The following is a 72,089-nucleotide window of genomic DNA, read 5'->3' on the forward strand; positions in this document are numbered from 1 at the left end:
TAATGCTCTGCATTTACAGGACAATAATAGTGAGACTTGTTTGAGTTTGAATCCATCACATCATACAGCAGTGCAGCTGAGAGCAGATTTACCTGACGTTAGGATTTTAACTTTACTACTATACTTTTCAGTTCTACTTACTGGTTCCTTTCAATCACTGTGAAAGAAAAGGAAACATTTGAAAACAGAATTTCAACACTGAAACCTTGTTTTCAGCTCTGCCAAACCCTGTTTATATTTTTATCTTTCAATCTTAAAAAATCAGCTTTTTACTCATTCAGAACCAGTCTCCATTCAGAACCAGGTTTCAGGGGTCATCCTTACTTGAAGCAATGTATGTATCAGTACCTGGTACAGAATGACAGGCCATTTTCCAACACGCTGTAGTTCTGAAGCATATCAGTCAGTACCATAAAGTTATAGTATCTGGACACCCAGCCCTGATTACCATGCAATTCTAATATATCAAACACAAGTTGCTGTTCATACCTTACAGTATGAATCGTAGAAGGCAAGAGTAACATAATCAGAAATCTGAAGTGCTGTTATGTGTATTTGAACATTGGCCAGCAGATATGTGAATGGGCTGAAACATGTGAAACACTGGTGTGGTTCTTTTAAAGCTGCATTCATCCAGTTTTGGTCCACCAGGGGGCAAAAGAGCCCTGAATAAGGTTGATAGAGACAGCTCTGGTCAATCAGTGACATATAAATCTGCTGCAGCTTACATGGTAGCTGTAACAGTTGCCTATTTACACATCCACTAGACACAGAGCAACATTAGCATTTATTTGGAGTCTGCCTGTGTCCAACTGATGATTAGCCAACTCCTGAGGGAAATATCTGTCTCTTTAGCTGTTAAAAGAACTGTGTTCAGCAGCTAGTCTCTGACTGTGTGTGTCTGCTGTTTGCAGGTAGTGTACAGTAGGTCTGTCACAGATTTTTCACTGAAAACATCTGCTCGCTGTAACACCAACAGAGTCAGTGATAATTCTCTGATAAGCCTCTGCCTCCACATTATATGTAAACATTTGATTATTGAATGCAGCTTTAAGTGAACTAAGCAAGCATTCAGTGTGTAGCAGTAACAGCTGTTAAAACATTCTTATCCAGTTCAGACATGTGATTGGCTGCTGACAGCTGATGCTGGTAACAAGGAAAGAAGGACTGGAGATGACATGTTGCTTGCAGTGTGAATGCATGTGGCATGTGCATGCACACACTATCACACACTTTGAGGCATTTGTACAAGTTCATGAACTGACACTTCAAACAGTATATTTCCTTACTGGAACAATAATGATATGCAGCAGTGGCTGCAAACAGGACATTATGCTGCGTTCACGACCTATGCAAAATCTGATAGATCCACATTTTCAACAATCAAATACTCAATAAAAATAGTTTAAGCTGTTAAATACTAAAATATGTTGCTTAATTACAGTCAGCATTAGGATTGAACCTAATGCTGACTTGTGGACAACTGTAGAAAATAATGTTTTCATTCTAAATAAAGCTAACCCAGTACATAACTTTCATCACATCTTATCATTTCTGATCGTTGTACTTGAAATGCTTGACTTTTGTTTCATCATTGAAATGATAGTGTGTGATTTGCTGTGGAATATTTAACATAGTCATTGTGTGTTAAATGTGAAATCTACATTGATTGAATCTTGAATTTAAATATGTGAATAACTGTCAGGTTGTATTGATTATTATTCTCATAGGACGTGAATGCAGCATTAACATGAAGACAGACACACTTCATACGTCTACATCACAGCTAAAGGGAGTCACTTCTCACTCGCAATCGATGGCCGGAGTACAAGATGAAAGCTTAAACTGCCGGCTGGCCGGCTAGCATTAATAAAAGTAGCCGAAACAGTTTCAACAACCCTCCAAAACTCTGTACCTTCTCAACAAACCCAACCCGTGCCTTGGACAACTCTGTGTCTCCTGTGGTGGCAGTCGCATCTTTGGATCTTCAGATGGATAGAAGCAGTTGTCTTGAACTTGTGTCCAACAGGATGAGCACTCTGACTGAAAACAACAGTTCTAAAATGATCTCAACTCTTCAGAGTGCTGCTCTCTCCTTGTTTCTAACAAAAAGCCACGCTGTGTTTGTGACATACTGATTTGTATGAATAGAACAGGTTTCAATCTCATGCTGTGTGAGCAGCCGACCTGTGACGATCTCCTCCCTCACACCAAAGCTGTCTTTTGTGCTAAACTGACGCATGTGTCTGAGAGAAAGCTGTTTTTAAAAGTCTCTCTGTGTTCAGCTCTGAATACTTGTGTTGCTTCCAACTGAATATCTCTGGTTGAGACTTTAGTTTCTCTCCTACAGAACGTTCCTCTTCATACTTTCAGCCTTATTTCACTGTTTACTGATGGCTCTCCTGCAGCTGTATCAGAGCTGTGTTTGAGCTGTGTTTTGTTAAGAGCTGAAACAATTAATTGATTGACAAAACAAGCAAAAATGCCTAAAATTCACTGGTTCCAGCCAGTCAAATGTGAATATTTTCTGTTTTCTCGGTCTTCTTTGGATTCTGGAGTGCTTTCAGACAACACAAGCAGTTTGATGATGATGATGTTACCTTGAGCTCAAGGAAATAGCAATTTTTCATTTCATTTTTCACTATTTTCTGACATGTCATAGATTAATTTAATTGATAACTAAAATAATCATTAGTTGCAGCCTCAGTCAGGTTACAGCTAATGCAAACAGAGCATGTCCTGTTGCTTCACATTAAAAGCTCTCCAACCACTGGGAGGCTTTTATTGTGAAGCAGCAACATGAAATGCAGATTATTTATCACCAGAGCTTTGTTAGTGCTTTCGGTCAGTAGACCATTTTTTAAATGTTGCAGGGAGGAAACGTAGAAGAAGAAACAGCCACGGTGAGCTGTTAGATGAAGAGCTGCAGACAACAGCACACTTCCAACACTTCATCAACAACGTCTGTTACCTGGCAGCGCTGTAGTGTGGAACGTGTGTGACTATTCTCAAACCAAGAACCGAATTCTTGGTGTCATAAAGCCGCACAAACATCATTTCTTTGGCCTCAACCAAAGTGGACGAGTTGACTTTGTCGCTGACGCAGCGAAGTCATGTGAAAGTCTTACGGACTCCCTCATCCTGAAGCTTTTATTTTTTTGTTCCGTCTTTGTGAACATGAGCAGTGTTTGATTCTGCTGCTCTCAGAGTTCAGATGGTTTTAGAACTGCAGACAGTGGAAGTATCTGACGTTCTCTCTCCTCACACCCAGTCCACCTCTCTCTCTCTCTCTCTCTCTCTCTTCCTCCTCAGACTCGTCCGCTGACTGTCGCCATGTGTGTGTTGTTATGATATGTGATACTATGTGATTTGGAGTAATCATTTGGAAGACTGATGTGTTTTAAGTTCTACCACCTGGAAGACAGTAATGTTTGAGAGACTTGACATGTTATTGAACATGTGTGTTGTATGTGAGTGTCAGTGTTGGCTTGGGTTTGACCGATATGAGGTTTTGAAAGGCCACATCAGATACCTTTACCTACCCGCTGTAACCAACACTTACCTACATTTGTCTTACAGTTAACATCTTATGCCAGTATTTATCTATATCTTTAAAATGTCAACATTTCGTGGTTCAGAAATTCAAAGTATGCTGTTTTTTTTTTCCTCTACACATGTAATCTCATCAGTAGAGCTGGGTATTATTTTAAAGTTTTTGATACTAATACACATATAATACTGATTCTCAACACCAAAACTATACTTTCTTGAAATTCAAGAAATATAAACTTGTTTTTGGAGCACACCACTAATTTGACACATTAAGATCAGTTGATTTGTCATGAAGAGTACTACACAGCTGTGTAACGTGGTCTGTGGCTCCACAGGGAACTTTCTAAAGTTTGATGACATCATCAGGGTGAATTGAAAAGATTTGGCCTTTTATCAGGCAAAGAGTCTAATGAAAGTCTATCAGGTTGCACTGTGGGAACTGTAGGATACAGGGTTTTAAGTGGTGTGACTAATATTAGCAGTACAATATTGCTGCTTTGATTTTGATCTTTTAATCTGTCTCTCACTAGCCCTCCAGTCAGTTTCCAAATGTTAAATGCTGACTTTGCTTAAAGAAAATACACAAAAAATTTGATTGGAATAAAGAACTAAATGCTGCAAAGAATATGAATCTAAACTAAAGCAGTATTCAGGTTTCAGACTCCCTGCTCGTCAGAGAATAGACACTAAAACTGACAGTGAAACATATCCATGCAGACTTGTCTCTAATGAATCTGATCCAAACTTCCTTCAGAGTCAGTTCCAGGTGTTTCCCCACAGATCAGTCTCTCAGTCAGACAAACTAGATCATATCTGTCATATCAGCAGACTAACTGAACCACACACAATTCATAACGACATGATAACGTTGGCCTCATATCTGTCTAATCGCTGTACACTCGTGTGCTGTCAGTCCAGGTGTGATGTAAGACGTATCTTCCCTCTCTGTTTTTGCTTCCATCTTCCCGCCAGCCTGTGGAGGGAGCAGAATTTTTTTTTTCTTATTTTGTTAATTTGAATGAAAATACACATTAAATGTATTTGCTTGATTTACAGTGTAATGCAGTGTATTGTTTGTAGTTAGTCTTTAGTTCAGATAACTCACCTGTACAGCACATGCACTCTCTCAGTTTCTCATTGGTTGCCAGGTGACACCGCTGGAGAGAATGATCCTACACACCATCTGTGGTCAATGGGAATTCACTTTTTTCACATTTGAATACAGATTACAGTATCATCTATCATAATCCTTTGATTCTGTCATCCACTTTTCTGCTGCTTCTCTGGCTCTTTCCAACACAAGCAGTTCAAGCTTTTTCCTGATGTCCAGGCTCCCTCCCTCTGTGCCTAAAGATGAACCCAGACACTCATTTCATCTGCTTGTATCAGTGATCTCATTCTTTCAGTCACTACCAAAAGCTCATGTCCAAAGGTGAGAGCTGGTTGTTCCATCTGCACAGCGTTCACAACAGCACCAAATGTTCTCATGCTCCACTTTACCCTCACTCCTGAACAAGATCCTGTGATACTTGACCTCCTTCACTTGGAGCAGCAACTCACTCCCAGCCTGAAGGGAGTAATCCTCTGATTTATATGAGTGCCATTCCCTCAGACTTGTAGGCATTAAATAATATGTTCACAATGTTTCAAGTGTGTCTTAAAACAACAGTCAGGTGTCCATATGAAAGAGGTTTTCCTCACTGTAATCATTCCTCCTGTTCATACTGGATATTAAAAAAATCCCCTTCAAATGTGCTTCTAATGTAAGTGATGAAGGGCCAAAATCCACAGTGTGTCCACACAGTTAGTCATATCAAGTGGATATCTGACACATTTACAGTCTTTTTAGCATCAAGTTCCCTCTTTGTGTTTCCTCAGACAGTGTTTCTCTGTTAAGCTGTGGAGGAAGTATAGTAACAAAAAGAGGAACTTTGGCACTAAAAAGACTGTAACGTTGAAAGATATCTACTTGATTTGACTCATTTGGATGCTGAAGCTTCATATTAGCTTCAGATAAACTTTTAAATACATTTTGCACAGAAGGAGGACTGTGGATTTTGTCCTCCATCACTTATATTGTAAGTGCATCATGAAGAGATCTTCTAATGGTCAGTATGAACAGGAGGAATGATTACAACAAGAAAAACATGTTTCACTGTTCATCTGGGCTCCTGACTGTTTTAAGACAGACTTGAAAAATTGTGAACCTGTCCTTTAAATGTCATCCTCACAGCAGTTTTGGTCTCCATAAAGGCAAAATCCACCTCACACAAGGCATCTCAAAGCATGTGTCATGTGGGGGCATCTGCTTCACTTCATGATTTCTTACATTTACCAGAATACCTTTCAGTAATCACTAGGAATGCTCCAATTGTTCCATCCAGCTGTTCTCAAAAATGTGAAAAATATTTCTTCAGTCAGAGAGGCTCCTAGAATTGTAGGTGAAAAAATCTGAAACCTGTTTTCACACGACGTTAATCATTTTACCAGTATGTAAACTCTGAGAAGAAAGAGTGATCATGCTAGTAAGCAGGTAAAATAAATCATATCAAACTGCCTGGATGGATTTGGATCTGTATGTGATGTTCTGTAACATTGTCCACATCTGATCAGCTGATTACAGGAATGATACAAACACCTGCACAGTATCAGAGCTGCATGGCACATTAGTAGTAGCTGTTTAGTGGATTGTGTTCACACCTGGAATCCAGGCTGACATCCAGAAACGGGTTTGGAGAATCACAACAGCAGACTGTGAAACAGACAGAATCTGCTCTCTCTCACACTGTTTGGTTGTCTGCCAACCAGCAACTGTGGGACCATTAGCATACATGTTCTTTTATTTGAAGCTGTTACTGTACATGCAGGATATTGTCCTCAGAGCCTGCTTCTGTCCTAAATCTAGCTACATTTGACAATGTCTTATTGAGATTCTTATTTTCTTATCTCTTCCCTTATGACTTTCTGCAGTGTCTTGTTTCTTTTCAGAGTTTAAGATTTCAGACTCAAAAGGAAAGACAGTATACCTGTAGAGTATTGTATCTGTGATGGCACATACTGAATTTGAATTTGGCAGTTTGATTCAATATGTATATCAAGTTGTATCAAGTGTATCAAGCACACTTATTGGAAGTTTTCTGGAGCTTTTAGTCACATCTGGTAGGTTGAGCTGGTTCAAGTTTTGGGTGTTTTTTTTTCAAACAACTATTTTTGACCTGAATGTTCAAGCTCAATTTCAGATTCAGTTTTTCATTTTGGAATTACTGAATACAAATTTACTGAATCATTAAGTAGTTGCCTGCATAAATGTACAGTAATCACAAAAACAACACACACACTGGGCCCTATTTTAATGATCTAAAGCACACGGTCTGAAGCGTATGGCGCAAGTGCATTTAGGATGTGTCCAAATCCACTTCTGCTATTTCAACGGCGGAAAAATGGTTGCAGCACCAGACGCATAGTTCAAAGGGGTTGTTCATAGTCTCTTAATTAATCATGGGTGTGTTTTTGGCGTAACATGCAATAAACCAATCAGAGTGTCATCTCCCATTCCCTTTAAGAGTCAGGTGCGCTTGCACCTTGGTGGATTGCTATGATGATGGCACATTTGCCAAGTGGTAAGAAGGAATACTTCTCTGCAGAGGAAACAGATCTGCTCATGCATGAAGTGAAAGCACACGATCCATAATGAACACTCTGGCCCCTGCTGTTCCTGGACCCTCCTGTAGCCCCAGACCACCAATTTAAGATCCTGTTCATTAAATTGTTGTGAATGTATTTTCGTTTGGTTTTTGAAAAGGTTTATTTTTTTAATTTGGTTTCTTTAAAATCGTTTTGTTCAGTCATGGAGTAACAGGTCAAATCAGCGGGGTTTTAATTACTGAAAGTATGGAAACCTGATCACTGTACTCTCAAAAATGTTAAAGAATACTTATTAAATATTGTTCAAAAATTAAATCATTCATTTTAATCATGTAAAGAATCATTAACACAGTAATCAGGTCTTGATCAGCTCTCTAAGGTTCTGATCCTGCTGCTGGCAGCAGATAGAAGCTGTCCAGAGTTCTTTCCTTCTTTAGTTTAATCATTGTTTTCACCTCATTTATTTCCTCATGTGTTCCTCATGTCTTCATGTATTGATGTAGCAGGAAAGTTGATCTGTGTTTGATATGTTGTTGTCCGTCTGTTTAAATACCTACATGTATTGCCACGATTTGGTCAATTTGTGCCTGACCACACCTCATTTTAAGACCAACAAGCCCATGGACGCTCAGATGGATGCAAGTCCATTTGCTATTTAAACAACATGGGCGCTGGACAGGAAAATGACAACTGCGTCGGTCTTAAACTAACAAAGAAACTTGCGTCATGCTTGGTCCCGCTTTGCGCTGGGTGTAAGATAGGACCCTCCGACTTTTCAAGCCCTGCTGAAAAGCTCCGCCTTCTCAGTGATGTCACACAGGTGTGAGATGCTCCTGTTCTCAGAGTGATGGATCAGCTGTCAGCTGCTCTCTGGACACTGATGACACCTTGTGCCTGAATGAAACATCGTGCTAGTGTCAGGCTCAGCTGTGTGTCTTATAATGAAACCAGATATGCCATGTCTTTGCTGTTTGTAATAATATCTTTATTTAATGTTCAAATGTTAATTACAAGAAAAGCATGGTATGATTCACCATGTTGTGTGTTATGTGAGAGTGATGTTAAACTCAAAGTGTTCTGCTGAACAAAGATGATGACTCTGTGTCTCTGCTGGTGATGCTCAATTTCTGATTCAGTTTTCATTTTGGAATTAAAATACAAAATGCAAATTAACTGAATCGTTGAGTAGCTGCCAGCATAAATGTATAGTAATTACAAAAACAACACACACACAGACTTTTTCAAGCTCTGCTGCCTTATCAGTGATGTTACAGGTGTGAGATGTTCAGAACTAATAAAAAGATCTAAGCTGCACTTGTGTGTGTGTGTGTGTGTGTGTAAGTTTTCTCTGCATGATTGTAATTCATGAAACAAACTCCAATAATATGAAGAGCCAAAGTGTTGAATATTAAATAATGGAGACATTATGAAATAATCATATGAATAAACAAAATCATGTATATATATACATAATAACTATGGAACTGTGACAGCATCCAGAACATGTTTAAAGGCATGACAGTGTCAGTCCATCCAAACTACTGGATGGATTTCCATGAAATTCTGTACAGATATTCATGATCCCCAGAGGATGAATCTAATTGTCTTTGGTGATCCTCTGACTTCTCCTCTAGCGCCACCATGAGGTTGTGAAATATCTCAACAACAAACAAATATTTAATAGATTGCCATGAGATTAGTGTTGCACAATCTTGTTTCTCACAGGATGAATAACTTTGATGATGTCTTGATGTTTCATCTAGCCAGGCCACTAAATACCTGTAAAACTAATGACAGCCCAATCAGCCTCAGCTCTACTTGTGTGTTTGGTGACTGTAGACATGGTAAACAGTAAACTACATACTATATACTGTACTATTAATGTTGACTGTTTCTCAACCCAACTGGCACCTTCTGCTTGAGTTTTCTTCCCATCAAAGGGGAGTTTTTCCTCACCACTGTCGCCAAGTGCCTCTCATGGGGGAATGTTGGGTCTCTGTAAATTAAAGAGTACGTTCTAGATCTGCTCTATGTGAAAAGTGCCTTGAGATAACTCTGTTATGATTTGGCGCTATAATAAAATTGAATTGAATTGACTTGATGATGATGATGATGATGATGTCAGCGTTTAGCTCTTTTCTGTAGCTAAGTAGCTACAGCCTCAGAGAGCTGCTGGATTTATACAGGACGCCAAATCTCCCAATTTAAAACTCAAGAGAATAGTTATAAAAGGAGAAATATGAATCCTGTCATCATCATGGATTTACCTCAACATACCAACAGTCTTAGTAAGGTTAATCCTGTGAAGCAGAGAGGCAGGCTGGGAGTAAACATGTCTGTGTAGCTCATGTCAATACACAGTGTGTGAAATGTTTATATGTGTAAATTATAGTCGTGTGCTTTGTAATGGCAGTTTTTCAGGATTATACACATATTCAAAAACAGTACATGGTTACTTTGACAGAAACAGCAGCTTATTTCTGACTTGAATACATTCATCAGTGCAAAAGTCTCAGCTGTAAAAGTGATGATTCCATGAGAGGTAGCACCTGGGACTGAGTCACAGTGAGGATCTACTGCTGAGACACTCACACACACTTACTGGAGACACAGAGAATGGTGATTCAACACGCCACAAACATTTGTTGTCCTGACTGTAATCAGGCAGCTTTATTTTATTGCATTTACAATCCAGTAATCAACACACCAGACATTTCCCCTACACAGATCAAAAAGCCCAGTCACACAGCTCTGGGTAAGTACATGAAGCTTTGGTATCATTAGTCAGTTATAAGCATTCAATGGACACCAAGTCATGAGGAGGTTTGGCTTGTTATTGCACCTCAACACCTATTTGGAACTCTGGGAAACCAATGATGTCAGCCACAAGCACATTAAGACTGGTACTGTGTATAATACTGTATCTGTGAGGGATGGAAGGGTTGCTCAGAGGGGGAGGAGGAGGTGCAGAGGAGTGATGGTGTCTGAGAGCTGTAGTGCCAGATATACTCCAAAAGCAGCGGGGTGGACTTGATCGCCGCTCTGTTAGGCTGATGTGTTCACATGTGCAGTTAGTGCGTGCAAACCATGCGAGACGAACATCTGTGCAGATCCTCGCTGACAGGAAGATGTCACAAATTCACAAACCCTGACACGGGAAATGTGATTTCTGCTTAAAAAGTGCTCCAATTCGGGTTGAGATCTGGTGAAGACCATAGCATGATTCACATCATTCTCATAGTCCTTAAACCTTTCTGTGACCTTTGTATGGAGGCAGCATCATTGTGGAAGAGAGATTCCTTCAGGTTTGACCTTCAATCTGTCACCTGTCTATATCTTCTATTAATCTAGTTTTTTAGAACTTGAATAGGTCAGTACTTTTGCTCACTGACAGACTAGAATAACAAGGTTTCTACCAGAGAAACCACATAAACTGACTCTTCACAATCTCTATCTTTAACACAGAAAGTGTAGAGCTTTCTACAGCTTGTGAGCAGTGTACTCACTGCAGTGCCAGAGGACAAAAACAAGCCAAAGTTTCACATATCATGACACCGTTAGATTTACTAGAGCATCCATCATCAAGGATGCATAATCCACTCATGTGTGCTGCATCCTCCCACAGCAAAGTACATTAGAAAATGAGATGAAAAGCAACAACAGCATTGATAAAAAGGTTTCGTTGGAGGTGTATGTGCAAAAAAAAAAAAAGGTGGTTACAATAAAAAAAAGACTCCTTTTGATCCAACACACTGACACATAACATTCAAAAAGCCAATCATCACTGATATTGAGAAATGCAGATAGAAATTTACAACCAGGAGTGATCAGGACACACAGTCATATAAAAATACATGATTAAAAAGCAGGAAAAGAAGAGGGTTTTGGGCCTTCAGAAAGGCTGAAATCCCCACACACACACTTGGAAGGATCATTTTGTTTCATTTATTTGGTTTCTCTTCCCGTTCTTTCTCTTCTCCGGTGTTCACAGTCTCCCCCTCTGACAGGAATCAGGGATAGTGTTCATCTGCTGGTGTTCTTTAGATTGATTCAAATGTGTTTCACTCAGACAGGCTCAGCTCCACATCTGATTCATTCAACTCCACTCTCTCCTAAAGTTCAAAATGTTCATGTTAGTACTGCTGGTGAACTCTTGGCTCTTGTAAAGACACCCTGTTTCTTTGAAGGTCACCGGAATGTTGCAAGTGTCTGAGCCTTGAGGTGTCCCTCAGAGTAAGAAGAGTGTCCATTAGTATAGTGAGCCATATGGAAGTTAATGAACCCCCAACACACTAGTGTCAGAGGCTGAAATAGGAACAAGTTCCTCTTTCATAAAACACCTGAAAGGCAGCAGGAGCAAAACTGGTACAAATGACCATGAGGTACCCCATATGAAGGGTTTATAAGCTGACAGCCTGACCCTAATGGTAATTCATCATTTACTGATGCATCATAAGTCAGTTATAAGCCATTAATAAAAACAACTTGGGTTGCCAAGTTATGTCACCACATACAAATGTTAATGTTTAAAGCTGTATTCATTGATTTGTTTGGGGGTTTTTTGCCACTTGGGGGCAGCACAACACTGACATGTCATCACCTTCTAAAGTTGTTATGGTGAATATGTTAGCAAACAGTTGCCTATTTACATTTCATTTGGAGTCATGGCTAATATTCTGCTTTCCTCACCAGCTAGTTGCTAACTTTGTCTATATGCTGTTTGGTGCTGGGCAGGTGGTGTACACTGGCTTTATCACTGAAAGCAAAACAGCTAAAAGACAGCAAAAACCTCAGTGGAGCTGAGGGCAACTGTGGCCACAAGAGGCATTTACATTGATCTTAACTGTGATGTAAGCACTGAAATGCGTATGTGTAACATGCTAAAATGTAGAGTAATAGTTGTATAAGTAGAGTCAGTGAACTGAACTTTAATGTCAGTTACACAGCACTATCTATCTAAAGTTTGCTAACATTAGCCATTGTAAGCTAACGGCAGAACATGTGAGTCTATTGCATCGAAGGGTGTGTTTTATTGCTTAAGAGTTCAAAAGAATGTGTTGTTTCTTCTTTCAAAATGTATATTTAATGCAAACTAATGGGAGAGTGAATGTTGGAATACCAGACACATAACTCCCATAACAACTATATAATGATACAACATGTCAGATGATGTGTTTTCTGATTTTCTAATCTAATTATGGATATTATTTTCTCAATTAATTGTTGAATAGTTTAGTTTGGTTGAAAATGGTTTTAACTTTCCTGAAACTCAAATTGATATATGATATATGGCTTATTTTGTTCCACCAACAGTCGGAAACCTCCAGATTATCAATTTATCATCACATAAGAGAAAGAAAAACAACTGGAACTTGGGAATATTTGGTATTGACAAATTAAAATCTAATCAACTAACACATTGATTAGGAAGATAACCACCAGCTAAAGGGATTTCTGACAACCTGGAAGCTTGTATTAGTTCTAATGACTGAGCTATAAATGATGGTGATTTATTAGTTGCAGCTTATAAAGCCTTCATGGAGGATGCCTTATGAGAAAGTCATACCACCAAACTTGTATGAAATAACTAAAAGATGGATCTAAAATCTAAAAGACTACACATATATAACATCACACCTAAAACCTACAATTCTAATGAAAAACAAATAAAACACACAGGTCCATGCAACAAACATAATGTACGGCAACAACTCGCAGACAACCATCAAAGTTCTCTGAGAGGGGAAAAAAAAAAGAGGATGTATCAGGTCATAAATATGTCAGCAGAAAGCTCGTTATAAAAGAGATAAAAAGAGATAAAAGAGTTCAGCGGAGTGAGAAGTCAGACTGACAAGAGCTGGAATACAGGCTGACTATATCATCCACCAATCAGCAGAAGCTCAGCGGTGTGTGTGTGTGTGTGTGTGTGTGTGTGTGTGTGAGCAGAGTCTTTTCACAATCCATAGTTAACAGAGCTCAGTGCTGGTCTCTTCTTGCCTTTAATCTTCAAGGATCCATAGCGAACCTGGTGACAAAATAATAAAAATAATGGACTTAAAATGTAGCAGGAATGTGTTTATACACCCTGAGTCTGTGCAGGCTGTTGTGTAGATTTCTTTTTATTATGATATTATGACATTCTTATGATTCTTTCCTTTTTATAGACAGATATAATTACAAACACTTGTTGTCCTGTGAGTAGATCATTTTCAACAGAAGGGTGAAGGACACCTACTTCTTTGCGGACTCTGGATCGTGCCATCTTGACGCTCTGCGAACGTCTCAGTCCTTTCTGACTAACAGCCTCGTCTTCAGAGAAGGTTGGCTCAGCCTCTTCATCTGACCTTTCCTCCTGGTCATAAAAGTACTCTGAAAAACACACACACACATCAACTCAGACTTATATTTTGGCAATATAAAGTTTATATCTTACAAATGAGGTGTGTTTGACAGCTGAGTGTTTGAAGTGGCAGAGTGTGAGAGGAAGCTGACCAGCAGAGGTCAGCAGACACCAGCTGTTACTGCTGCCTCACTGCCTTTGTCTCTTCTCATAGAAACACAGCAGTTAGTGTGTTTCTAGAAGACACTCATCTCAGACACATTTATCAGCATCACATTCTCTTTATGTTAATGATCACCAACATGGCACTTTTTTTAGAGATAACATGATTAAATTTATATTGTTATATATACACACAGTATGAAAATGTCTGTATTAGTGTCCAGTTAGTGTTTCAGTCCTGTTCGTATCCAAACAGCGACGTGTTTTCTGTCTGCTCTAGCTCTAGTTCTTTCTGCTGTTGTTTCGGTCACATCTGGAGTCTATAAGAGAAAACCTCCCACTCTCCAGAGCTGGAAGCAACTCACCACCTTTCCACTCCCAGAGGAAACAGGGTGGGATGAGACAGAGGCCAGTTTCACACGAGGTTTCAAATTCCAACACAAGATGGTTGGATGGTAATCAGCTGTTATTGCAAAAAGACAATAAAAGATTCCAGAACTAGCAGCGATGAAAGACTGAAACAGTGTTCAGCACTGCAATTAAAAGTACTGCAGTCTGCTTTGGTAGTTGTCTAGAACCCTGTTGAGTGTCTCCAGCCTGCTGCAGACTCATGACTGTAGAGTGCAGAGTGCTGTCTGAGCAGCACACTCATCTCCTGCTCCTCACTCTCAAATGAAAAAGTTATTTGCAAAGGAAGAACGTGTTGCCTTTCTGTTCCAGGTTTTTTTTTTTTATAAACATTTTCTGTCTGGGCTGTGGAGAACAAATCAAGTCATTCCAGTCATTCCAGCCATTACCAGTCTATTCTGTGGTAAAACGCTCCAATTTCCTGTCATGTAGAGAGCTGTGGGCTTTATCAGTCAACGCTGCGTCTAGCTCAGCCAAAAGCATCTCCAAACCCACTGAGATCCCTCTGAATCTGCTCTCCTCTTATGTTGCCTCAAACCATGGAATACAGCTCAGTTGCAGAAGATAAAAACATTTTGATAAAATAGTGAAAAAAAAAAAAAAATTTGGATTTATGTTGGTCAGACAAAATGACTTTGAGCTCTGGGAATAGAGTTGTTAATGCTCAGTCTGTGATCCATTAGACGCTGTTAATAACATGATCTGGTTGAAAATATATTAAATGACAAAGTTAGTGAAACATTATTTGTGTATCCCCAGGACATTGATTCTATCTGTGCGGGCTGAGTTTCAGTGGCTGGAAACAGGATCAGTGCAGCATGTGCAACAGCCTGTCTACAGTCATTCATCTCATGCGTGTCTGATGAAACAGATACACTACTATATTTCTTAATACAGGCTCGCGCTTTACTCACACTTTATTTGCGTAACCACGACCAAGACTTTCTTCTTCAAATCCATTTTCTTCCGTTTTATACGCGTAACTACTGTGATTGTGTTGCTGCCAAAAAGCAGATGACCACACGCCAGTGCTGTGCATGAACACATCCTGTGTGAAACCGATTGAACTGTTGCAGATCTGCTAACTCGCTGCTTTCACTACGCAGCCTGTGTAGACAGACTGTGAGCGGAGTTTATGACACAGCACAAAAACTAATCATCAGTTGAAGGTCTCATTAGCGCAGCTCCAGCTTTCAAATATTCAACTAGCTAATAAGTCCAAACACACACAAAGCACTGTCATGTATTAACTATAGAATGACGGTATGTGTTTGACTCTGTTGAAGAGTAAGGCTGGCATTATTCTATTTATTTAAACTGTCAACAAACCCCATACAAAAACCAAAACCACCAATCTCTCAATACTGTCTGACTTCACTACCCTGCCTGTGGCTCTCAGGTTTAAGCCCATTGGTTCCATCTGAAGACTTAAATCTTTAAAAACAGCTCACAAATATATGGTTTCATTTTTAAAAGGAGTCATTTCCCAAAACAGCTGGGCACTGTCGTTTTTGGCGATAGGAAATAATGCTTTTATTGGGGACTATTTTCAGCAGTGGATGAATCCACATTTGGTGTTCTACTGAGCATTTCTGGCAGCAGGACGGTGTGTGTGTGTGTGTGTGTGTGTGTGTGTGTGTGTGTGTGTGTGTATGTGTGTTGATGGTTATGAAGGAACATGTCACCCAGTGCAACAGTGTGACTCACTGATGTGTTCCAATGTGTTTTTGGACAACAATGAAGCTATGGCACAGAGGAATAAGATGTGTCAGTTTGTTTGGACACACACACACACACAATACTTGACAGTAGATCAATTCATTGTTGGTTTGGCTCTGCACAATCATGTGTTTAACACAACAATCAAGAAAAAAAAAGGACATCCAACATGGCCACCAGAGGCTGTGTGATGTCACCTGAAAAGCCTCCATAGCAGGGAGAACCATAAAGGGTGAAAACATCTCTCCTCCTGTGCTCTCTGTGTCTCTCTGCAGTCTGGCTGAGCTGAATACATAATACAGTCTTTCCTCTCTCAGTATGCTAATGTTGTCTACCAGCCTTCCTTCCCTCCATCCACCTCTTCATCCAATTCACTCCTTCTCCATCCATCCCATACATCTTCACTTTCTTTCCTCCTATACATTCATCTCTGTCCTCTCCTCCCTCCCTCCCTCCTCATGGCTCACTAACCGGCTGTGTGTAAGAGACGTATAGACAGACGGAACGGAGAGAGAGAGAGAGTGTGTGTTTGACATTCCACCAGCATCCCACTCAACCTCATCCCCTCTGTCTGCTGGGAAGTCATCTCACACACAGCTGCAAAGTGCTTTCATTGAAATGCCAGCCAACCTGCAGATCTCAGCGAGCGAGTAGAAAGACATGTACAACAACAAAGAAACATAAAGACCAAAATGATAAGTTGATATGGCAGTGTTTTCTCTGTGATATTGTCATATCTATCATATCGCTGACCTATCTGTGGGTCTCCTCCCTGGTGAGATAAGTGATTCCACAGTTTCAGTCCTGAGTATGGGGTAGCTTTGCCTAAAAATGTGGAAATTTGCAGTCGTTTTTCCACCTGAGATCAGTTCCAATCAGGCTGTGGTACAGTCCGTACTCTCCCAAGAAGAACATTCATGTCTGCATATTGTGACCTCATCATCGACGGTGATGAGCTTCACCAGAAGGACGGAACACGCAGCAGACTGACCCGCCAGGCAGCTCCAGCGATTAGTACATCTCTAGTGCAGTGACAAGGACGAGAACCCCGGCCAGCTTTCCTCCTGCTAAAAGGCTGATTATAGTCTAGTAGCCGGCGGTATTGCTTCTGGGAACTGAACCCTGTGTCTCTGCTATGTGAGGGAAAACTGTGCTATTTCTACAGTTAGAAATTCTATACTTCTTTAAATCTGTGGCTGAATCTTTTTTTTCTATCTACTGTATGTAATTTGAATTTGTTTACATTGAGTGGAGGCAGTGGGGTTTAAGCAGAACATCTGTGGCTGAATGTGAAAGCAGAATCATGCAAGACTTTCTGAATGTTAAACGTATGTAAATGTATGTCTTATAAGTTTGAATCACGGATGGGACCTCCAATAATGAGCCTGCCAATTAAAATTCTTCAAAAATGCTGCCGCCAGACTTCTCACCGCTACGTTTTCCCTTTTGGCTCACTGTGAAATTTCGGATTAAATGTAAAATTTTATTGATAACCTTCAAGGCATGCTTGGGGTTTGCACCTGGTTATATTTCTTAGCTTTAACCCTCACATCCACACATACAGACTTCCTCCTTGATAAAGATTAAGACCTGCCCAAAGAGATCAGACCCTCATTCAGATCTTTTGTCATTTTTTTGTTTTATTTGTGTGCATGTGTGTGCGTGTGCGTGTGTGTGTACCTGCTCCGTCAGCAGCGTCAGTGCTCTGGGATCTCCTGATGGCTGGGTTGGCTGAATGGGAGCTGTACTGGTAGAGCTGGTTTCCTCTTTCGTCCTGCTGGCTTATCTGTGTGAGGTCATGCATACTCAGGCTACGAAGCTTCTCTGTGATGGCACCCTGACCCTGTGACACACACACACACACACACACACACACACACACACAAGTCAATATTGCATCAGCAGCAAACAGCACTTCAGATCTCTCAGGGATCAACAGGACACAATCCAACACACTGATGAAGTGAGTGAGAGTCAACAGGCTGTTCAAACTACTTTCCAACCAGTGGAGAGCCTGCTGTTCCCTCTGAATATCTGGAGGCTTTCAGCTGATTTATCAAAAAAAAAACATCTAAATATATGTGTTTATTGTTTCTATAAAAGGCAAATAATCATGAGAATATGCTTATCTACTATTTTGGACAACAACTTACTATCACTCATCTGTTAAATGTCACACAGACGTATTTTGCTTGACTTGAGGACCCATCCTGATAGACATTCTATGCACGTCTCACACATCATTGATTGGTTGCAGCACTGGAAGTAGCTTTAGAGCTGAATGTGAAAACTGAGCAGTGAGAGAACTGATATCTGAATCTGTCTGACTAACTTAACCTTTTACTGTTGTTGTTTTTGCATTACTCTGATGGAATTCAATTCAGACATTTCTCTAACACTAAGTGTGTTTCCATCAACCTGTGTACTCATAAAACCCACAATCTGGGTGTCAAACTGCTGTAAAGACATGCTATACTGATCAGTATCTGTCCACTTCCACTACCAATCACTTGAGACTCAGTTAGACATCCTTAACACTATATGTTGACTCAAATATGTGCACAGTATAAATAAAAGGGTGAACATACTGTATACTTATGAACACAACATGCTATGATCTTTAGGAATATCATATGTGAAACCTGAATTCTACAGTGATGGAGACAACAGCACTAAAAGAGTAAAGAAAATGACCAACAGCAACAGAAACTTAAGAAAAAACTGACTGGAGACATTTCTGATGGAGTCAAGTGTTATTATGAAATGAAAGCTTTAAACACAGGTACAAAAAAATCTCCAAAACATTAAGGATATAAATGAAGGAAAATGAGGTTATAAATACTTCAATGAGTTCAATGTATTTGATACTTTATTACTACAGTAAGCTACCTGGTCTGGTAAAAGAACAGAAAGGATGGGGAGCATGGAGACATGGGAGAATAATGCTGGTATGAAATGACAGGGAAACATTCTGTCCATGCTGCTTACACTGACTGGTTTTTACCTCCCAGAGCAGCCTGCTGAAGCACAGAAACCCTACAGAAAGAGGGATGTCAGTACAGAGAGACAAAGAGAAACAAAGTCACAAGAGGGTTAAGCTAGGAAGCAAGTCAGGGCAGATCCACACAACATAACCTTGACCCAATGTAAAAAAATGGAATTAGAAACCAAACGATGTGGTTTTATAAAATCAGCGTGCACAGCAGTTAGACACTTAAAGCAGAGCAAGTGCAGCAGTAGTGACGTATGTTCCCACAAGTGTTCAATATACAGTCAACAGGTCATATCATATTAGAAGAAGATATCTTACATCTTCCAAGCTGTGTAGAAACAGAAGCATGCATTTAGATAACCTACAGTCAATTTCATACAAAGACAGTCTGAACTAACTGTAGACACACTTTGCTAGGGCTGCAACATTATCAGTTAGTCTGATGATTATTTTTTCAATTAATTGATTAGCTGCTTAGTCAGTAAAATGGCAAAAAGTTGTGAAAAATGTGTTTTGTCCCGACCAACAGTCCAAAAACCAAAGATACTGAGTTTACTGTCATAGAAGACTAGAGAAAGCAGAATATATTCACATTTTTCTTAAAAAAAAAAAAAAGAAGACTCAAAGCAATTAATCAATTATCAAAATAGTTGGCAATTAATTGAATAGTTAGCAACTAATCGATTAATCTACTAATTGTTGCAGCTCTACAATCAATCAAGTGTTTGCAGGAGCATGTTATTCTATGTGTGCAAGTATTTTCCAAAAGGCCTTGCTGTACAGTGTTCAGTGTATTACAAGCCCCAAGGAGAGAAACAACCAGCACACAACACCGGGGGATTGACAACATTAACTTGAATTTAGAAAAGTCCATTACACTGGCCGTCCAGGGACCTGAGGCTAATGATTAGGAAAAGCCAATATGTGGTCAGTGAGTGTGTAGCTGCAGGAGAATGACCTGCTGCAGTGAGGACATGCACTGAGGTGGGAGGAGCACTAAGGTGCATGAAGGCTGCACCTGTTCTGAGTTCAACACTACAATCACACTGTTCATGTGTGTAATTCAGAACTCATCACTCATCACTATGAATAAACTAATTAACAGAATATTTCTGACTATATAATTACACTTTTACATGCAGTACTGGGCTAGAAAAGATGTTATTATCAATTATGTTATTATCAATGTACCGATGACACTGTAAGAGGAAAACATAGCAAAAGCCAAAAGAGTAAGCAGTAGGATGTTTTCATGCCACAGTAAACAGTTTAGCATGGGAGTAAGTCAACTACAAGTCCCAAATATTTTCCATTACTTCTGTTGATTTGTCAAAGCTCACCATGGCTGCTTGTGTAAGAGTGTTGATCTGACTTCATACACTGATAAGCCAGTATAGTGTTGTCTCTGTCTTTTATGCAGGCACAAGGGAAATATACCATCGACACACAGACGCCCATGAACTGTAAAGTCTTGAGGGTGTGGTCTTCCTGGTGTGGGTGTGAATGTTTTGTTCACTCTTGTGTTTTGCACATAGCAACTGTCTCTTCTAACACTGAGGTGGTAAATAACACGTTTGGTGAAAAGTGTCTATGAGCAAACATGGATGTATTAAAATGATTAGGTGAATTTGTTTTTGTTTTTTAAACAGCTGATTTTCAAATAGTGGATGTCCGTGTTATCTTGAATGCACCATCAGGACTCTGGGAATAATTCCTTGCTTGTATTATCATGCTATGTATGTATCTTGGAAACCAGTGGAATTAAAAACCAAGAGATGGATGGATGGTTGAGACATGGAGAGACTAGATTAAAAAGGAAACATCTCATTCATTCATCTAAAAGTAGCCAGTGTTACTTTAAAAAGGTGCACTACGTAAGATTTGACCACCTGCACAAAACAATTATGGGGCAGCACATCAACAGAAAGCACAGGCAGCACATTTAGATATCTTGACAACACAGATTCACTGTAAACAGTGAGCTTTATGCTATATAAATCTTACATAGTGCACCTTTAAAGTTTTATTGTAAAATGCAGAAGTCACTGTAAACCCATGCTACTTTTTGTCACAGAGAAGTCCAACTGACTCAGTAGATTAACATGCACACAAGACCTGAGGTTACTCAGAGACATCAGTAACGCAGGTAACCAGAGGACATGTTTTCATGCCCTGTAGTAACCTGGTTACAGTCAAATCTGTGTAGAAATTCAGCAGGTCACTTATCAGATTGCCTCCCTACCCCTGACCTTATCATGGATCCATGGCTGATTTAACCCTTTCATGCATGAATTATGATAACTTCAGTCAGGATTTTTTTCCTAAGTGTTTTTATTCCTCTTTAGGCATGAAAAAAAAATATTTGAACTTTTTTTTTTTAAACACGCATTTTTCAAGGAGTTTGTCCAACTTAGTGGACAGATGATTAATCGTCATTTCCTCCCAACATAAAATCAATACTTGGAAATTTTAACAATTGTGTTACTCCTTAGTTGTGACTCGATGTTACAAAATGTTATTTACCTGCAAGGGTCTATTACTATAGAAGGATTGGCAAGATATTCCTGAGCTGATGAGCATTTCCGGCCGGCAGGCGGCCATCTTGGTTTTGAGCTTTTACAGTCTACGGTTATGAGAAATTTGTATTGCACTTACAAAGGCTGGCCAATGGATGGCAGTGTATGGGATGACACACTAGAGTCCACTGTGTTGGCTGACGTGCAACTATACTATTAAAACTCATGAATATATAAGAAAGCGGCTTTTAAATAACTGTCCACTGTAGTGACCACTATGCATGAAAGGGTTAAACTGACTTATTTAGATGCACATGCCAATTGGAGATAATGGCCAAGAAATCAGCATTCTCCAGGAGGAATCTAGCGGGGGAAATCAAGTTTCTCTATGCTCCAACTCCCATTACACAAACCAGCTTTCTTGTTTACATGACAGTTAAGACATCAGATTATCAGAAAGCCAGAAAACCAAAACTACAAATAGTACTAGCATACACATCAGTACAAGGAGAGCAACATGTTCCTGTGTTAGAACATCTGCAGGTCAGATCAAACAGAAAGGAACATTGCACACTGGGCACTGTTGAGGTGTGTCATGTGGGCATGAGCAGAGTTGAGTTATAGCTCACAGACCAGGGAGCAGAACAACAACTGAAGAAAGCTGTAAAACAGAATGAGCAGCACGGCCAAGTTTTCAAAGAGCAGTCTGCTTCTTTAAATCTGTAGATGCTTTACAGATTCAGCTGCAGGCTACATTCACATTAATATGCATGTTTATTGATGTGCATGGGTCTAAATACCGAGAAGCATTTGTAAACCAAACCATGGCCGCAGTTTCTGCAGAAATCTTTCTCAGAAGTGCTCTCTGAGCTGCTTTGGTCCAGTCAGACTGGCAGGTTCAGACAGGTGGATTTTATGTACAACGCAGCTGGTTTTATATACTAGCCAGGGTTAATCATTCCAACTAGAAACATGAAAAGCTTTGAAAGCATTTGAAATAGCACTGTGATGATAAACCATGGAGGGAGAGGAGAGGATAGAGAAAGAGTAAAGACAAGGAGAGGCAATGGAAATATAAGGAATATGAGAAATAAGAGACGAGAGAGAAGAAAGGGAGTTTTCCGGCCAAGAGAGGACAAATAAAAAGAGAGAGTGAGAAAGACAGTGAAGAAGAAAGAGAGAAAGCACAAGACTGGAATGTGTGAGAGTGAGAGAGGCGTAGCTTTGAAGCAGTGATTAATAGCATGTTTCATGTAAGCAGAGACAGGAGGGTTTTACAAGTCCCAGACTAGTGTCACTACAAGGACACACACACACACACTATCGAGAAGTTAGAATTTCTATGTTCACAGTCACACTCTTAGTATTGATTGGTCTATCTGCATCTCCTTTGTCTTGACATTTACCCTGTTAACCCTTACTGTTCATATTCTGACCCTTCACAGTATGGAGCGGGTCATTTTTGACCCTTTACAAAATGTTGAACCACAAAGGTATTTTACATCCATAGATCTTGGTGGGTGGTTAATCCTTTATTAATGTTTCAGAGAGCAACGTGTTTTCTTTAGGTTTGACATCTTTGTTTATAGAGAAAATACATTCACAGCCACACTAGATTACATCATGATATCTTTAGAAAAAGACAGCTATAATTATATCTATAAATTTTATTGAAAGGGAATGATGCAACCCTATTTTTTGAATGGTAGGTTTCATTATAACCATTAAAACCATCAATCAACCCTGCTTGCAAACCACACGCCCTCTTTTTCTGTCAACTGTACACAATCAACTCTGTATTGAGTGTATTAGTCGTAAAACAAAACAGCAAACTGGTTTGCAAATTTCAAACTTTGTGGCAATAAAGTGTGAGACTGCAGACTGATTGGGGCAGGATTCAGACTACTGTGCTGCTGAGGCTGCTGAGGCTGGCGTGTGGGGAAGGTGGTGTCTCTCCTTCCACAATCAGTGCAACAGGAGCTCAGGTACTTTTTATAGTCCTATGAAAGCTGCCCTCCACTATAGGCAGGACTATGTTAGGCAACCACTATGTTGGTTGCATGGGAGTTTGATTTGTTACATTGGTATAGGCTTGTTTGCATGTGCAAATGCTATGAAAAGTGTCAAGGCACCCTGTTACCCTATGTCCCTACTGTATGTACACCATGATGTTGCCTATGCACAGTTTTACTCTTTCACTGTTTCAAGATTCCCCCTTAACACCTCAAAGGTCTACAGGAGCCTCTAATGTTAACACAAATGGTGGGACAGGGGCAGTTCTCATGACAGTGTCAAGGTCCCCCTTGAACTCAGTCCTCACTGTCCTGTAATTTTAACATATTTCCATTTCTGCATATTCATGGCCACTTAAGAAATGTTCTAAAATTTCAGGCTTAAAAACGTTATTTGTTTTTTATTGCTTTCAAATTTCAAAATGGGTCAAATTTGACCCAAACAGTATTTAAGGGTTAAGTCATTCCTTTTCCTGTTTTTATTAGAGGGTTCATCAATTTTGTTGGCTTTTTATTATTTTTCTGAAAAAGGAAAATAGTTTCTTGAGAAACCTGAATGTAGTTGGCAGAGACAGTATACAATCTTTAACATTTGGATTCATTCGTGACAAGCCATTTCAAGTAAGCATTTATTAGTCTGTATTGTTTACCAACCAGTTGCATACATGGGATTTTGTGAGCACATCCTTTTTTGCCTGTAAAAATCATGTCCCACATATATTCAAAACCAGGATGAGACTCAAACCTGGGATACTAGAGTGCATGTAAACATACTCAATTGTAGAATACAATTTTACTCTGACAGGACAGTACAGTCTTATTCTCTTGTCTTGTTCCAACAAATGAGTGAATTCTAACTTCTTCACTGGTCTTATTAATCTATTTGTTTTGGAGTGTTTTTAACTTGGCAAATTCCTTTTTTCTGTCACTCATGACCCTAATAGAGACACTGGGATATCTATGTTAATAATTTGGGGAATTAAGTTTTATCCAACTTTGCCATTTTATCATCATAAGTAGGAAGGTTTTGCAGCAAAACGGAACATAAATCACAAGATGAAGTGCAGAAAGGTAAAAGTCTCTCAGCCAACATAGTATGAGTTGTGAAAGCCTGGAACTAATACTGTACAAACATTTACAAGTGTTCTTCTCTTCTTCTGATCAGTGTCTGGAGCTCAGAACCCACATGTTCTGCAGCAACATCGTGATTTTGTTGAACAGTGACTCATGAACCCAGGATCAGGTATCACACTAAATCATTACATGCATGCTATGGTTTCTGCTGTGAATGTGGATCCAATAACCTGACTCTCTATTTAGTAGTAGATTTCCGCTGCCTGGGATTACCTCAGTGCAGTGAAGCCTTAGACAGGAGATCAGCGGGGATTATCTGATACCCTCAGGAATTCACGCAATGCTGATGAAACCAGTTCACACACACATTTCATTTATACTGACTCTGCAGTAAGTGGTAGCTGAGGGACAACAAGATACTTTAGAGAGAGACACAGAAAATACATTTGCATCAGCATAGTATTCCAGGATTGCAACTCTCCTGCATTCGTCCCTCTACTAAAGGAAGGAATCTCTGTATGTATGCATGTATGTATGTATGTATGTATGTCCTTCGTGTAGCTCTTGAACCGTTCATCCAATCAACTCCACACTTGGCGGGTGCATGGCTGTGGACCCAAGGGAGTGCAGCATCAAATTCGGTCCAATTTGGACCAAATTCATGCAGCTGTACAATCCTGCCATGAGAGAGTTGAGGGGACGACATCTCTCTTCGTTTGATAACGTTAAAAGTTAGGCTTTGTTGTGGGTTTTCCGACTCGTTTTAAAAAAGACGAGAAAAACGGAGAAAGAGATTGAATGAACTGAGAGGGAGAGCAAGCGACAGAGACAGGCTGGAAAGCTTTCTCTGAGAGAGAGAAAGGCCACGAATGACAGAAATATAACGTTATTGTCTGATTGTTTCATAGTGGTTATGTTCTAAAGAACAAATAAACAACCATCAAACACTCAACAGGTGATTTACTGTGGAGACAGACATTTGGTGCAATTTGGACACGCGCCACATTTAATATTAAGAAACCTTGAATAAACAAGTGTTCAATGAGCCACTCAGCTCTGTGTCTGATTGCAGCGGGGGCTGTTTGATATGAACACCATCACATCACAGCAGGGTGGAGCTTCTGGGCTCTAACTTGCTTAGCGAGACAAAGGAACGCACCACACTCAGTTAAACTGCCTGAGAGAGAAAAACAAGCGCACACAGGAGAGAAAAGGTGTAGGCAGTAAAACAAGCCAACAGGAGTGCAGACACATTTGATTGGCAGAAAAATCAACCAATGGAAGGCTGTAAACTGCTTCAACGGTTCAACCTCAGTTTACTTTCACTGGTGAAGTTTCTGTCTGGATTTAAACCATTTAATTCATTAATTCCTTATCGTTTTAATTGATAGGTTTGTCAATTGATACATATATATGCTGTTGTCAAGAAATAATAAGCAGATGGCCCGTTCCAAACAGGCACGTTTTGAACGGGCACTGAACCAGTTTACCCAATAACACTAATTCTGTCTACGTTCTCCTAATTGTGATTTAGTAAGCCGAGTGAGTACATTCTGTGCCAACAGGTTGGATTTGGCAAGACAATCTGCTGGATTGCTTGATTGTAGAAAACAGGTAATGGGCTTTAGTGTATGTAAGTGAAGGAAGTTACAACTTTCACAGTTTCTACATAGCTACACAGAAAAAATATGTCTAGTACATTCATCCTCCTCAGTAAAGCCACAGACGAGAGGGGGAAGGAAGAGAAAGCAACAGGGTTTACAGGAAATTTTGTCTTAATTTGAGAAAATACCACAGGATTAAGATGTAGGGTACCAACAGTAATGCTATTGTGAAGTTATGGTTGATACACAAAGGCATTTTGATTAAACTAATAATAACACAGTGTTATAATGAAGAAAAACAATACATGTGGCACTTTTCAAACACTTACCTTGACAGCTGCAGTGACAGCGGCAGTGGCTGCGATGCTCAGCCCCTGCTTCCCGAAGTTCACCATGGTCTCATAGCTTCTCTCCTTGGCCTGCACAATATACTCATCTATTTCCTGGAGGGAGAGAATCAATAGCACTTTTCTAGTGGACAGTTTCATCGAGTGAAAAGCTGAGACTTTAATATTTTCAGGTACACACACACGAAAACAAAACAAGCCATGTATACAGACATGGATGGATGGACGGGTGATCTTACCCTCTCTCTGGAGGACAGCAGCGGGTGCAGACACTTCCTGTAAATCAGACTCGCTCCTCTGGTGTACGGGGACAGCAGCCAGATCACAAAGGCTATCTTCAGCTCATAGTACAGAGGAAACCTGGACATGAACACACACATATAGAACATTAATGAGGGCTGATATTAACTCTGTGTTCCAGCATAATCCTTTAGCTGTCATTACTATGAGGCCATTCTAAAGAAATTGTAAATGTTGTGAAATGTTCGAGAAGTGCAGGTGGGGGTGGGGTGCACATAAGAATACAGATGCCAGTCAATAACTGTAACTCAAGAGTCATAATCCATGAATTTATGTTTACAAAGAATGAAGTACAAAGAATTGATAAGAGCTCAAGTGGGGCGTAGAGAATTTAGTGCATGGGTGTATGTCTCATTAATCATAGGTAAATAGAAGGTTGATTGTGGTATTGATTCCAGGTGATACTGTATCTCCCAGCCCTGTTTAGTAGGTGTATATAATGAGAGAATGGCGTGTGTGTGCATGTATTTGTGTATGTGCTTGCTGAGATATCACCACACGTGTGTCTGTATTTGTGTGTTAACTCACCATGCCAGTGTGAGGTCAGTGATGGTCTCCACCACGGTGTAGAGGGCAAACACGATCCAGTACATCATCCATCGGACCTACACACACACACACACACACACAAGCAGAGAGAGAGAACAAAAGTGAACAATGTGATTTCTTGTTTAAAATACAGAAATATGAGATGCTCCGGGGGGCAGAGGGGGTTTAAGGCAGAGACCATGACTTGTAACGTCTGGGTGCTTTTGTTGCATGTCCGTCTCTTTGTGCCCTCACTTCCTCTCATAACTCTACTGTCAACTCTCTGATTCTCTTTCACCACAGCTACAATATCAGCTGTTGATTTGTCCTTGAAAAAAAAAAACAGTGTCATAATTGCAAAGTGCTTTCCAAAGTCTAATATTTTTGAGATTCATGAATATTTGATTCTACCCTACAGTCATTTTGTGTGTATGAGAGTGTGGTGAGAAAATCAAATCGCAGCCATTTGACTCACCTTGATATTCTAATATTTAGCATCACCAAAACTGGTCAAATGAGTTTGTGGTGGGAGCATATTGAAAAGATGTGAGCTCTAACTGTGTTTAGTAGAGCTAACCCTGCTCTAAATGAATCTAACAAGTGAACATGGTCTTTATGGTCAACACTTGAGGACTTGAATAACTGGATTAAAGCCACTTTATACCTGGTAAGGTCTTAAAGTTACAGAATGTGAGGCTCAGATGGTAGCCTTCTCTTTTCTCTCTCCTTTTATCCTCTACCTCTTTCCCTCTCAGGCCACTAGTAGAGAAGGGCAAACAGAGGTTACAGAGGTTTAGAGATTTTTTTCTCTCCTTGCTTTTTATTCTTTCTCTGTCCTCCCTGCTCTCTCCTTTACTCCCTCCATCCCTCTTTAAGGGCTTTCCAGGCTCTTCTGGCTCTATTTCCATATCAAAGCCAGCGCTAGACGGTGGCAGGCGGGCAGACAGTCACATGGCAGGCTGAGGTATTAGCTAGACCCGGGCCGCTGCCGCATGACTGAACACACACTGACACTAGCTAATGAAATGTCAGTGTGTATGTGTGTGTGTGTGTGTACGAGTGAGAGCGAGGGTAAAGACTGTGTTTAAAAGAGAAAGAACAAGAGAGAGGGACAGTGCACATAAACACACACATTCACCCGTCTCACAAGCACAAACACACACACACATCGCTTTCTCTCCTCTGCCTGCACCATTACTGCTGGACTGGTTAATTGGTGACCTCATAGTGAACTCCCTCACACACAGAGGCTCATGGGAATGATAAATGTAAAGGGGAAAGAGAGTGAAACACAGAGCCGGTGAGATGGAGAGGACGTCTAATTTATATGTTTCAATCTACTTCTGCCTCCCCTGCTTTCTTCTACCTCTCCCTTTCATCTTCCACTTCATACCCCTTCTCTCTCTCTCTCTCTCTTTCCCTCCCTCCTTCATCTCATCAGTAGGGAGGACATTAAGATGTGACCTCCGTGAAATATACAGCAGCCATTTTGCCTTCCTGAGGCAATAGCAGACATTTACTGGCCCTGTCTGTGAATAACTGCCTTCCATTAAAAGAGAAAAGAAAAAAAAAAAACACCTGACATCAGCTCTTTCCATCCACCAGCTACAACCAACCAGCAAGCTTGACTGTCAAAGAGTTAAAGTGAGTAAATATCTTTAAAGTTAGTTTTTTAGTTTGAAGCATTTTGATGCACAGTTAATGAGTAAAATGTTGCTGTAGTATGAAATCTAATGTAATAAATACAAACATCTTCACAGGGTCAATCACAGCCATGCTATCAAGCTTTTGGTTGCAAACTCATCAGTTCCTCCATGTTAACCTTTTGTCTTGACAACCTCAGCATAAAGCACGTGTCATGTCATACTCAGCACACTGTTGCTCTGCCGCTCTTTTACTTAAGACTCTAGCAGGCGCCGACTGGCCATCGGGAAGTTTGGGAATTTTCCCCGGTGGGCTGGTCGTGTGAGTTCCTGACCCCGGCGTTCTATAACCTATATACAGATATTCAATAGGTCACCATGGCTGCAGTGACACGGCTGGTGCAATCCATGATAGCAGTTGCCATCACAACTTAAACTGAAAGTATCAAGTACTCAGGCAGTCAGTATCTAGCACACGTTGCAGAAACAGGGATAGAAAGAGAAAACCCGCAGCTGCCGGTGCAGAGAAGGTGTGCTGACGTTGCACAGTGTGCAGGTGATGATGAGGACAGTGGTGAAGAGGCAGAATACAACAATAAGTATTGTTCATGCTCATGTCAGACAGTCCAAATGATGTGTGCTTAACAAACAGATGAACGTGAGTCAGACAGGGAAGCTTAGAGGAAGTCTTTGCAGGGACGTCAGTGGAGACATGTGTGACCACCAGCCGGTGCCCATGAACAATAGAGTTTAATTGAAGAATAGACATGTTTTGCGCTCTCATGTGGTCTTCCTGATTGAATCCAACTAATTACTGGTCATCTGGAAAATCAAGTTTCAGAGTCAGAGAGGGAGAGCTTTGATACGAGCATGTTGTGTCAGTTAGAATTCGGTGGATCAAATTAACAGCAAATTCCCAGGTTGCCTTTTGTTGCCAGTCTGCCCCTGGACTTTGCCATTTTTTGATACGTTTACTGAGAATTTACAGCAAGTTGAGAATTTAAAACTTTAAAATTGTGAATTTGTAACTACAGAAGTGTTCATTGTGCTGGTGGCCTTGCTTTCAGCTTCCAAAACTGTTCACTTCCTCTCTGCTTTTCCCATCTTTACAAGCAGTTGCAAGGTTTGTCACAGCCTTTAATGTGTGATTGACAGATCATGAATTCACTTGCACAACACATAATACAGTGTCTATAATTATGCATCATTTTGGGGGAGGAATATAATTCACAATCATTCAAGTTTCCTTTAGCTTAAAGGCATTTTATAAGCAAAATATTGTTTCACAACTGATGGCATCAACAGTAAGTGTATCATTTATATTAATATCCCCATTAAAGCTGACACTCCACTACTGCCCAGTCAGTCCAGAACAAGACACCAGAACCAGAATCTCCTTGAAAAAGAAGTGCTGGTTGTCTAAATAAGTGAGTACAGTTGTTCATTTAAATACTGCTGCTTTCTGTGATTTCAGCAGAGACAACACAGCCATCAGACAAGTCTGCTCAAGTCAGGCTGACGTCCAGGCAGCTCACTATAGACGCCCATTTGTTAGAAGCAGAGTGGAGTCAAACAGTAGAGCCTAGGGGTCAAAAGCTTTAACTGTCCTCATTCAACACTTTATCATTTCTGTGTCAGCAGCGGAGAGGCAGCGCAGGGGCAGTGAGGAGTAGTGGACAGCAGGAGTGCTGGCCAGTCCTGTTGATGAAGAAGAATCTATCCATACAAATGGAGAGAACATTTTTTAACAGAATATCCAGTTAATTGGCAAAAGAGAATTCGACTTCATGTGTGTTTCCATCAACTGCCATTATGTGAACAGATGATGAACAGCTGGCGGCACTAATTTTTCAGTCTGCTGTCTGAAGTAGAGGCCACAACAATATGACATGATTAAAAGAGTGGCAGTGAAAAACAATGGAGATGATGGAAATACTGAATTTCCGTGAGGAGGGCAAATGCTGGTTTTACTCGTCTTAAGAGTGTTCAACAAGACACTGACTGAGAAACATGTCAGAAAACATGTCCGTCAGAAAGCCTCCAGATGTACTATATGCACACACACACACACACACACACACACACAAGAGTAATAAAAACATGAAGAGAGGGTTGGGCCTCTGGAATGAATTTTAAGAGTCAACTTGAACTAGAGTAACCTCTGACAGGGCGTTCTGTAGCTGAAGTCATATGAAAGCAGTTGTCGTCTTCAAGTCATGAAATAGATTTCATCAATGTCTACATGAGATCACACATATGTGCTTCAGGTGACCAGTTATAATAATAATAATTATAAGGGCTCTTTAAGTTAACTGATAAAAAAACATTTGCACTTCAACATGAGAAATGTGACACTTTATAGTAAACATCAGGGAGACATTTTTATTCTTTTTATTAAAAAGAATAGATTCTTCTTCATGTAAATGTCTGGAAGAGCTCAGTAATAAAATAGTCAAATCATATTTTAGTTGCTTTTTGTCAGTGGATATAAATGTGACTGATTGTGATAAATGGCTATATGATATTGTCTCATATCGACTGCAGGCCTCTGAATTGAATCAAATAGAAATCGTATCATGGCAGACTTTGTGATCTTATCGTTGTCCAATGAATGGATATGAGGTATGATGATGAAACTTGTGGTTTACATCACTAGCACTAAGTGCAAAGTGTGCAGCTGAGGTGGCAGCCATGCAGACAAAAGTTAGAAGTGAAATCATGTATGCTGAGCAGGAGGAAGTCATTACTAAGAGACTGGTCCAGGAGACCTTCTTCTCCTTGGCAACTTCCAAGTGTGGGTCATAAAGGTCATCTGGCAAAAAAGCTGGCGGTGGCTTTACTGTTACTGCAGCACAATGAAATATCATCCAGCAAAGAAGCACACCAGACAGGATGGAACACAACCGGATGGGATACCTTGACCTTGCAAGAATACACAGCTAAAATCCTCCACGTTAGCTTCTGTGACTCCAATGTAGCAGTTTCTTTCATCTGTCTTTCTGAACACATGAGACATGCTCCTGCTTCAATATTATTGAGCAATTTTTTGAAGTATCCATTGATGTTCATTTCTATCCGTTTCATCCTTAAATCCAGAGTTGTTAACAGAAATTCACAGGTCACGAGAGGCCATATGGGCTTTTGATAGAAATGTATCTCTAACAAATCAATTACTATATGCAACTGAGGGAAGTGAGACCCAGTGACAGCAGCAGCAGCAGCAGCAGAGGCAGACAGTGAGGAAGACAAAGAGGAGAAACAGAGAGTGAAAGGTAGTTAGAAGCAGAGTCACAGCTTACTGTGGCTCAGTCTGTGAGCTGCTGTGTTAAAGCTGTGTGTGAATGTGTTACTAACTCAGCAGACTGGGATTTCACTCTCACTGACATTAGTTTCATCACCCGACTCCAGCAAGAACACAACTCCAGCTGCATGAACCTATACACATGTATAGGTTCCCATCAATCCCTGGCTTACATGGAAATCAGTGCTAAAGATGCAATTCACATTCTGCTTTTCCAATGATCAATATCTACAATCCCAGACACTTACTTCCCTGAACTGGATGCTGTCATCAGGTGACACCTTTAGAGAGTGGAATCTTTGAGATATTCCATCAAAATGTGTGTCATTTAAACATGAGGCTCTCTACTGAGAATTCAAAAATGTGCAAACTTTGGTCGTTACGCTACGAGTCCCGACCTCACACCCTGCGCGCTGTTATTGGCTGAGGGCTACACACCCACTGTCCAAAGGTTGACGCCCAGAAACGTCCCCAACACAGCAAAATAATAAGAAAATAAGAAAATACAGACAGAGGGCAGAGTCTCTGTAGATACATACACCGCTACACACTTCTAGTGGGTCATACCTGATGACTTTTGTATGAGTCTATACAATGTTTTTTTAGGAAAATCTTCCATAGTACATCTTTAAAGAAGGTAGCAGCTAAGTTAAATCATCTGCTTTTCATATAATGTTTAAATATATAACTTGCAGAGCTATCAGTAATAAAGCCAAGGTAATATTTCTGGTGTGAAATCCATGGAATCAGAGTTTCTTAAACAGCCTCGCTTCCTCGTTTCCTGTCACTCTCTTTATTTATTTGCACTTGTGATTAAACTGAACTGGGAGCACTAATCTGACCGTAAACATCTCCTCCCTCATACTCATGGCTCACATTCACCTCTTCCAACTACTAATAAATCTCAACACTTCAGGTTGGGCTTTGAGTGAAATGAAAGGGAAAATTAAAATGAGACAAATTTTTAAAAAAGTGAATATTTGACTAATTTTACAGACTAGACGAGTCAGCATGACAAATCAAAGCTACATCACAGAGTGAGGGCTTAGTTCAACATTAACCTGCAATCAGCATAGAAAATGCACTGTTGCCATAACTCATGTAGTGTTTTGTGCGAGGGACATGGATCTCTCATTAAAAGCAACAAGTTTGTGCCCCTTTGTGTCTGGAGGCATTCTTGTAAATGAAGAAAAACAGTGAAATAGCTAAACAGTAAAAGACTTCTGGAAAGTACAGATTGATTATTCACAAATGTATCTTTGATCTTTGATGTTCAAGTACTTTCCAGAAGTTCTGGATGTATGAAAGAGTGAAGGGTGTGTAAATACTTCACTTGAAGCCAGGAATCTGATTGCTTAATTTGTAGTCTGACACTGTAGAGTGTTTGCATGGTCTGAGGGCATGAACATGTGAATCTGGCTGGGTGCAGCTGAGGTTATTACAGGATGAGGAGGTGCCTGTTTGGCTCTGTGGGTAATCAACAACACAGAAAGACTCCTACATACTGGAGCTCTCAACTGTAAGGATAAAGTCAGAACACACCAACAAACTAGAAGCACCAATTCCGAATGCACGAGGCTCCACTTGCCAACCCGACTAATGCAGATATTAAATGTAGCAGGTGCAGCACTTTCATCAAGTTTAAGAAGTCGATTTCTCAAGTGTGAAATCTAATAACGAGGTCACATGCACAGAGACAATGACGGCCTGTCTAAGCACACCTGCTATTCCTGTCAACATAAATACAACGCTCTCTGTACAAAAAGTTAAGTGAAGTCAAATATAAAATCAGATCAGTAGTGTTGCTCATTTCACACCTTTCAAATAACTCTGCCTATTATGATGAACATGTCTGAGGGAGACCAGCTTCTCTCTATAGAAACATTTGAAATAACAAAGAATAAATAGAAATTAAAGTTTATAAAAAAGAAGTGCAGGTCATATTTAAGTCATCTTTGTGCTTGCAGCGATACTGAAAATGTGGCTGCCATGTTTTCCAGGCAACCACAGAAGAAGAAAACTGTACAATTAGGAAAAGATGTATTTGGCAGGTTGCATTTGATCTGAATTAAATGATTATTAACAGTCTTTTAAATTAGATTTGTCTACACGGGCTCATTACAGTAATGTAAAATGATATAATGATAGATTGCAGTGCAGTTTGTACTGTTGCTTTGGACAAATCATTTCAGGATTCATAGATTTGCTGACACCAGTGTTTAGTCATACTGATAATAACTCAGTCTGGTTTATTCTAAAAAATATTTGACATATATTTAAGGCAGTGGACATAGAGTAGATGGTAACTACTTTGGCTGCTTACTCAAATCTCAAACCCTACATATAGACACTGAAGTGCAAAAATAAAACAACTAAATTGAAGCAGGTCATCCATAAATGCCAAGTGATGCTCATGAACTTACATATTCTTTGACGTTTTTGGTCTTGACAGCTTTGTAGGAGTAGTATGCAGGATACAGGGTCCCAAACACCAGCCTGCAGGGAGACACAACACACAACATTAAGCTCATCATTACTGTCACATGTTAAATTAGCCATTTACTAATATTTCCATAACATTCGCAAACCTGGAAACACAAAAGCACAGCTGAGATGTTGCCATGGTTGCAACAGCATTTATAATGTTAGTAGAGTGTCACTGTTTTGTCCCTCTGTGAGAAGTTCAACATGATTAGGATCTACTGATGTATTCTGAACATAGGTCTACTGTATGAGTGATGGATCTATGTTACAGCTTCATACACAGTCACTATAGAGTTTCATTCAGAATTAAATATATGAGGCTGTTAGCATTAAAAGCTGATATTGTGGAGGTGCTTTTCACAAGGTAGGAGGAAGTGATAAGTAGAGTTGAGTACAGTTTAAAACCTGCAGTGTGTCTCTGCTTCTACTGCCTGATATCAACAGTCACAACTGTTTCCCCTCACACTAGTGAAGGGGATTTTAGCCTCAAACCAAAATGGCAGTTCAGTATAATCCTCAGAGCAAACTGAGGCTTATATACAAAATTGTGATTTTCCAGTTAAAAGCCATCATCTGTTCCTGCAGGACAATTTGGGGACTTATTTATATCCCGCTATGATCGGGTGTTGGGTCCTGACCCAGACTCTGGAAACCACTGGAACACAAGACAATGACTCAGTGTTTCCTCTGTAATCTTCTGCAGCAGCAGTGGTTGGGGGGTAATTTGGGGTTTGGTTCCATGTCTGGTCCAGTGCAGGTTTCAACACCCCATCAAATGTTCTGCACTCTTCTTGTGTCTTCTCGTGCTTACATACACAGTATGTGCAAATAGCATTTTTATTGTTTGACTCTTAACATCTTGGTGATTAGTGATCATGACTGCGGTGCTTTTAAACTGCGCTGCTGATTAGCTTTTCCTTTCTGTAGGTGGTGCTATTCTGTCTGTTCAGCCCTGCCAACTGCACAGTTATTCTTCTGTTTATTGGAAACAGAAGGGAAGCAGTGAACTATTCAAAAAATCAGAAGAACTATGAGACACTGAGAGTTTAGAAGCATAAAACTAAACAGTTTATGTTACATCAATCAGTGAGAGAGCTCAGCAGACATCATTTATATACTGAATGACACTGCTTAGATTTTTACATGCCCTCTTGTAGCATTTAACAGCATGTTTGTTCATTATTGCCCAGTATATAGTATCTCTAGTCTATAGTCTAAAAGTGAATTATGTTGCTACATTTAAATACTGATGCAAACAACAGTGATTATTCTCAACATTCTGTCTCTCTCATAGATGCTATTTCTGGCATTTTTTCACATATACAAACATGTGCAACACAGTGAATGCTTTTGATGAAACTGTGTGCTGGTATTCCAAAATTGAAACAATTATCGTGTCTCTCCCCCTCAATGACAGCAGGCTTTCCACCCCGCCTACAAGTGTGGCTGTTCAGAGAAGCTATAAACACTTTTGTTTTCTGACGTGGTCAGATGACACGTCGTACAAAGTGTCAGTTACTCTTTAAAGCTGCGTCGATAGGTTTTTTTGGCCACTTGGGAGCAGCAAAACAAGCTGAATACATATCATCTGACACATCATCACCTTATTAAGTCGTTACAGGTGACATGTTAGCAAAGAGTTGACTATTTACAAATCCAGCACAACATCCAGAGCAACATTAGCATCCGTTTGGAGTGGTGTTTGTGTCCACCTGATACAGTCCAGCATTCATTCTCCTTTTTGGATTTGTATCCAACAACTACTGAGAAAAATATGTGTCTCTTTAGCTGCTAAATGCTTCACTATGTTCACCAGCTAGTCTCTAACTGAGTGTGTCTGCTGTTTGGTGCTGAGCAGGTAGTGTACAGTGGGTTTATCTGAGCTTTTTCACTGGAAACAAGCTGCCTGCTGCTGCAAATAAAACTGAGGAGAGCAAAATTTGCAGCCATATTCTGTTTCATCCCTGTGAGTGACACCTTTCACATGACACTTCATTCACAAAGTCAGAGCAATTGTGCATATAAAAATACTGATTAGTGCATCTTTAAAGTTAATTCCTTCTCATTAGTGAAACCGGTGGCCGTTAAGTGAAATGTGTGGTGGTTGAAGGAGGCAGTTAGCTGTCTAAACCCCCCTAAAAACAAAGATTATGTAGGCAGAAACTGTGGTAGCTGGCATGGTTAGGCAGCTGGAAAAAAAGCCTGCATGTATTTTAAGCAAATTTGGATATTACAGTTATCATTACTGCAGTCTTTACCTAGATGGTGAGATAAAGGACCAACCACTTACAGCAGAGTGTAAGACTACAGGTCTTTGTGGCTACTGTGCAGAAATCCTTCAACCCTGACTCTCTCTCTCACACACACACACACACACACACACACACACACACACACACACACACACACACACACACACACACACACACACAGTAACAAGGGCAGTTTGTCCAACCTCTCTGCTCTCAGCTGCAAACCATATATTCTTCTTGACAGAACGCTGTGTGTGTGTGTGTGTGTGTGTGTGTGTGTGTGCGTGTGTGTGTGTGTGTGTGTGTGTGTGTGTGTGTGTGTGTGTGTGTGAGAGAGAGAGAGAGAGAGAGAGAGAGAAGGGGGGGGGAAGCAAGAAAAACGACTACATCAGTTTATAGCAGGACACTCCTTCCCTCCAAAGCCTGTCTGTAACATTCTTGTGCTCCTCCTCCTCCTCCCTCCTCCCCCTGCAGCACAGTGTGTTCTCTGCAGATCTGTCCAGTATGCAGGATGGATATGGATCTGTTTAGCTGGAATACACAGTGACTGCATACTCAGACACCACTATTGACTAACTGGAGACTAGTCAGTATTAAAGGGTTTACAAAACAACACACACTTTTTACATAAGCCACTACAGACACTGCTGTGCATTTACTACTTTGTTTGTAACAAGAAAGTAACATTGAATATGTGGCCTAGCCCTACCGTGACCATTTGTTTTTCCATATTGCCCACCCATAGCAGAGACAGAGATAACCTGACTAATACCTTGTATGGTAGCCCCAAAAACACTGGATTCTGCACTTCCAATAAAGCAACATGCAACTTGTACATGCATTCTCTGATTCCAGCTTCTCAAATGTGAATATTTCCTGGTTTCTTTAGTCCTCTATGAAAGTAAAGTGAATAACTTGTTGGTTGTGGATGAATGAAGATAATTGTTAGTTGCAGCCCTACCTGTGACTAGGAGTGGGCAATATGGCAAAAATATCATATCACAATGTTTGTCAGGCAGGATCATGATCCATGATCTTATCACTATTCTTTCTCATGTTGGCTTTTAAGACTATTTTGCAAGTTAGTGAACAGTTATTAAAGATTCAAAATTCAAAAAACTTTATTGTCTATCACATGATAGAAATGTATCTAGGTTAGGGGCTGACAAATACCATAAAAACATACACCGATGACAGACATAAAATTACATTAAAACACAAACAAATTCCATAAATAAATAAGAGCAGGTGTGCAAAGCTGCATTAAAAGTAGTGACAGTCTACTTGGCCTTGTTTAAATGGATATTGCGGTGGGAAACTAAACCATAAAAGAAAGAAAACCGAACTAACAGTACAAACAAACTAATTTCACAGCTGAAAAGCAAACAGTTGATTCTGTGTAGAGGTGTCAGTATGTCGTTTCAGATTACTAGCAGGATGTGCACTGTTGAAACACAGTACACCAGAGCTGACATCAGGCTAGCTTGCAGCATGACAGAAGTTAGTGCTACCAGTTAGCAGGCCAGCTAACCGCTAAACAATTGTATTTACCTGCAGCCGAGCAGTCAGTTTAACATGATGAGCAGCAGGTGAGCCTCCTAGCAGGACATTAAACTGCTGTAGATTTCCCAAACATGCTACCAAGCATCAAACCTGTGAGCTAACTGGTGAGCTAGCAATGTGACGATGCTCAGACAGGTGGCAGGCTAACAGCCAGGCCCAACACAAGCGCCGCTGCTCGCTGTTTCTGTAGCATTTACCATTCAAATCAAAGGGTTTGGGCTCCTGATGTGAACTGTACAGATAGTTAGCTCTACTGTGAGCAGATCCTTTTCATTGGAGGTCATTTTCTCCTTTCTGAAGATGTGGTATGAGGCGCTCACCATGTCCTAGACTGGCACAGTTGAGCTGCTGAATTTATACTGACCCAGTATTTAAGCTGGTGTCAGGAGGAGGGAGGGGGAGGAGGGAATCTTGGTTGCTTCTGTAATGTTTAGACAAACCAAGCTGCCCCTGCATGAGAGGTAAGAACTGGTCATGGTCTGTATTCTCAGTCCAAACTACCACTTCACAGTTGTATGCCTTCACCAACCATGTAAAGTTGCACTCTACATCCATGTCTGTCCAGACTCATAACATTCGTAGTGAAGATTTTGAAGGAAGTTAATAAAATATCAGCAAAACCAATGAGCTTGTGGTGGACCACCAGAGGAACAGGAAGCCCCCTTTCCTGGTTGTCATCCAGGGAGAGGAAGTGAAGAGAGTGGACTCAAACAAGTATCTTGGGGAAGCACAATCCAAAGAAGCTACAAATTCTAAAATGTGTAGCTTCACACACGTCTTCAACCTGTCAGCACATAAGATTTAAACAATCACCACAGTTTCAAGGTGGCACCAAGATTAGTGTCACCATTACAGTATCTGACCAAATGTGAAATATGATCACAATCTCCCCTTCTGTTCCTGAGTTACGTTGTTGAATAATGGCCAGAAAAGTGTTTTTGCAGACCATTATGATGTCACAGTGAAGTTGACCTTTGGGATATAAATTTATCCTATTAGACATTTGTGTGAATCTTTGTCATAATTAGCATACAAATGATTGAATTATGGCCAAAAACGTGTTTTGTGAGGTCACAGTGACATTGACCTTTGACCAGCAAATTCTAATCAGTTCATCCTTGAGTCTAAGTGGACGTTTGTCCCAAATTTGAAGAAATTCTCTCAAGGTGTTCCTGAGATATTGTGTTCACAAGAAAATGTGACATATGTATGGACTGACAACCTGAAAACATAATGCCTCCAGCCCCAGCATAGAAACATCACAGACAGAAAGACAAAATAAACTAACATAGATAAATGATCATTTTCATGCCATTGTGAATCTTTTTCATCAAAGGTTTGGTGTAAAAATTGGGAATATTACTGATAAAAAGGTTGTAACTGGCAGTTTTGTGTAGCTTTGCGATGCCACTGCCAGCCCACAGCCATCTGCTTGTGGAAAAAGCAAAGAACAGGTGGAGATGAAAATAAAGGGAAGCCATAATATATATATATATATATATATATATATATAGCATGTCTACTACTACCAATGCAACTCAACATGTTCAATTGGTCAAATGACCCAAATAGTGCAAACAATGATGAATACTGCCAAAACTACAGATGACAGGTGATGACATGAGGAAGGTCCAACAGTGCCTGTAAGCTAAATGTAGGAACCAAGGATGTTGGTCTGGAGTGCACCGACTCAATTCCTTCTCAGTCAGCTCAGTTATTCTCTGTCTTTTTTGATATTTTCTCGACCCTTTTGACTTTTTCTTGTATCTGCTGTTGTCATAGCTTATCACTGAATAACATGAACAGCTGGAACGGTAATGTTAAGCTCTGCTCAAAAGATTACACAAGGACTTAGCTGGTTTTGTGACCAACAGATTGGAAGGAAATTGAAGAGCATACTGAGTCTATCTGAATCCATCCCAGTGGATAAAATTCCTGGTAAAATTACTTACCTGCTTATAAAAAGTACTCAATATTCCAAGCACTTCATCCCCTCAGCTATCATTATTATAGCTTTTTTTAAAAAGCTCCATAATTTGATCTATTTCTCCCCAGTTCATTGTATGTGTGGTCTGTTTTATCTTCAGCTGCCATGAAAATTCCCTAATGAGGATAGATAAAGTTGTTTGGAATTGAACTGAAGAGATTTCTCATCGTTGATCTGCTGCAGTACATTGTCTGAGTTGTTTTTGTTCCATTAACTCGGCTTTTCAGGCTGTTAAAAACATAATTAAGATAGTCCAGCAAGAAATAAACAGAGAGCGCATAGAGAGGCACATCTGCTCATCAATGACAAGTGTATACAGTAGTATATATTTACATTCTTCACAAAAAGATGATATATACACTATTGTTAACATAAAGATCCTCGTCTCTGACTGAAAAAGAATGAGTGCTGGACACTACTTCTGCACAGAAATCTGTTGCTGTGATTGTACGGTTGGTGTAACTGCGCTGATAAATCTCCATCTGCTCTTCCTCAGATCGTCTTTTCAATCTACTCGCTCACTCTCTGCCAATGACTCCGCTCTCATTGTCTCCTCCTGCTATCTCCAAAATGTCACCTCTACAGGGACTAATGCCAAGATCTGACAGCATGATATCATCCAGAGAACGGCCTGACAATAGCTGTTTCCTCCTGCGTAGTGCGTCATGGTGTATGACAAACCCACACAGCGTCTCACATGTCTTGTGATGTTTTTTGTCTTCTCTAGCTGATTTTGACAATTTCTACATAATATTCCTTGTTAGTCCCTAGCATCTTATTGATTACCTCTGCACATCACACAAGTTGTGAGAGACGGCAGGGTATGATTGGTTGGAGTCCAACGTTTAGTTTGCCATGTCTGTCAACCAAGTCATAGTCTCGTCTCCATGATAGCCTAACAACACAGTGACCATCTCAAAAAACACAAATATCCTGTGGTTTGATCCCAGCATAAGATTACCACCATACAGTCTGGAAGAAATCAGAGGATACCTTGATATACTGAGCACCTGGTAAGGATACACTGATACTCTGTACAGGAGGGATGACTGAATAAGTCTGCAAATCTAATAAAAGGGCTCTAGAGTGAAACCATAAAAGTCTGGAAGTAGGAGAATCTCACAACAATAACAGCCTACAAAGACACTCTCAGACATACTGTATATAGTCTTGTATACAGACGTGCTCCCTCTGACCAGAGTCCCCTCAGCAGCAGGCGAGCCGCCAACAACCACAGCAGTTTATTTTCCTGCTGTTGCTATAGAAACAGCAAGGCTGCCAAAGCTCCCATACTCTCCCTTCATGTCTACATCTCTCTGTCACACTCTGTAATTTCAAATCACCGTGCTTTATTTGCATAAAAAGGTAGAGAACACTACTGCTGAAACCATCCTGACAAAAAATTTATAAATGAATCCCTTTCCTCCCTTACACTGGTATGTGGGTGTGTGTGGAGAAACTGGTTACACAACATCCCAGACTCTCCTCTTTGTCCAGGCACACAGGAACAGCAGCCTGGGTGGAAGCTGAGGCGTAGTCGTAGAAGCACAGGAATCAGGATAGTCTCTCTCTTAATGTCTTTACTGCTTAGTCTGTGTGTCTGTGCAGCAACATGCCAGTCTCTCCTCTCCAACGCTGTAATTTGAAGGCCTTGTGTTTGACTAGCACATCCTAGTCATGCTAATGAAAGGCGATTGCTGATGCTGTGATAATAGCAGGTATTTGCGTCTCAATTGCTCCTAATTTGCTTTGACTGCAGTGAGAGTCTGGTCACAGAGCTCCTGCACACACACGGCTGGACTCATGGTGTGAGAGACATAAAGACAGTAATAAACAAGTTCAACAACAACAGTAACAAGGCAACATGTTGGCCTCATGAATTATGCAGTTTTTTCATTTTTCAGCAAAATGACTAAAGACTGAAGTGTAACATTACGTCGACATGAAGCTAGCTAAATTCAAAAATGCCGTTTTCAAGAAAAAACCACATGCAGTTAGGACAGAGAGAGGTGGTAGATAGCTAGCTTTAACTCTAAGAGATAGAGTAGACTAAAGAGAACAACACATGCATGTAATCGTCCACCATTGTTGTTATTGTGTTTCTTCTTCTTCACCACGCAACTGCAACCATCTATTTTGTCACTTACATGACAGCATTTCTACAAAGCTCCGTTTTCGCTGAAACCACGACGACGCCAAGCCGGCGTTTTCACATTTACACAGTGTGGGAAAAGCTTGGAAAAGTTCCATTTTCAGGGGAGGAAAATGCTGTTTTAGTCCAGGTGGAGGGCCAAAACAGAAGATGCGTTTATGAATTTAACTAGCTGAGTGCTGATATGATCCGTGTCTACACTCGTTTTTCAGTCGTTGGTGCATCTGACGGAACAATATGCTTCTATGTTAATCAATAATGTCTACACAGCAAATGTCGGCTCACGTGTCACACACGTTATAGGGCTCTGAGCCCTTCCAAAACACGGGTGACCTACGCACAACACTGTACCTGAACGCCTCCAGTGTAGACACACAGACGGAGCACTCGCTGCTGCTCTGCTGAACGTGCAGCTCACGCTACGCTGTCTGTGTAGACACAGTGTAAGGTTGTGTTCAGACTGACTTCAGCCTTCTCATTCATTTGGGCTCCAGCAAACAAAACAAAAACAAAACGCAGTCGTTAGTAGTAGCAAAAAAGTTGAGCCAGGTTCGCCTTCTGCCAGACTGTAACTTGACATCATCCAGCAAGGTGCTGCAGAGACCAATCAGATACATGCAAGCCCACATTCCTGGAAGATTACTGTTTACTGTAGTGTAAACAGTTTTGCTAACTCTACTGTCACTGAACACTGTGCCACTTGTAGTAGGATAGATTGTTGAGGGAAAATGTGGGATGGGTTCAGCAGGACAATAAAGGACAGAAAACCCAGCCTCAGAGTGGACATCAGCTGACATTCATTTCATATGCTGCTGTCATTTCAGTGCTTTATACAGTACAATATGTTGCCCAATCTAAAGTAAGTTCAGTAAATCACAGGCTTGTTTTCACCAATTGGAGTCACATCAGTAGAGCTAACATGATTACACCAGAAACCCCAGCAATAAAAATCCCTTATTCACATCCTCTGCTTTGAGAAAATGATCTAACTGTCGTTCTTCTGATGAGTTCTTGATAACAGCTACAATGTTTTCCAGTTATGGTAATAAAAAACAAACTGCTGGTTTTGGACAAGTATGTTATGTGTATGCCATTTTAGTACAGCATAAAACTAAAGTTAAATCACATCTGACAATGTTTGCTACCAGACTGACAAGTCATAATGACGCTGCTGACAGGTCTGCACTTTAGCTGCTTGAGCTAACATAAATCAGGGTTTTTCCTGCATGGAGGAATTTTTTGGCGCCCCCCAAAGAGGTTTTAGCCAGTGGCCAAAGGAAAATCACCCCCACCAAAATGATAAGAATGGAGAGTAATTATAGCGATTCAAATCCTCTCTGTGAATGTATTTAATGGCAATTTATCAAACAGCTGTTGAAGGAGCAGAACATAAACCTAAATATGATGTCTTTGACTTCCAGCAGTCAACTCTCCTCTCATCCACAGACACTATATTTTACACATGTGTCTGCTGCTGGATAAGCCAGCTAAGCTGTGTTGTTTTGACTGGGCCTGAATCCTCCGCTGTGAACTAGCACTAGTATGACAAAGGACTTCCTGTGATTTCTCATAAAATAAAAGCCGTTTCATTTCTGGTGAAAATCTTAAAAATGCTGAATTACAACCACAGCGTACTTATTGTGTCATGTCCTGCATCCTGTACACCTCATCTAGATCCCACACCCCTCTCCCTCAAACTTACTCCCCTCATCTCCTTCCAATGTTGGAACATTTTTTTTTTACCATAGAAATTTTTGAACATTTGACATGTTTATCAAACAATCAGAAATAACAGGAAAATTCATCCATTTCTGTCAAATAAGGAAACACAGACTCATTTCCTTTCTTGTAAGTGGACTGATCATGCTTACTGTTGTGCTTAGTCACCCTGCCAAAGGTCCATTCTGAGCCAGGAAAAACCCTGTTAATGTTAGCTCCACAGCCCTGAATCATGGAGGTCCAGCCTCAGAGCTCTCAAGTTGATATGACGCGCTTTAACAGTTTAACAGGAGATTCAGACAACTTCATCTGCCAGCTGCTTGTCATCGACACCGGACAACTACAGAGCTACCTGCTAGCCACCTGTCACTGATCTAGAGAAGACACACCACCCTGCTGAAGAACACACAACCTGTGTGTGTCTCCTTTCATTAAACTATCTTTGGCCACGTGTCAATTGTGTAGACAGACATTCAGAGTTTATGTTTTATTGTTTGGCCAACTCACATCATTAAGTAGCTATAGCTGAGTGAATTTTCAGGTGATCAGTCAGTATCATTACTGACTACAATGTTCAACTCCTCCAGCTTATTAAGACACATTTACAATAGTTCTGTCATTTACAATTGTGATGCACAGTAAAGCTGGATTGATACTACTATCTATCTGCAGCAGATATCACCACAACAGTGACTGACCTCTTGTGTTTTCTCCTACAAGTTTGAGATCATTGAGACTGAATCCAACATGAAGCATGTTGAAAGAGGCTTCATTATCTTCTACTTCTCTGAAACACACATCTAGCAAACCTTCCACTCACCACTTACAGACAAAATAGTCCCATATTCAGTTCTATATGGAGCTGGTCCTTCTCGCTTCTAACATAAAGTAAATGAAGGAATGTAAACAGTTACTGTGAGGTATATAAATAAAGCATGTAGTGTTGTGGTGGTATAGACATGTGATAATCTGCTGCTGAACTAAACAATACCTCCACTGTGTGTATCTATGACAGGACTCACTCCATCAATCAACCAGCTTTACATCTGGCTAGAGCACTTTGTTATAAATAGCAGCGTATAATTTATTCAACAAAAAAGTATCAATTTCCAAACCTCAAACCTTCCCATTACTGTATCTATTCTCATCAGCTTCATCTCGTCCTTCTTAAATGTTCAGACTTACTAAGGACCAGCAGACACACTTTTTTCATAAAACTTGCTCACAGAAAAAAAAAAAAAAAAAGAAAAGTTGGACGTGCACTGAAAAGTTCTTGAAACAATTTAGTGAAATGCAGGGCCCCTTCTTCATACCCAAACTACCATCTCTTCACATTTCAACACCTTCTCCCCCTCGCTCTCCGCATGCAGCTGAGAAAATAGCCCCGTTGCTTTTTAGACGGGCCTTGACTCTGGGCTCCAGGTCAATTTCCCTGGTTTCCTGACATCGTACACCACCAACAACCAAATGGAGGGAGGGGGGAGGACAGGATGACAAGAGAGAGAGCAAAGAGAAAGAGAGAGAGAGAGAGAGAACAAGAGCAATAAAAAAAAAACAGGAGACACACTGAGACACACAGAGGGAGGAAGGGAAAAGAAAAAAAAAAAAAAAGAGAAGAAAACACACCAGAGATCTCCAAGATTTGAGCTCCCACCATCTGGTTTGAGCTTCAGGAATAAGAATTTGATTACATGACTTTTCCCCTAAAAACACAGAGGGAGGATTGTTGAGAGAACTGCTGCTACAGCAAATGAGACCGGTTAAAGTCCAGGTCTGTGCATCCCCAGAGTATTTCTTCATAGGGAAATAAATGACATATCATTTAGACTGCTCTCACAGCTCTCTGAATCTTCCCACATTCAAAAACAGGGACTGAACACATCATGCACACATTCACATTTAAGTCTTTTTAGTGATGTTGCTGCGTTCAAACATCTCTGCAAATAACTTTGTTGGCACAGTGTTATTATTACTGATACCAATGAAGGCCAAAACTACAGAAATAGACTCAAGTTGTAATAAAGTAGAATTGCTGTATCTTTACAACTTACATTTTTATCCTCTGTCAAAACAGAACATCAGCTTTTCTTTGCCAAAAGCTTTGATTCCACATTTTTGTGTTTCTATGCACTCTTTAGGCTGTCATGGCTCAAAAATCAGATGTATCTGCCCTGTAAACATGGATTCAAATCCATAATATTAACTATTCACAACTAGGTAAGCAACAAGCTAAGTTTAAGTTTGGAGGTCTGTGTTGGTGTGGTTTGATTAGATTTGATTGACAGTGACTTGGCGACACAAGCAAACAACCCCAAAACTGCCATCACATATTAGCATATTCATAGAGATGGGATCCATTAGCCAGGTTTCATTTTGGATCTCTACTCAAATCTTTTCTCTCTCTCAATAGAAACATACATGTAGCAGCTTCTAGCAGCTTCTCTCCATCATTGTCTCTGGTTAAAATGAGAAAGTGGCAGCAGATGAGATCAGCTGTAGCTAATTAACGTTAATTGTGTAAGACTAAAATGAAAAGTTAGTGTGTTCTCTGGTGAATGTGTCTCTGCAGCAGCTGTCTGTATTCAGACAAAGGTTTGTTAGTGAGAGGACACGTCACTCTGTAACACCACTGTACCACTGTGAGTGGAGCCTCTTCTCTAGAGAAGTGATCAGCTGATCTCCTCACATCACTTTAAGAATCAGATCAACATTTGAATGTGATCAGCTTCATAGTTGTGAATCAGGAGCTTCAGTGTTTGGAGTCAGTAGCTGGTGAAGACTACATCTGTTCATTCATTTACCTACTGCTCGGCTCATTTTCAGGTTGTGAACATTAACTAGGCTCCACTAAAAACTGTTGTATTTCTGCTTCTCAGCCAACAAGAGATGATCAGACATCTTTGAGTTGTAGTTATTTTAACCTTCAGTTACTTGCTACAGTGGAAAGGTAAACCTAGTAAGATTTGAAAAGAGATTTGAAAGGATTCAGATTCAAAACTGAATTTGAATTTGATAAAAATTCTGTCAAACCTCGTCCCTACATATTTTTCAACAGTGATGAATATAAATAACAGCAACTATGCACCACGATCCCTAACAGAGACTGAAGAGACAGCGATACATCCTGCTCATCCTGTCAGGCTTATTCTACAGGCAGCCACTGCAACTAGAGCTGCATCTAATGATTGTTTTCAATATCAATTAATCTGCCAGTTCTTTTCTCCAATGATGGAATGCTGGAACTAAAGAACATTTGGTGTTTTTGCTTGAAATAATTAATCAATTATGAAAATAGTTACCAATTCATTTTCAACAGCCACTGTTGTTTAAAGAGTCCATAAATTTAAGGCCTGTTCACACTAATACATTTACTATGCCTAGTGTCAACACTACTCCGCCATTTTCAAACTCCTGAATCTGACACTTTTGAAAAACCTGCCGACCCTGTTTTGGTTTGAAAACTCCAGGATTGCATTTTAGTAGATGCAGACAGGTCTGCTTCTACTGGAGTACAAAAGCATGCATTGCACCCTCAGTTTAATACTTTGAACCCTCAGTTGAAATGTGATAAATGAATGCCAAGCAGACAGGAGCACAGACTGTGTGGGCGTCTCCATGTGCACCTGCTATACTTTGGTTCATGTATGTGCAGCGACACAAAGGTGCACGAGGGCCGAGTGAAGGTGAATACAGATCACCAGGTGTGATGATTATTAAATACTCTCTCAGCCAGTCACATCACTGCTCTCATAGCTCTGAAACAGGTGAGCCAATCACAGTTAAACGTGATAACGACAGCTCAACAAACAGAGAGCTTTTCTTCAGGAAACGTCTGGAAGGTTCAGAGTGTCACGACGTGAACACACATCACCACAAATCTAAACCCAAAGACGAATGGATGAGTGTTTTTCATCAGTTAGATACTATGATAACCACCTTAATGTCATCACATAGGCCTACATGTTCACATAGTTAAGTGTGTAGAGGTGTGTGTGGTTATTCTGTAGCTGCCCGGTGATGTTTTCATGTGATTTAATAAAGGTAAACACAGTGAGCGTCCGTGCGTAACGGTGCTGCACTCAGGCGCGACACTTCTCAGAGGCTGCGGATTTATCAACATATCAGTCCTGCTGCCTTCAGGTGCTGCAGGGATTTAATGAACTGAAGCCCACATTCATTTATAGATCAATGCAGACTGGTTTACTGACTTTCCTGCTTTTTAAAAAAGAATTTAAATAAATGTATCGATGTTTACACTGACACGCACAGTGTATGTGAATAGTCATGTGATATGCGTTGCAGGCGTGTTAGTAAGGATAGAGCTACCTTTTTTTTTTAAGAACACTGCTGTACCATGAGATAATTATCACCAGAGGTCTACATTCTCTGGTAGAATATCAGTGTTTGCCATGGCTGTTCAACTCTAAAGCAAACCACTCAATTCTCTTCATCAGCAGCAAAGGGAGAGTGCCAACCAGACAGCCAGCCAGACAGACAGAGAGAGAGAGAGAGAGAGAGATGGATAGAGATGCACACAAATATGTTGGCACTTCTCCTTGCAGACTGCTACAGCTACTGCCTAAAATTAGTTGGTCAGGGAGCGCTGAGATGAAAATCAGCTCAGCGCTCAGTCCGACTGACTTTATATAACTGTTACATGACTCTGCTATATAAATGGATGTTGGCAAGGAAGATGAGCAGAGGTGATAAAGGCCACTGAAGCACCAGAGAGACAACAGGCCTGTGAGGCTTCTGCTTGCTTTTCTTCTTTAGGAAGTAACCACATTAAAACAATTCATGAAATAATTTAGGTTTCAGTTCTCTATTACAATTTGTCCCATACACTGTAACCTACTGTCTAAGAAGACACTGCAATGAAAATGTACTGTTGATAAGGGTACAGGGCAACCACCAGAAATACTCTAGACCCGAGCTCCATAGACCAGGATCTATTCTAGTGCAGATATGTATTTAGCTAAAATTATAGTAGTCTCCATGCTGCACTGCACTTCAGATAGCTTTAGATTTATGTATTCATTTCACTCAGGTTGGAGTAGGGTAAGTGATAAGGACAAAATGAATATTGCCATGTTTATCACAGGATTATCTCAACATCAGTATTTACTTTGCAGATGTTAATCCGCTTAAACTGAGCAGCTATGTGTAAAGAGGGCTACAATACCTGTTCATCTGATAGATGTCAACACTGTCAGTTAAAGCTGACTGTCAGCTTTTTACACTCACAGTCACTGTGAAACCTCAATCACACTGTGCTGCAGTACAAAGGCGGCAAAATTCCAGCTGCATTTGGGAAATGCAGTAAACAGGCTCATCTTTATCCACCGTTTCTCCCATCTATAGTGTATAGAGTCCTAAATGCCTTCACATGTTGCTTCTCAGAGGGTTTGGCCTCCCAAGTTTCTGTTCATTATGACTCTTAAGTTTCCTCTATTTTGGTTAATAGAGAGAAAACAAATTGGCTGTTATCCTGATACTTCAACAGACCAGACAGTACAAATGCCCCCTGTTCAAAGATACAGCCTGTTACACAGCTTGAATTCAAAAAGATTAGAGATTGAAAGTTCTTTTTCCTACATTTGAACAGTTGTCTGAATGTCAAATAAAGATTTACAGCCTTATGGAACACTCAAATAAGTATGATTTACCCCCAGCCAATCCATTCACTTTCTGTAATATTCGTTTCTTTTCAGAAATCAAAATGATATTCAGCTTGGTGTGAGAGTTGTTTCACAGCTCCTTCTCTCTTACAACAGGTTCAGGCAGCTCACACTACAGTCTCATACAAGTTCAATTTATTCACCAAGGTTCACAGTTTAATGCATGCAGAACTCCTCGTTTATCTCCTCTAAAGCATACAATGTGTGTTTCCCAGTTTCTTGGTTTTGCATACCACAGATTTTACTGCAAATACCAGACTCTTCAATTACCTAATTCAAAAAGCAAATGCTTGGGCTTGATTGGATTAAAATTCTTTACACTTTAGTAGACCACAAACCCAAATTTCCAAAGCACATGCTGACATTTAATTGTATAATGCAATATGAAGCAATATTTACAATATAAGCATAGACCCAGGTCTTGATTGAACAGTAGTGAACCAGGTATTAACCTGTGACAGCAGTCTGGAATAAAATAATGTACTCATTGTCTCACATTAACAAGGGTGTCTGTGTTTGAAGACTACAAAAAAGGAGAGGCTCTCCATCTTTTCTACCACTCCATTCTGTCCGCTTCACCACATTCCTATCCTCCATTACACCAAGTTATGTAACTACTGTTCCTCAATGGATACACACAAAGAAAAAGGAGAGTTAACGAAAGAAGACGCAAGAAAGACATGCTGCTAGGGAGAAAATTGGAATTTTCTCTGCAAAGCAATATTTTAAATCAGACTCTTGTCCACCCACTGTATTAAATCAAAACCTCACTTCTGCTTTATTCACATGAGATTTCAGTGTCATAACGCTGACGGCCTAGGTAACCAGTAACCAAACAAAGTGAGTGTAAAGCCACTCGTTTAAAATCGTTTTCCCTCTGTGTGCTAACAATGTTCTGGTGTACAAGTTAAAATGGGCAGGGCTAGTTAATAATATCTTCCATTTGACAGCTGTACCTGACACTCCTTCACAGATGAACATGTAGAGGCTTGAAAGGCTCCACCTCATCGATACTCAATAAGTTACATATGATTGCGGCTGACTCACCAGCAGCGTGCATGGCCAAGATTCAGAAACAGATGATAGCATTAGCTCTCGACTCAACAGCAAATCACAAACCACAGAGCTAGCTACTTTGGGGCTACAAAACTATTTATATCAAAGCAGTAACAATGTGTGTGTGTGTGTTTGTAGCGTATAGTCTATTTATTAACCTTAACCACGTCACAGTTTACACCGCGTCCGCAGTAATCTAAAAAAATAAAGGACTAAGGTCCTAACTTAGCAAAGGACGGTAACAAGTTAACGTTAGCCAAGTATGCTAACAAAGCTCATTCGCATCAGCTGCCCTGGTTTCCTCCACAAGATAAAAGCACCATTTTCTTCGCTTTTAGTACTGTCAGTAATGTTTCTACTTACACGACGCTTCTCGAAATCATCCAGGACACCATGTTTCCTGTGTTTGTAGTGTCGGTCGGTGTAGAGGGAGAGGCCCGGTATTATCTTTAGCTGTGTCGCTGGAAACTTCTTCAGCCAAACTTCGATGAGTGAGTCCCGGACCTGCTAGCTAGCTATCTCGTTTAACCTCAGCCATCCAACATGTCTGTAATACGTCCGCTCTCACACTTCTGTATTTGTAGCCATAGCTAAGCGGCAACAATGTCTATCCAATGTGATTCCAGTTGTTTTGTACCAGTCTCTGATTCCCTCCAGGTTTCCTCCTTCCGTCTCTGCTTTGCTCCTCAGCTCCTGGCACCAAAACGGTTCTCGGCTAGCCACTGACATCAACAGGAAAAGAGCAACCTCCTGAGCATACCATTGGCCACTTCGGTCTGTTTACAACAAACACAAGTTATCATTGGCTAGAGAGGTTCGCCCACGTGACTTTTGCGTTTAATAGAAGCGGTGGAATTTCAAACTCAGCGACCTGCGCTGTGATTGGTCTTTTTTCAATGCGTGGCGTATTCTGACCAACGGGCGAGAGAAGCGATGAGAGCTGCGGTGGATTTTCTAAGCGCTGTTGTTGGGGCAACAGTTTCACAGCAGGGAAATAAAAAAATTACCTTGATTTCTATTAAAGTGTGTACAGCGTGAGCGGAGTCTGATAGCATCAAACATGTGCGTTGAGCACAATGTTACAAAAATAGTGACATTTTTTAGTCTATGTTTCTATTCCATATTACATAAAAGGAATAACAACAAACCCCTGTAGGATGGACCAAAGAAGTGCGACTGCCCGTAAAGGGTGCACAGGGTGTTAATCCAATCGCCCCTCCCACTACCCTTGTTGAAAAAATATCGCGTTGGGAAATCAGGCCTACTGTAAATCAGGGTCAGTCATTATTGAGCTGTTGGCATGTGTAAAACTATTACATCATTAAGCCTAATGTACCAAATAAAAGGTCGATGTTTATTGTTGCTATGCAGAAAAACATTCTGTTCTTGTTATTAAATTGTGTTAGGCTATATAATCACCAAGTGGAATGAGAGAACATAAATGAGTCGTTTTCAATAGTGTAGGATTTTTAGAAGATGATGAACGTCCGTTACAGTCAAGCCCTTGCCAAACAAGTCCACACAATGCTGATTAAGCTTATCACCGCCAGGTAAATCTCTGTATTTCACAGTATATAGAGTTTTAAAATCTGGTGTCTGTGGTGACATTACCGCACTAGCCAGATGAATGCATAATGCGCGTGCTCTATAGGCAGAGCATGCGCACCAGAGACTTTGCTAGCTGTCTGCTATGTTAAATGCGTGATTGCATGAGCCAGAGGGACAAACTCCCGCTAGTGTAGTAAGGGTTAGACTTAAAGTCAGGGTTAGTTTAAAGTTTAAGTTAGAGTACATTCTTACGCGAGTTCACTGGAACATCCAATCTAAAACCAATCATATTTGTTTAGCATACTCACTGTATTGTTGACGTATCTATATTGCTGTAGGATATTCTTTGTGAAATACAGGATTTTAAGGCCAAAATTTGTAAAAATTTTATAACAAGTATTTTTCATATTCCCTTAGAGAAATAGTAGCAATAGCAGAATATTACAAGAGAAGATTTGGTTGAGGAGGGAATTACTATATATTTTTTTCTCTTGTTTGCATTTAAGGTAAGTGGCTTTGGAAAAGACAGCCGACAGGATACCTGAAATGCTATACACTGCCTTTGTCTTGCTCATTATGTAAACCATACCAGTCTTTAGGTCGTAATCATATTCATTACAGTTTTCCATACATGGCACTTGGCAGACACAAACCCCATCTGTGAGCTTCAGCATGCCTGTCTCTTTGTGTGTGTATGTGTGTGTGTGTAGATAATAATATCTGAGCACATAAACATGTGTGAGCTTGTATGTGTGTAGCTATGATCCTGTGCCTTTACATATTTACAGATGTGCATGTTTGTGACCATACGTAGATATGTGCGTGCTTTGTGTATATATGTGTGAGTGTGTGTGTATGGGGGGTGGGTGGTGGATTCATAGCTACTTGTTATTCATGAAGGCGGCTGCTGCAGTGTGCAGCAGTGTGAGGGAGATTCCCAGTGGAGCCTCTCTGGTCACACAGCCTGTCTGGGACAGCATCAGAGGATCACAGCTGAACAGAAAACACCTCCACACTGAGCATTCAGCTGCTCACTGCTAACTGTGTAATGTCTGTATAAAATGATTGACCAGAGTTATACTGACAATCAGCCATTGGTTAAAACCAAGCTATATTAGGTATGTCATTGTTATTGCTAAAGAGCATTCAGCCATCACTGTATCAGCATTCAGTCACATTCATATAATAACACATGACACCAAACATACTCCAAGAAATAGTCAATACATTTGGATGGGCGGATTTACCTCAATTTGAAATCCTTATGCTTGAGGTTCATTCTTGACCTTGAGATTAGTACATGAGACAAAATAATCTCAACTCAACATTACTTGCTTACTTACTTACCACTTTCTTGCTTTTTGAGAGCTTTCAATCACATTCCATGGTCTTCAACAGCGAATGAACTGGCTCAATTGTCATCATGTGACCTAAATGTGGTCACATGATGAAATGGTTTCTACTTGATGACCCCAATAACATATCATGTTATCATTCAGATTAGGGACTTTATGACTGGAGGAAACGCCAGTTCAAATCAGGCAAGAAAGTGTGTTTGACCTTTTGTCCAATCTGTTTACTATGCAATTACGTAAAGGGTGGGTCCGGAATATTTTAAGCAAACACTAAATCTACTCATGAGTAAGATACACAGGAGCTTCAAAACCCTCCATAAGTACATATTTTACCCAACACTTTCACACATGTATTCCGTTACATGTGTGTCAATTCATTTTTTTTTTTGTGGTAAAAACTGATTTTGTTTATAAATTATGAGACAATGACAATTAAAATTGATTTCAGCCTTTCATTGTGTCCCTAGGTCAGACTTCAAATTAACAGTGAATGTATCACCCAGGATTAATTTGTCTTTTTGCATTCACTTGCATGTTCACATTGTTTCTTATTTCGCTTCGCTTTGCATTCAGTCTGAACACACCTTTAGAAGGACGTAGCTTTTATAGAGGTATGCCTTGAGCATACCCAGAACGTAAAGTCCACTAAAACCACAAATTGTTGTTTGTTCATATCTGTGTACAGATTAAACAAATGAGATACATCATGTTAATTATTGAGTGTATGAAGTGTTGTTAGGTGTATAATTGAATAAGTCTTTATGCTAAGCTAGGCTAACCACGTCCTGACTCCAGCTCTGTACTAAACACAAACATGAGAGTGAAATCTTCTCATCTCACTCATTATTTATTTATTTCACAAAATGTCAAACTTTTCCTTTTAACAACACACATCTTCCCTCATTGATGTTTATGAGCCGAGAACAGGTTCTTCCTCTGCTAATTAAAGGAACATGTCAACATTTTGTGACATACATTTTTTTGCCATTTTACCAGTGAGTCAGATGGGAATGGTGTTATCAGTTTCATGGTTTCAAGGCCTGAGGTGTGTTTAGCTTAGTTCAACACAAAGACTGGAAGCAGGGCCAACTACTGGCTTAGTTCAGCACAAAACTGTCCAGCTGCCCAGTGGTTATTGGTCAAACTAAAACCACAATATCTGTTTGTTTTTTTTTTACATTTCTACACCTGTTCTATAAACATGACAAAATATGTAAATAAAACTAGAAATATGTTAGTTTCACTTCTTCATAGTTCAATTTCATAGTTCAGTTTCATTTTCTTAATCCACCACTACGGCACACCTCTGCTCTACTTTTTTCTTTCTCTTCTTCCTCTTTTTCTTGCCTCTTTCCCCTTTTGTCTCCTGTGTTCTCAGTGCGACTGTGTTTCTACAGCATATTTCCGCTTATTTTATATTGTTTCACTCGTCATCCTCCCCTGCTCCTCTTCCTCTCCATCATTATTCCATCTCTCTCCCTCTCTTCCTCTCTTGTATCCCACCCCGCAGGTTGCTCCAGGCTGATTGCCTTGTACATGCATCTCACACACTTCACACACAAACCTCTATACTGTCCTTAAGATCCCTCCACTCTGCGCGCACACACACACACACACACACACAGGCAAATACTCACAAGCATGCAATCCTCCACAGAGCCACATGCATCCGCACACACACATATACAAACCTTCCCTCTCTTGTTCTCCTTCAGTTCCTCTGCCTTATTCTCTCCTTCACTGATTCTCTCTCTGTCTTGCTCCTTCACAGCTCAGGAAGCTTCAGTGGAAGACAATGCAAATAGTATATCCGCTCTGAAAGAAAGAAACCAAAGATGTCAGTTGCATTTAAAATTCTGAATAAAATGTTCACATATAATAGAGTAGAATTAGGAGGTGAAAATACATAAATAAATGGCAAATTATATGAATGAAATTATAGTTAAATGTGCTCTGATGGGCTTGATAATTACAAAATTATAATTATGCTGACCATTTAAATTTTCAGATGTATTTTTCTACAATTCAAGACAGCTATTGGTCTCCATTCATTCCAGTATGGTATGCAAAATGAGAAATGTTATAGTTGTGTGGTAAACAACTATAACAGCAAACAGGTTACAAAATGCAAACGCACTAGTGTGGACCTTCAAACACCATTCCACCAGCAACCAGCTTTACATGTAAGTTAGTCATTCATTCAAACTTTATTTACACAAGGTGGTCCAATGAGAGTTGTTAATTCTCTTTTGCATGGGCGAACTGTGTACACAGTACATAAAAGCAGAGATACTGTATCACACGCTGCAATAATCAGTAAAATATACAAAGCTGTAATTGAAATATAAGGGATAGGACATTAAAGCAGCACTACATGAAATTAATATTGACAAAATGAATCCTAAAATATAGAAAATTGGTTAAACTGGCCATTGCAGGCACAGGTATAGTCAATGACAGAATTAAACAAATTCTTAAATTCCTTTTATTTTATTTTACCATCCTCGAAATTTTGAAAAGCAGTTTGCTTTCTGGAATTGTGGATATACTCTATGTTTCCTGCATTCTTTTTTCTGCATGTAAATTATAAGCATAGGCTATAAACACATAAAATCATACTTAGTCAGTGGAAATCACAAACAAAACTGCAAAGTCATAGTACTGGTACAAGTACAGAATTGTATCTTTATTACAATGGCGACAAATATCAACACTATTCTCTGTTTTTTCTCGCCTATATCACAGCTGCTGTTGTTAATTTAGGAACAGTGGCACTAGAACGAACAGTAATGATAGTGGTACTATTACAGTGGTAATAGTAGAAGTAGCTGTCTATAGTTGCTGTTAAAAGTAGTCGTGGCAGTTCTATAAGTACAAGCAGTTTTTAAGTAGTTTAGCGAAAATAGTACCGATGGGTTCAGTTGAGCGGAGGGACACAACAGTGCTGTGGTCTGTGAATGCCTTGGGATCCAGCGGAGAAACACAAGTATGGATGGCGGTTGTGCTGCGGTTCAGTGTTCCACCGTTTTTTCAAGCGGAGAGAAAAGAGACTGACGCTCGAGCGGGTGGAGACTGCTACACATTTAAATCCCCCGGGTCGGTTTTTCAGCTTTTAGCAACAAATAACTTTTCCTTTTTTATTTTCTTTCTACTGTTGGATTCCTTTAGAGCTGGTTTAATGTCGTAAATGACAGGTCTGTAAGGGCGTCGTTGTTGGGAAGTTTTTCGAGGGGGGGTTTGACCAGCAAAGGGCCATGGCAGTCGAGGCTCGGCCGGAGCTGGTCGGGAAGCGGTTCCTCTGTGTCAGCGGGGACGAGCCGCCTGAAATCGGCGACATCGGTCGTTGGCCGTGGAGGTCCGGTGTCATACGCGCAGTCAACCATCGTGACAGCGACAACACGGACCTGACGGTAAGGAAAACGCTGACTTTGTCCTCCTCTTTGGTCTGTTACATGCAAAGCAAATGGGAAACTCTGTGGTTGGTGGCTAGCCAGCGAGGCAATGTTGTAAACTTGCCAGGCGGAAATTATTATGTGGCTTTCTTAGTTATTACGGGTCTTTGGACCAGTGAGTATACCACTTGTATTCATCATTGTTTCACCAAAATATTTGTCATTATTAAGTGTATGAGTGTGACTAGCTATTTGACCACTTAAGCAAGCAAGTTAATGGGAGGCAGACTACCAGCAGGGGGTTATGGAAAGCAAACGGCAAGCGTTGGTCCAGACAGCACTTATTTACACCAAAATCATCCAATTTATCTCACCCATAAAGCTGTTTTCTGCGGCTAAGCAAACCTCCCATGTTTTTTAAATGTAGCGCTAAGAATTGTTGAACCACAGTGAGGTCCGTGTTGGCACACTGTCTTAACCACAGCGGTTAATGTAAAGCGTTCATTTAAAAATAATCAGTTAAATAAGGAGAAACACCTGGAATTACAACTGATAAGTTACCGCGTTGTGATCGTAGAGCAGCTGCATTTGTAAAGCATGTGTAACAATTTGAGTCCCGAGCAGCTAAATGCTTTAATCTGCTGTACTGCAAATCAGCTGACGGAGGTAAGGTTAGCTTTCTAGATTTACCCCGCGTTACAGCCTTTACGTTGAACTAATCCATTAACTAATCTATTTCCTCGTGGTTATTGGTCACAATCCACGTTATTTGAGAGGGTTGGTCCAACATAAAGCTCCGTCTGCCTGTGTTTTCCTGGCGGACAACAACCCCTCCGACTTGGACAGGGACGCAGGAATGCTAGGACTTGTAAAAACATAAAACTGGCTTGCTGCAGGCTGAACAATGGGCAGTTTGTCTTCATCTAAAATATTGTCTGCAATTTCAAGACAACGCTGTGTTGCCACTTTTGGAGCTTTCAGGAGCAGACATATTTCCAGCTTGATCTGTAATTATTACATTCTTAATACAGTCAGTAGGCAGGCAGTGATGGATGAAAATCTTGGCAATATTTAGGTCTGATTTTGTTCCCTCTTAAAAAGAGGTATTTTCATATTGGGTTAACATGCCAAAACCAGCAAACAATGAAATATTTGCCCTGACAAGCCCTTGGCTGGCTAATACACAGTACTGTCTCACTGTACAGTGTGCCTGTTCCCCGTTTTCTTTTGTTCACAGAATCCTTCTATCTGCCTATGCAGATAACTGGCCAAACCCTACCACAGTACCTACTGGAATATTTAGTGTTTTCTATGTACATATGTGCTATTTCTTGAGGACGGTAAATCACCTGACATTACATCTTCCAGCAAATATGATAGTTTAATAGTCATAGCTCTCTGGTAGGGTTATTCTTTGTGTGTGATTTTTTTTTATTTGAGCGTGATTGGAGGTAGCTCACTTCTTGTGTTTTATACGTGTATTTTAAAGCGTACATTTAGGCCAGCATACATGTCACCGGTCCTTCTCACATGCAATAGACTGCTTGTGGTGCTTTTTTACGTGATGTAGACAGTAGATAATTGTGTCTTTCTGTTATACGTTTGCATGAAGTCCTATCTGATTTTGACAGGAATAGTGAGGTGGCATAATTCCATGAATCGATTACAGTGTCATAGCTAAATGCCTCTGCACTGCTCACATGTGTAATTGCATGGTCCCTTCATCTACGCAGCACATTGCATGTACTCGTTTGTATCGCACAACAAACATGTTCCCAGCTTCCTAATTCCCTTGTAGAATTGGTTCTTGTGTGTGATGTGATTTAGGCAGTGAGTAGTGTTCTGGTTTAATTCCATACAATGGGACAAAGTCTCATTAGCAGGGGGCTTAACTAGCTGAGTGAATACAGTGGAGAAGGATTGGAGATTAGATTAGAAGAAGTGTGTCAAGCCAAGCTGTCAGGCCTTTGTCAAGTGTCTGTGGTCACATAGGCCAGCAGCACTGGACTCTACTGGAGTAGCAACGACTCACCGTGTCTTATTCATTCATATCTTAGTAGGGAAATAATGCAATTTTAGACAGTGAGTAAGTATGTTCATAAAAGATCCATGTGAAATGACCACCTACCAAGCACCAAATGTCTCAGATCAGTCAGGCTGCATCAGTAAGGTTTATCTATTACACTGCTTGGTAGCTTTATAAGATGTGTTGATTATACACTGAAAGAATTCAAGGCACGTCAGTTAATCCATTTGTTGTCAGCAGTAAGTAAATAAATCAGCAACTATTTTTAATAAATCATTTTTCAAAAAAAACTGCCAAATATTTCATGGTTTCAGCTTCTCATGTGAGGATTTCCTGCTTGTGACAGTAAACTGAATGTCTTTGGTGTCTGGACTATTGTTAGGAAAAAACAAGCAACTTGAAGATGTCACTTTGGGTTGTGGTTTCTGACATTTTATGGCCCAAATGATGAATTGATTAATTGAGCAAATGAGCGGATAATAAAAGTGATCATTAGTTACAGCACTAGTCCAATATGATTTAGGCTTTAATATTAAAATGTTAACAGTTCTTACAGCATTAGCTTCTGTATTTTGGAATTAGCTTCCAAATTAGATTATATTTTATCATTTCAAATATAACATTGATTCTACACACTCATCATAAACACTGCATGTGATGGGATCTCACCATCCTTTGTGCATTACTGTTCAGGCTTATATATGACGATATGCTGTTGTGATAATGAACACCACAGAAAACATCAGACTTTTAACACTGCTGGAGTTATCAAGTATAATAACCCCAGTGACAAAATAATATAGGTATGATGACCTTTCCTTACAGCTTTAAGTAAAGCTATGATAACTGTACCGGAGGCATTTGTAGAAATGTGTGTTCCCTTACCAGTTGAGGAAAATGTTCATTATTATTATTATGTCAGATAATTTGAGATCTTTAATGGTGTACTTGTGGTTAGAATGGCCCAGTAATAGACTTTGAACTGGTTGAGCAGTAGAGGAGACCAGTTTGACTGGTTTACTGTCATTATGGACTGAATCAAGCAAATAAAAGTACTGATACATATTGTATAATTGCTTTACAGCTAAGTCTATACATGATATATAATGGCAGTAATAACTGTAGCCTGTTGGCTAACTGTTTGTATATACTGTTATTTATTCTTTTTAGATATCCAATAAATAATAATCCAATACATGCACAGCTTCATACTTAGTCCACATTACGCAAGGAGCTCGTTACCAATTAGTTCATATATCATGTATCTGATATGATGAAACAATTAATTATGCTTATTAAAGATATTGAATGAATCATTTATGAACAGGTTTAAAGTCAGTCCAGGTTTGTCTACTTTATGTCTGAGGAAAATGTTTTAAAATGTCATATTTATAGCAGTCATGCTAACCTGACAATACTTTCAAATACAACACCATTAGCTGGGCTGTTTAGTAAGAAGAATGCATTCCTCATTTGGGTCCTGGGATTAAAAAAAAAGTTCAAGAACGCTCCCAAGTATTAAAATGCATCACTCCATTAATGGCATCGTAAATTCCTTTGCAGTGACCCGATATTGGCGTCGCAGGGACAGAGTTTGAAACACAAAACAGAAAAATACATGACAGTGACGTGTGGGTGTATGCATACTGCATGCATATTCCTTCTAATGGGCAGACTGGATTTATTTGATGATCTTTTTATTGTCTGTACTTAATATATATCATTCTCAGTTTAAAAAGTCAACTCTATGCCTCATGTGCTTTGATGTATAGAGATCCCCATCATACTTGTGTTCTATATACAATTAAGAAAACAATTAGGCTCTATCAACTATGGTGCTGTTGCTGTGGTAGAGACATTTCTGAATCTGTGGTTGTGTCATGAATATTTGACAGCCTCTGTCCCTATCTTATCCTAAAACACAGGCAATTACTAACACACCAGACAGGCTTGATAGCTACCTACCTTCTCTGACATACAAGATAGTTTTTACAGCTGCCTGTTCTCCTCATGCAGCTGGGGACCTGGTCCCAAAGAACTAACAGGACACTTATGTTCTTGAGTTCCAACAGTGTTCTCTTCTGTCCTGTCCATCCTGATCTCACTCTTCCTCTGGGATCTTTTTAGTTAAGGAAAGTGACAAGACAAGTTGTTTTGTTCCTACCAATATTTTTGGCTTCAAGTATAGAAACTAAAAACATAGAAACACCTTCATTTTTTTTTGTCTTCTTTCCCCTACAGTCTGCTTATCAGTCTCACTACAACCAACAAACCCAAGTCACACATTTTCACAGCCTCAACTACATACACACTCATCTAGCACGCCTTATGTTTATGCACTTAAATATAGAAACATTTAACTTTCATATTGATCCTTCCCTCTGCACGCCAAAACCTACTAAAGATTAAAAGCTATAATGTGGAAGGACTTGAAAAGAATAATGTCCTGTGTCAGCTGAAACAAATTGTCAGATAGCTTTCCTACAAGAAACCCATTTGTCTGTTGTAGAACATGAAACGCTAAAAGAAATCATGGACAGATAATTACATTTCTCTTCTCACACATGTTGGAGAAAGTTTAGGGTATATACAGTATATTCATTTTATTTGACCAACTATCCATAGTAATACAGCAGAGAGATTGATCCTGATAGATGTTTTGAATGAATGTATACACCCAAGCCTGATTCTTATCAGAAGACCATATTGATGGGTAGACTTTTATTGTGTTATATCACAATTCATAGATGGGCAACCGACTTCTACTATTCCCCTCCCCTAAATGAGTAAAATCTACAGAGCTGCAGAGAAGCAAGTATCTAAACTGTGGAGATTTGACTTTTTCTTCACATAGACATGCATCCTACTGGAGAACTGATTAGTTTAGTACTCCCAAGGCTGAGATCCACAGAGAAGCTGATATGAAGATGCTGCCAGTGACCATTTCTGACCATTCACCTACTGGACTGTCATGAGACATACAGTCTCAAGTTCACTATGTTTACAACAATGCCAAAAAGAAAAGAGGGCAGCTAGACAGCAAGAACTGGAACAAATGATTGGAAAGTTAGAACATGAACATAAACAAACCTCAAATCGTACTCTGCTGAATAACCTCACAGATGCCCAAAGAGAGTACAATAGTCTGATTGTTGAGGAGGAGAAGAAGAAGAAGAGGAAGAAGAAGGCAATTTCAAGTTGACTAATCAAAGATATTATGAACGTGATATATGTATATATGTATATATGTGTATATATATATGTGTATATATATATATATATATATATATATCTCATACCTGACTGAATTAACCCATGAGCCCATTGAAGAGTAGAGATGCAACAGATAAATCATTTGAACAAATAAGCAATGTGTTTACATTCCCAAGATTGTACTACGCTGTGTGAGATGCTGAAGTTACAATAAAAGGACAACAAGAGAGAGTGATGAATAAACATGCAGAAGGAGAGCTGAGACTCTGTACGGCAGTGACACAGAGCAGAATACAGAGCACCTAAATAGCATTGTAATTCCCACGCATACAGCTAGTTTTTTGGAGGGACTTGAGGGACTGACAGACGCTGAAAGAAATGAAAAAGCTCAGCAGCAGAATCCTACGCTGGCACATGAGGCATAAAACTGCTACACTCATCTGGATTCACAATGAATGGAAAGAGCAGGGCAGCCAGGTCATTGCCTATAGGAGCCTTTGTTTTCCATTACAGTCTACTGTGCGTGTGTGTATGTGTGTGTGTGTGTGTGTGTGTATGTGTGTGTGTGTACAGTAGCAGTGCTGCTAGTTTGTGTTTAGGTCCGTGGCCTGAGGTTCATCCCTGTGTGGCTAATCAGCAGAAAATGACAGGCTGTGACCGGGGGAGAACCTTCCACATACAGAATCCATGCTCGGTTGTTGCAGTGCTGCAGTTCAGCCAGCTTAGAAACATTTCTAAGCTGTGTGTGAGAGTGTGTTGGCTGGTGAATAGCAGCATTGTTCAGTGTATGAACGCACACCAGCGAGACAGAGAATAAAAACGGCAGGAGAGAAACGTTCACCTTCTAATTTGGATGCTACAGTAGGGGAGTAGACATATGCATAGGGCTACATCACTGCATTGTTTATTTCACTTTAAACATACGCGTTCATTAGAATGATACTAGGCCCTCAAAAGTGTAGTAATGAACTATATACTAAAGTAGGTAATTAATAGTTGATAATATGTTCAAACCTGGCAATAAATGCTTACTAATCCAGAGTCTCAGTTAGCTAAAGAAGTGACAAACTATGCATTCAAATATTTGTTGTAGCATTCCAAAATAGGGTTAGCAAAATTCATCATTATAACATCATGATGATATAAATATTTCTCATGTCCAAATGAGTGATACTGAGCAAGGTGTCATTAGTTACTGCAGGAGTTTGTAATGCGTAGCACACTTCACTGGTTTGAACATCAGTTTGATTATTTTGTGTGATCATTTAGCTATATTAGGATATAAAATAATTATCCCAATACTATTAAGGATATTCTCAACCATGTCACTCAGCCCTATTCCAAAATATATGAATAAAAATAAACAAATATGATATACAGAAAGCTCATACTCCTCAGGGCATATTGTAATATTATGATTGAAGTGTTGTGTTCACAGTGATCAGTTCAGTAGAAAATGGCCTGAGTGTTCACGTCACACTGTAACACCATTCATAGCATGAACATTTAGCTGTTGTCAGTGAATGAAGCTGGAAACACTGTCCAGTTGCATACATAAGGAGTATCACTGTTGGACACTCTGCTGCTCTGGCACTGCATTAAGTAGATGCAGAGAATAATGGGCTTTATTTGTCCTGTGCAGTCAGCCTCAACGTCATCATATCAACAGGTTTCCCTCGGTACAGAATATATCTGTCCCTAAGTTATCTTGAGACATGTTTTAATGTTTCTGCATCATTTCACAGTGCAGTATTTCTTTGTGCTGTGGTATACAGGCTGTACAGTAATGCCTCAGGCTCTTTCTTTTCTTGTAAGAATCAGCTGCAGTACAGTCAGGGAAATAAAAATTGTCAGTAAAATAGTGTCACGATGAGTCTTAATTTGTCAGGTTGATATGAGCACAGTGAGCTGCAGTATTGCTATGTGATGTCCAGGTTATGTGGTGTTTGGGCAGCACAGTAACTGGATACATAGAGTGTTAGTGGTTTGTTTTCTGGTGCCTAAGGAAACAAAATGTAATCTGAAGCCAGGATGGGCTGGCTGGATTGCTGGCTGGATGTACCCTTCCCCCCATCTCCCTCTCTCAAACACACACACACACACACACGCACACACACACACACACACACACACACACACACAGAGCACTAAAGCTCCACTACATCACAGTGCTACATACGGCAGCCATAAAGTCTCCTATAGGCTTGCAGGCTTCCCAGATAACCCTGGGAATACATTAGGCTCTACTACTCAACAGCTGCTGGTATACTGTGCTATACTAGTTCTATTCTCATCACGCTCTGCTGCGATGGAATTTTTATTTTAGAATCATATATTCTTAAAAATATAGCATGGCTTTTTAAAAAAAACTGACAAAGGAACCCACATGAAAGTCCATCAGAGGCTGGTAAAACGTATCACACTGACCACTAACTAGATCTCAGTTCTATATAGATTGTTGGTCTTACATTTTAACTTCAGAGTCTGAACACACACCAGTGTTAAACTGGCTTCACATAAACTGACTGCATCTCATGACCAAAGAGCTTTTGCTTACAACACTCAGACCAATAAGCAAGATGTTGAGATAATAACATGAACAACTACTGAATCAAGACATCACTCAACAACTGCACAACTGATTGATTGCCTCAAATGTATTCAGAATCTGATTTCAGTAGGTACTTTAGGAGAAATGTGTCAACGGTTCCAGAACAAGCACCATGTTGTTTCACTAGTGACAGCACGGCAAGTGGTCAGTTCAGTCAGGTGTAGCAAGGCTGCATGTGGATGTCTGATATCATCTTTGTACAGCCTGAAATGATATTTTTATGAAGCTATTTCCTCCATGCTATTACCATACCCAAATGAGCAAAACAAAAAAAAAGTGGCAATCTTCTGCTATCAATCAGATAGGGTCAGATAGTCTGATGCTGATATGCAAAATGATTGTAGATTATTTTGGTCTCTAAAGTGGTTGTAGTTTACCAACATGTGATAATCATCACTGATAAAGAGATTGATTATACTGCTGTTTTTGTTGTCCTAAACAATAAACCCAGAGCCTGGTAGTAAAACATTCAGTGAGAAGGCAGCTCAGACAGACTGTGACTGTGTCCGGAATATGAAATGAGTAAACCTCAGCCTGTCTGACTGCTGTTATCTCATCACACCATTAGACAGGCTGTGTGCTCCTGACTCGTCTGAATGAAAGAAATATGGTACGGTCATGTACCCACTGCTAAGATATTTACACTCAAACTGGCACTTTGGTAGAAAACATACAGATATTTAGTATTTCCTCCCAAAATCTCGTCCTGTCAGGGTCAAAAGTGCAGGGCTTACACCGTCACGGGACACTAATAACTATCTTGTAAAACCACAAGATGACTCTTACATTACTAAGTCCTAAATTTCAACACAGCGTCTGTTGGTATAAATGTCCTTTGCTAAGCTCCACTAAAAGAATCATTTGAGTCCAAGTTGTTTCTTAGACCTGGAGCTGTCCTGAGTATTTTTGAACGCTGCTGTCAGGGAATACTGGCCTGACCCTCTAACTAGTCTGTTTTACCAAAGAATGTGAGGAAGTTATTTTGGTGTAGCCAGTAATGAGGAGGTTGTGCTCGTTCAGTTTGGAACATCTCCCAAACGGATCGAGCAACTGTGGCTCGTACATGTCCATACAGTCTGCCTGTATCTGTTCCTCGGAGCAGAGAAGGAGACGTCACACATGACACAGGCGGAGTCTGGCTGTCCCCCACCTGAAGTGAACCTGTAACTGTTGGAGAAAGTTTGGGGCCAGTGGAATGTTGTCTTACCTGTCTGCATGATGTTTACCATCCTCAGTGACACCAGCTGATCCTCCTCTTGTCATCAACTAATTCACTATATTAACATTGTTGCTTTGTGCCAGTGGGACACTAAAAGGAGATGAATGGCAGTAGGCCTGCTCACAATCTCTCTAGTTGAATTTCAAAGAGGAGGCATGTCGTCCTCTCCATGAAACACTGCAGAACAGTTTGTTCTCTCGAAGCACAAGAAAGAAACAAAACAGCTTCAACTGAAAATTTACGGCAAAGCTCCTGATAAATACTTTTAATTGCATATCGTCATGTGTGGCAGTATCCTAGCTACAGTGGCTTGTGTTACTACTACTACGACTACTACTACTACTACTATAGACAGACACTTAGATTATTGGATTAGCTGTGTTACAGCTACTGAACCCCTCCAGCTTTAGTCCAGCACCTGTCCCTTTCTGTTGTTGCCCTCCTGGCTGTCTCATCTCATTCTGTTCTCTGTGCTGTTATATGTTGTCCTGTTCTTCCAGTCCTGTCCTGTTCCAGTCTGCCCTGACCTGTTCTCTCATGTTCTGTCTGCTCCTGTCCTGCCCCAGTCTGTGCTTTCACATTCATTGAGCTTTAGCTGGATTATTATTCATATAATATTACCAGGCATTGTCAACAGAATGAAAATTAAAAAAAAAAAAAATATATATATATCTCAATACTACTTGATGATAACATGCAATCAAATATGCCATACTGTGCAGAAAAGCATCACAGAAATGCTGAATGTTGACTAGACTTGATTAATTGTTTTTGTCATTTTTGGACAAAACAAGACATGTGAAGACATTACTTAAGCCTTTACAAAATTGTGAGAGATGTTTTTTTTTTTTTAAATGAATTGATTAATCGAGAAAATAATGTGCAGATGAAGTGATAATGAAAATAATTCTTGCAGTATAGCATAAACATGTAGTAATGAAGAGGTCTTCATAATGCAGTGGTGGTTTTCTTTGCACTGAGTGACCTGTCTATTGATTAATAAAGGAGAGGAAGACGTGCACTCAGCATCATATCTGCTTTAATAAACATACCAGAAATTTATGGACTTGAACGATGAGTGTCTGGTTTTGTTTTTCTTATCCCATTTATAGTTTTAGGGCTTTTGGTAGCTATATTTATATGCTTCTCTTCTCAGCTCGCTCTCTTTCATTTGGTCTTTTAAATGAGTGCTGAATGTCATTTCTGGTAGTATTCTAATGGTCTGAAATACACGGTCAGTAAAAGGTTCCTAATAGGTTTTCAGTGGAAAGAAGCTGGCAGAGAGATTGGCTGGCCGCTGTTATGTTCTTTAAATCTCACACACTGTCATATTCAGACAGACAGAGAGAGAGTGAAAAACAGGGAGAGAGAAGGATGGAGAGATGGAACAAGGGAGGAGAGAGAGAGAGAATGATGTTTCATAGAGCTGAAATGAAAGAGAGTGAATGCTATTTGAAAAATGAAGAGGAGAGAGAGAGAGTGAATGCTATGAGAGAGAGAGAGAATGCTATTAGAGAGAGAGAGAGAGAGAGCTATTAGAGAAAGTGAGAGTGAATGCAGAGAGAGAGAGGTGTACTCTCATTAGTTGTTTGGTTTTCTAGCCAGGCGGCTCTCTGGCAGAGAGAGAGGAGGAGTGCAGAGGAGGGAAAGAGAACGAGAGAGAGAGAAAATGGGAATGTGAGAGAGACGGAGAGAGAGGGGTTTCTTTCTCCTCTGTCTGGCCTCTCTCCCATAGCAACAGCGGCTTAGCCACGTGAACGCCAGTTCCTTTGAGTTCACCCACTGCACAGAACTTAACTCCTTCACCACCGGATCGCAGCACAGTACAGCAATAGCACAGAGAACGGAGAACTACAGACAGAATAAACATCCATCTGACTTCACCAACACAACTGGGCTCACTCATTAACTGAATACCTTCAAATGCTATTGGAAGGGAATAGTGTATATTATATATAATATAGAAATAGGATTTCTTCTGTGTTGAGTGAATACACAGTATTTAAATCCAGTGGAATAGAATGCAGTCATATGAAGTGCAGTAGAGTGGTAATAAATAGTGTCACATAGAGTAGAATATACAGAACAGTCAAATGATTCCACTGCTCTGTGGAAGAGTGACACAGTGGAATTATTGTTGACTGGAGCCAATGTGGGACAAAATTGGTTTCTGTGGGTTTCCTGACTGTCAGTGAAATACAGAGAAACCAAATCTCTTGGCCAAGACAAAGGAAGTTAATCTTAGCTCAGTAACTTAACAAAGCCACGGCATGTTTTTTTTCAAACCTATAAAGCTAATGCAGGTTTGGAAAAAAGGTACATACATAATCATTTACAATAATGCAAAACACTTGTTTGACTCTATATTATTACTCTTGTTATATTCTCATTTAGTCCCTCAACCTGTGACTCCTAATATAAAACAGTGTAATGAGTAGTGTAGGGACGTGTGTTGGTAGGTTGTCTCTGACCATTGACTGGAGATCTTCTATCAGTTCCTAAATGTGGGTAACAGTGTGAACGCTCCATAGTCTGCCACTAATCTGAGGATCTCCATTTTACCACAGAGTGAAGCAGAAAAGTCATACCGCTCATTTGTGTCTTTCTTTCTTCTCCCTGTTCACTCTGTTCCTTTTGTTCAACAGCCAGCTAACTCTTTCCAGATGGTATGGAGTTAACTCTCCTCTCCTCTCGTCTTCCTCTTCTCTCCTTCTCCCTCTCCTTCTCCCTCTCCTGCTCCCTCTCCTGCTCCCTCTCCTGCTCCCTCTCCTGCTCCCGCTCCTTCTCCCTCTCCTTCTCCCTCTCCTGCTCCCTCTCCTGCTCCCTCTCCTTCTCCTTCTCCCTCTCCTTCTCCCTCTCCTTCTCCCTCTCCTTCTCCTGTTCCCTCTCCTGCTCCCTCTCCTTCTCCTGCTCCCTCTCCTTCTCCCTCTCCTGCTCCCTCTCCTTCTCCCTCTCCTTCTCCCTCTCCTCTTCTCTCCTTCTCCCTCTCCTGCTCCCTCTCCTGCTCCCTCTCCTCTTCTCTCCTGCTCCCTCTCCTGCTCCCTCTCCTCTTCTCTCCTTCTCCGTCTCCCTCTCCTTCTCCCTCTCCTCCTCCCTCTCCTCTTCTCTCCTTCTCCTTCTCCCTCTCCTCCCTCTCCTCCTCCCTCTCCTCTTCTCTCCTTCTCCTTCTGCCTCTCCTCCCTCTCCTGCTCCCTCTCCTCTCCTCTCCTCTCCTCTCCTCTCCTCTCCCTCTCCTGCTCCCTCTCCTCTTCTCTCCTGCTCCCTCTCCTCTCCTTCTCCCTCTCCTTCTCCCTCTCCGTCTCCCTCTCCTCTCCCCTCCTCTCATCTCCCTCTCCTTCTCCTTCTCCTTCTCCCTCTCCTCTCATCTCCCTCTCTTCTCCTCTCGTCCTTGTCCCTCTCCTTCTCCCTCTCCCTCTCCTCTCTTCTCCTCTCCTCTCTTAGACATATAATTATTGACATGAATGTCAATAATTGGACAATTGGCCTATTATTACTATACAGAGTAGGAAATGTCAGGATTTTCTGCATCTCTCTGAATCATTGACCATATCTTTGTCTGTTGTGTTGGTCCATTTCATGTCAGTGAAAATGATCAGATAAAATGTGTGATTTTATCAGTTTAGTTTGGCTTTGGTAGTCTGTTACTTGCCATTTATAGACTAAATGATGAAGCAGTTATAATTGGCTGGTTAATAATCACTAGTATTAGTAAAAATATGCATGTTGTGTAATGTAACGGTGCTTTGTTTTTGTCTTCTTTCATTCTACAGTAGCATAGTTATTGAGGATTATAAAATGTATTATGATATTTAGTTGTTTTGATAAAGCAGAGCAGCATCTCAAGCCTTATGATAACCTGAACCTCATTCTATTTGAATAAGTACAGTATAATTCATTATAAGTAGTATTAGGAACAGGAGGGCTGCAGCACCTTTACAGTGCTTGGACTGCTGAATATCACTGAGGATATTGGCCCTCAAAACTCATATTGCTTAAACCTTAGTGTGAGTAGACTCGGTATTTGACATGTCTCAGCTGGAATGTGAACCGCAATTAAACAAGTTAACTCTTGTTATCTGAGAGAGGAAAGATTCCCTCGCAAAGAAGTCATTCTCTTATTGTCAGCACTCTGTCTCTCTCTCTCTCTGTCTGCATGTCTCTCATCATCTCCCACAGCGAAAGCCAGTGTCTCTCACTGCTACTTGAGCTCCAAATAATCATTATTTTCATCATCAGTGAAACAGCTGATGAATGGATCTATCGTTTAGTCAGTAATCAATTGATAAGAATATAGCTAAATGGAGAAAAGCAACAACCTCAACCACAGCTGAGAAGCTTGTTAATGTTTGGCTTTTTTTCTTTTTGTTTATTTTTTTTTTATCAGAATTGTTGCAGATTGATAATCTAACGAATGAATGGACTAAAACTCATCTTTTCCTCTGTCATTAGCCAGACTGGAATGTATTACTCAGTGGCTGGAGCTGTGTGTGTGTGTGTGTGTGTGTGTGTTATCACCACATCTGAAAACATTGTTGGTCAGCTGCACACACACAGCTGTTGTGAAATCAAATGGATATGAGGAGAATCTGTCAATGCTAGGACACATGTAGAAACCCTTTACATCCATCTGGCCAGCTGTGGATACAAGTGGCAGAAAAAGATAAAGCATTCTGAACCCAAAAAGTCATAGAACATTAAGGATTGTGAGGGGCTGTATGATTTCAATTATTGCTTTTTTTTCTTTTTCTTTCTTGAAGTTGACTTTTTTTTCACCTGTCTGGTTTGAAACAAAAAGATCCCCAGGAGGATCTAAACCACAAGCAGCTATTTTTTTCTGATTTATTACATGTAGAAATGTTTGCTTGATGCAAAGGTATGTATGCAGACACCAGTTCAGTTCAGAGTTTAATTGAATGTCTAAAGAAATATCGCAATGACATATATTCTGCAAATGGTTCAGATCTACTGTGCACTGTAAGATGTAATATGTAGAAAAAAAACGAATAAAAATACAATAAGTAGAAGAAGAACTCTGATCAGAAAATGTGAATGGAACATACCTGTTCAGTCCTGTTCATTATATATATCTTGTCAAGCTCTTAATAGCTTTAATAGCTCTGCGTGATGGTCTACAATTAGTTTTGCTATTGTTACATGTATAATCTTTGAGCAGTCAGTCAGTAATGGCAGCCACAGAGCTGCACAGCTTGTCAGACAAGCAGACACTGTGTTCTGCCAGCCACACAACCAGTCAGCCAGGCTCCTCTCTCCCTCTCTTCCTCCCTCCCTCCCTCAGCCGTCACCCCACCATCCTGTCAGTCTGTACAGCAAAGTGCCTCTCCTCAGCTGTCTACTTTGTCGTCCTGTATCACTCAGGCCAGAGAAGAGAGAGAAAAGCCACGTGTTGGACTCTGAAAATGTCTGTGAGCACACTCACTCACACACACACACACACAAGCTGTGGTTTGTTATCTTTAGTGTTGGGAGAAAGACAGAGCATAAATAAAAGAGAGAGACTGGAATTAAGCTCCAGCACGACACACCTTGAAAGAAAGGTCTGTTGGGAGTGTCTCTCAACAGTGTTTGTGTACACACACACACACACTCACTCACAGGTCTCTGTAGTGAGGCGTGGCTGTAGTAGTGGAGTCCTGCAGTGTAATGAGGCTTGTGAATGGAGAGAGAGAGGCA

General features: G+C 40.2%; 3 protein-coding genes across 7 annotated transcripts in view; 2 read left to right on the forward strand and 1 right to left on the reverse strand.

Annotated features, from left to right (window-relative positions):
• Window positions 1-4,601, forward strand: part of nrbf2b (nuclear receptor binding factor 2b) — an 11,670-nt gene extending 7,069 nt beyond the window's left edge. Inside the window, exon 4 of the mRNA XM_067575578.1 lies at window positions 1-4,601. This exon is cut by the window's left edge and continues 2,369 nt beyond it. The gene's annotated coding sequence lies outside the window, so the exon portion shown is untranslated.
• A 5,236-nt stretch (window positions 4,602-9,837) lies between these two features.
• On the reverse strand, window positions 9,838-51,773 carry reep3b (receptor accessory protein 3b). Of its 4 annotated transcripts, none has more exons than XR_010924784.1 (8): window positions 34,567-34,677; window positions 27,200-27,276; window positions 26,611-26,731; window positions 26,354-26,467; window positions 17,507-17,669; window positions 13,433-13,566; window positions 11,955-13,222; window positions 9,838-11,900 (listed from the first exon to the last, which is right to left on the reverse strand). XR_010924784.1 is itself a non-coding variant. In XM_067575546.1 (8 exons), exons 1-8 carry the CDS (start codon window positions 51,427-51,429, stop codon window positions 13,151-13,153), a joined length of 786 nt encoding a protein of 261 aa, XP_067431647.1. In that variant the 5' UTR covers window positions 51,430-51,773; the 3' UTR covers window positions 9,838-13,150. The 4 variants fall into 4 exon arrangements, 3 of the variants coding, with proteins under 3 accessions (XP_067431647.1, XP_067431648.1, XP_067431646.1); XM_067575546.1 differs by adding an exon at window positions 51,398-51,773 and having other exon boundaries at window positions 9,838-13,222; window positions 34,567-34,639; XM_067575547.1 differs by having other exon boundaries at window positions 9,838-11,309; window positions 13,195-13,222.
• Window positions 51,774-56,955: 5,182 nt separating this feature from the next.
• The window catches only part of jmjd1cb (jumonji domain containing 1Cb), a 131,840-nt gene continuing 116,706 nt past the window's right edge, over window positions 56,956-72,089 (forward strand). For both annotated transcript variants that reach the window (XM_067576750.1, XM_067576751.1), the window contains exon 1: window positions 56,956-57,347. In XM_067576750.1, coding sequence (XP_067432851.1) covers window positions 57,192-57,347 — 156 coding nt within the window. In that variant the 5' untranslated portion in view covers window positions 56,956-57,191. The remainder of the gene's footprint in view (window positions 57,348-72,089) is intronic.

The sequence above is a fragment of the Thunnus thynnus genome, chromosome 20 (assembly GCF_963924715.1).
Source record: "Thunnus thynnus chromosome 20, fThuThy2.1, whole genome shotgun sequence".
In the NCBI taxonomy this organism is placed as follows: Eukaryota; Metazoa; Chordata; class Actinopteri; order Scombriformes; family Scombridae; genus Thunnus; species Thunnus thynnus.

Bases quoted from the DNA above. Each gene is read 5' to 3' on its own strand.
- reep3b (XM_067575545.1), bottom strand. From the start codon at position 34,677: ATGATGAGCTTAATGTTGTGTGTTGTGTCTCCCTGCAGGCTGGTGTTT. The intron at 13,567-17,506 runs GTACACACACAC...TGTGTTTTTCAG, and splicing joins TGACGCTGCTGACGGAGCAG to AGTACTTTTATGACCAGGAG. The intron at 13,223-13,432 runs GTAGGTGTCCTT...TTTTGTCACCAG, and splicing joins GATCCAGAGTCCGCAAAGAA to GTTCGCTATGGATCCTTGAA.